Genomic DNA, 72,089 nt, shown 5'->3' with positions numbered 1-72,089 from the left:
CCTCATCCATCGCCTCGGAACTGTCTTCCTCTTTGTCCTTGTTCTTGCCCTTGCCTCCTTTGCCGCGTGGGCGGTGCTTCCGGGCTCGCTTGTAACCTGCTTCCGGGTCAGATTTTAGATCGTTGACCCACTTGCAGTTGCGATTGGTGTGAGTGGACTTTCCTGTAGCCGGATCCAGGTGGGCCAGGCAGGGCATGTCTCTGTACTCTTCATAGGTTTGGGGAGCGCGGGTTCCGGCTGCGGTGACTTCGTCACGCTGCTGGCCCCTGCCGGCTCCGCCTCCGCGGCCGCGTCCTCTTCCGCCTCCTTGACCTCCGCGTTGGAACGCCATGGCGACCATCTCGGATCCGCCGCTCTTCTGGTCATCAGGGGGATTTTTTCGCTTGCCGCCACTACTGTTACCGTTGTCACGGTTCTTTTTCTGCTGGTGCAGGGGGATTGATGTGGCTGCTAGATCTCCACCAGCGTCGTCATCGGTGGCAGTATGATCACTGGCAATGGATATCATATCATCCAGGGCCAGTTTGTTTGCGTTAGCTAAGCATGTGAGCTTGTGCCGCAGCAATCCTCCTCGCTGCAATCCTCCTATAAAGGCGTGCATAGCCGTGGTGTGATCGACGTTCTCACACTCGTTCCTGCATGCCAGCCATCGGGTGAGGAAGTTTCTTGATGTTTCTCCCTTCTTCTGGATACATGCCTGTAAGTCGCTTATCGTGGCTGGTCTTTTGTAGGTGCCCCTGAAGTGCTTTTCGAAGGCGTTCTTCAGGTCGAACCAGCAAAAGATGGAGTTCCTTTCGAGGTCGCTGAGCCAGATCCGGGCTGGACCTACAAGGTACAACTGAAGCATGCGGCATGCGATATTAGGGGTTCCTCCGGCGAAGGTTACAACATTGTAGTAATCCCCAACCCAGGTGTCCGGCCTTTCGGTGCCATCATATGTCTTCAAGTTTCCGGGTAGCTTGAGGTTCATCCTTGGCATTGGTTCCTCTCGGATCATCCTGCCGAAGCACTTTGGGCCAATGTAGTCAGATCTGTACTCATTGAGGCGTTCTCGGGCGTCGCGTGGGCCGCCGCCTGGGGTTTTTGAGCGGGAGCGGGATCTTCGGCCACCGCCTCCGCCTCCGCCGCTGGGTGGCGGTGAAGGGGACGTGCGAGGGGGCCTGTAAGATTTTTTGCTTCCGCCGTCTGAATCCCGGCGGTCTTCCCGAGGCTCGCTCCGGCTTCGGTGGCTACCTTCACCTTGGTGATAGTTTCCTCCGTCGTTCCGGCTCCTGCGAGGCTCTGGCTCACGTTCCGCGATCCGGCTCCTCCTGGGCTCCTGCTCGCGATCATTGTTCCGGCTCCTTCTGGGCTCGGGCTCATGATCGTTGTTCTGGTTCCGACGTGGTTCCAGCGTGCGCACCCTGGTCCTTGGCGGCGGCATATTGTCGCGGATGTTAATTCCACCAGCCCCATGGGGCCTAGTGTTTCCGGCTGGACTGCGGCGGCGAGGTGGCGGGGGACGCGGGTACCCGTTAGGCGGAGGTGACGGATCCCGGTACTTGTTCCTACCAGTGTACATTGCATCCTTTCCCTTCTTTGGGTCTGACGGAGGCGTCTTTGACGGCACGGGGATTGGGTTCGGGTGCTCCCTTGCTTTTCTTCTGCGCTCCGTGGATCCGGTGCACGATTCATCATCAGGGTGGCGATTGATACGGGCGTCCTTCTGCGCGGTGGATACACAGTGATCCAGATTGGATTCCAACCTGCGCGAAGTATCGGCCTTACTCTGCTGCTGCATTGCAGAAGCAACGAGCTTGCGGGTGTAATCGATATCAATTTCTTCGTCCTTTTTGTTCAGGATTTCCGCCGCTTTCTGCATGTTATCCTTTGGAGTTGCGAGCGGCTGCTGTTCGACAGGGGTTGCGAAGTTGATCCTCCGGGGAGGGATTGCTTCTCTGATGATTCTATCAGCTTCCGCCTGCGCGTAGGTCATTTTCACCTCCCACTCTTTTCGCATGCTCTTGACTTGCTCGAGTGTTGCGGTGATTTCGCGATCCTGTCTTTCGAAACGGTCCATGAGATGCGCAGCTTCTTCCCTCTCATCCAATATAGCAGCTGCGGTATTGGCGAACTTCTTGGCTGTGGCCAGCATCTCCTTTCTGGTGGCCTCTAAAGCCTCCGGATCTGCGGCGTCGCCAGGCGTTATTGGCTTGTTGAGGACGTCTGACTTTGCGACCAAATCCATGCGTGCTTGTGCAACTATTTCTTCCTTGGACAGGACATCCTCGTACGGTAGTCCCTGATCTAGCGGAGATCCTACATTGGACGGTCCCGGATCTGAGGCGGTGTTTTCATCTTCGGGTTCCTGCTGATCCAGCTGTGCCACGGTTGCGAGAACCTGCATGGGCTGGGCGGAATTAACGTCGGGCTGTTCGCCGTATCCGTATTCTTTTACCTTCCGATCGAACTCTTCGGTGTCCATGGAATCCCCAGACATTGGGCTTAGGTTGCCGAGGATTGATTCCTCAGTATCTCCGGCACCCTCCGGACCCGGAGCGTCGCTTTCTCCGATAGCCTCCTGCTGATCCGGAGCGACAGCGTTTTCCGGCGCCTCATCCTGCACGGGGCCAGCTCCGATCTCTTGAGGGGCGGCTCCGGCGGTATGGGCTATGAAGTGCACGAAGTGACACCTTTGCTTCTCTAACACCTGGGAGACCCAGGCGGATCTGCGTTGGTCTTCCACCGTTATTTCCTGCTCAGGGGCGGATTGGGTGGGTTTTGATTTTTTCAGATCTAAGGCGGAATCCTTCTTAGGAAGTTCCGGCGACTCAGATCGGATCTTCGCGACTGCGTCCTGCTCAGCGGCGGTCGCGTCAGCGTTACTTACCAGTGGGTTTCCGTCGGAATCGACGGTTTCTCCGATGAAGATGTGTATGCCGCCAACTGGGACGATGGAGAGCTTGACGGGGTCGGTTTTAGCCGGAATCCAGCACTCATCCGGAGGGACGATCGGCAGATTTCCGGCGTAAAGGACACGCCCCACAGCGATTGTGTCGTCGAAACTTCCCATGGCGGAACCCTCCCGGTTCCGGCCTCCAGACGCCGCAGGCCCCACGGTGGGCGCCAACTGTCGTTGCCTAATCGACGGTACCTCGGAGGAGGGATCCTCACGAGGGGGAGAAGAAGTAGGGGCCATAGGGCGGAGAGCACTCGGGACGGTGGTACGCGATTTACCCAGCTTCGGAACACCTGCACGATGACAGGGCCTACTGCTGCTTGTCTAGAATTATCTGGGCGCTTTCGCGATGGTACAATGAGTTGTTGTCTTGCCTCTAGGGCTCCCGGGATCCGGCTTATAAAGACGCACGGATCTAGGGTTTACATGGAGAGTCCTACCCGGATACAGGTTTCCTAACTACGGTACAATGTCTTGACGTGTACGCCAAGGATCCGTCCTTCCATCTATGTCGTACCGGATCCGGGTCCCTTAATGGGCCTCCGTGGATCCGGGTTCCTCCTCAATGTTGGTTGGATCCGGCTCCCTGCTCCTGGGCTGGACATCTTCCGTCAGGATCAACAGCAACTGGGCCGCCCGATGGGCCACATGCCTCACCACCATCTGTGGGCCACACGGGCTTGCCGGATCTAGGCACTGTCGATGGTACACCCATGAAGTATACCCACAACATGTAGCCTTGGATATAAAACCATCTCAAATCACTTTTGTGCATGCCATGTGGACACACACAAGTTTTCCAGCGATTCCGACGCTCCGGTGGTCTGTATCTTGGAAAACCCTAGGGCGGGGATCCCGCAGATCTACCCCTATAGCTTTCTCCGTGCGAGGGTTTACCAGTGGAATTTTTTATTTGTTTTGCTTTGTTTAGGACATATGTACATGGAAACCATAGGTTGGGCATACTTTACCATAAAATAGGCTCCGTTTGAGCCGTGGCGGGAGTTTCCACATACAGATCCTGGATTTTACCAAGTGCTAGCCCATGTATGCGGAAATCGTCAACGCCGGGTACAGGCAAGGTTAGCCAAACCCTAGGGCGGGGACCCCGCAGATCTACCCCTAGGGTTAGGGTTAGGGATAGGATCTGGGTGAGGTTTAGGGTTACCAAAATGTTCGCAAAATAGAAAGTTGGCCCGCAGAAGCGGGAAACCCTAGGGCGGGAATGGCCTCGGTTAGGGTTAGGGTTGGAGTTAGGGTTAGCAATGGAATTGTTCCTAAATGTTTAAGGACATATGTACATCGATATCAGAAGTTGGGGTGGCTCCGGTTGACCCGTCTGCGAAGAGCGTTACCCGTGGGACCTACATATATGCCATCTACGAATTCTTAAAAAATAGAACCTTTTTTACATAATTCATACTAGTAAATAAATAATAGAAACATAATATAAAGTAATATGAGAGAGAGAAAAAAGAAAAAAAAAAAACTATATGCCGAGGGTGGCCGTCGGCATAGGGGGCCATGCCCTATGCCGAGGGTAGCCCTCGGCGTCTTACCTGACGCCGTGAGAGGGCAGTGACGGCGCGGATGGAGCAGGCCCTATACTGGTGTCTACGTCGAGGGCCAGGTAGACGCCGACGGCTGCCCTCGGCGTAGCAACCTCTACGCCGACGGCAAGTATACGCCGACGGTCGTCTTCCGGCGCTGCCTAGGCGAGGCCGTACGCCGACGGCCCCAATAAAATGCCCTCGGCGTAGGATTTGGCCGTCGGCGTATCCGGCCATTCCTGTAGTGCTAGCTATATATCTCAACATAAAAGAAAAATCTAGCTAGCGATCTGGCCAAATCTGTGCTACGTACCCTACTTCAGCTGCTATATGACCGTCGCGGTTAACATTATCCAGCCGCTCACGGCACCGAGATTAAGCAGCCGATGAAGGCACCCAGCGGGACAATCACAAACAGCTTTAACCAGGGGCAAGCAGTGCATGCATGGCTGATCGCTGCATGGGAAAAACATGAATCGTGGGAATCAAAACAAGATGGGCTACATCAGTTGCGTAGATGTATAGGTAGAACTGCAATGGGAATCCAGGGGATAGACAACATTGAAGTTGGTCAGGTTGTCAAACTTAATTCATGCAATCAAGACTTTAATTTGAGCGTATCCCAGCAGGTTACATGCACTATAATAGTCTCCAAAAAACTCAGGACTAAATAAAAGTTATTACAAGCTTCATTAAGGAGAGTGGATAAATGGAGATCGAGCTACATATAGTAGCTCTTTATTTTTAAAAATTTGGAAATTATAGTTTTAATTTTTTAAAAATTCTAATTTTTTTTTCAAGATGTAACGAATGTTGGAATCTACAAACATGAAAAATCTCAATGTGAAATTCTTAGTACTTTAGGCTACACAAAAATAATAAATGTGTGGATCTGAGAATAGTGAATAGTGCACATTTTAAAACTATAAAACACGTCAGATTTTGTCATTTTTGTGTTGTCTACAATACAAATAATTTCTCATTAAGATTTTGCACGTTTATAGATTTCATCATTATCTACATCTGAGATTTTTTTCAGATTTTTTTGAAACTTAAAACTATAATTTCAAAATTTTAAAAATAAAGAGCTACATGTAGTCCGGCTTCCGTTTGCAGTTTTCGCTTCATTAAGTCATTTTGAAGAAACATATTGCATTCGTACTCTTACTTTGAGGCCCCTTGATGTCTTCAATGACAAAAGTAAAAAAAAATAATCCAGAAATGTTCAGTAGCTACATGAGTCGTACTCTCTTCGTTCTAAAATATTAAATTAAATTGTCCAGGTTTGCATGTATCTAAAGGTATTTTAGTCTATAGATACATGTGAATCTAAACAAATTCAAGTCAATTAATATAAAACATATGTAACAGACAACAAATCGTCAAAACCTTGAATATACAAGACTTTGGAGAGCCTCATGAGTCTCTCAACTCAATGAGTGGAAACCTAAAATTCACTCAAAGTGTTGAAAATATTTTTCTAACTTTACTATTAAAAATGGCATCAAATTAATAAAAAATGGTAAGACTACTTAGTTTCTAATGGAGTGAAGACTTTCACCTATTTTAGGTAACAAAAAATTTAATGAGACAAAGAAAAGTTATCTATAAAGTAAACCTAAATTTTTTACGGCTTAGTCGGCCTATGTGTTAAACATGATAAAATATTTTATTATAGTTCATTGACATATTAATACAATATCATAAGTCTATTTCGTAGGATAATCCTTATTAGAGCTGAGACTACAACATGTAGTTTTCCATAACTGCACAAGTAATACCCACAATGGAAAATTTGCACTTTAATTTGTTATGTTGATCGACTTTCACATAATCGTAAGACTTCAAAATTTATAAAACCATTGGTTTATTCTTAAACACTTTCACAATAAAAGTTGATGCCCTCGCATTTGCGAGGGCCACCATGCTAGTTTGTAGATAAATAAGTAAAAACGCAGTATATAGATTGATCAACCTGATAATTTTACAAGACGAATGAAAGCTAGCTTTTATACGGTACTACCTCTGTTTGAATGAAAACGAGGCACAAGTGTTGAAGGATAGAGAGGGAGAGAGATATGCGGAATATGTTGGATATTGTATTGCGTCTCATGGGCGAGTATATGTAGGGTACAAGACTTGGAGGCTAAGAAGCTCTCCAAGAGATAAGGCAGGAGATGAATGACAAATCCTATACAAATCCCGTGACATCTAATACTACCTAATATATCTCTAACACCCCCCTGCAGTCGTAGCGGTAGCGACGTGAACAAGAGTAGCGTCGCGGACGGTCAGACTGGAGAAGAAGCTGGTGAGGCGCAGGCGAGGTGGTAGCCCTTTGTGCCGATGTCGAGGTAGCCGAGAGCGTGGGTGCTGCAACCTTGGTCGAGCGAGCCGCGCGAGGGATTGCCGTGGTCGATGTCGTGGGCGGGTGCCGGTGTCGATGTAGCCGCAAGCGCGTAGTGCGCGAGGAGAGTGACGGAGACGCGTCGAGGCAGTCGTGGAGATTGTCGATGCCGAAGTCGATGCAGTCCGAGCCGTCGAGGACGACGTGCGGCCCTAGTTTTGCCAGAACCAGGCGCACGTCGGGGACGAAGGCATACTTCGGTTTTGCCAGAACCGAGTACACATAGAAGAAGTCGGTGACGCGGTCGAGGCAGTCGTAGAGGCGATGCCGAAGAAGACGTTGTCGAAGCCGATGAAGACGAGACGTCCGGCGCGAGTTTGCCAGACTCGGGAACGTCTCGGGGACGAAGGCACTTCCGGTGTTCCCAGTACCGGGCATGCGAGGGTAGGGAACATTACAAAGTGTAATATCCCAGGTAATGGGGTTACAAAAATAGAGGAAATAGATGTGTGCATTGCATTCATGCATAGAAAATCTGGGGAATTTTCGCGCTTTAAAGTAAAACAGTCACAGTAACTGAAGTTTCACTTGACCTTGGTGGAATTGAAGTAGCTCATCAAGTCAAGCGCTATGAACCTCAAAGTGACTTTGCTAAATCTTTGTTTTGGGTAGAGATAATTTGATCTAAGGGATTAGATCAAATGGAACTAATAATCAACACAACAACACTTTACTCAATGATCAACTACTTAATCTTATAACAGATCATAATATGGTAATCATTGCCATGACACAAGAACATCTGCTCAATTACAAACCAAGTAACAATAAAATGGAGAAACCATTCCTGACTTATCCTTTCCATGTCTTAAACTAATTCATGATCCTACCATGAAACCTCATGGTATTCCTTCCACTTCAACATTGGAATGAATAACAAGGGGATCCACTCAAGAAGTATATATTCTTCTCTATTCCAAATAGCTTTACATCAAACCTAAAGAGGTGAGAGTCCTATTTTATTTAGGGAAGCAATGACAAACCTTGAGGCAAACCTTGGATATAAATATCCATATGATCACAACATCATCTTCAAGAGGAACCCTAGAGTATTACTCAAGTCATTACCAAGTGAGAGAGACCATTTATACTAATTCAAGCTTTACCTGTTTAAGAATAAAGGACAACCATTAAACTAAAGTATTAGGAGTACACCATAAAATCTAGGATAACTATTCCTATATATAAGAGAGCTCAAGCTAAGGTGATACACTCAAGAAAGTTAAGCCAAAAATTGAATGTGAGGGAGAGAACTATCCATATACCAGATGATAATATCAACATTGTTCAAGTAGAACCCTAACAGAATATCTCAGGCATTCTCCTGGGATATAATCTATTGAGACAACCATAGCCATGTCCACCCAAGAAACTATAAGAGAGATATTATACCCTAGTTGATCAAGACAATACTTGATCTTAGAAGTGAGAAACCTAACTCAGGAGAGATATACTTTAGGAAGCCAAACTTTGATCATGATAAATTGACTAATGACCATAAACCCTAAGAACTTGAGCTAAAGATATTAAGGACTAGTTGATCATGCTTAAAACATGATCATGCTCTTGAGGTATGTGAGGATAAGATAAATCCTAATTGGATTTGTAGATGCTATTCCCCACATGAAATCATAGGGAGGTAACTAGTAAGCAACCCTAGGCTTATATCCCAACCTTTACTTGTGAGTCACTTGGTGATCATAAGTAGAATCCTACCATATCTATATTTCATAAATTATAGAACATAAGAAAACCTTAGAGTAAAACTCCATACTTAATATGGTGAGGAACCATCCATCCATATGACCAAAGTTAACTATAAAAAGAAACTAAAAACCAAAGTAGTTACTTAAATGATAAGTTGACGTTAATAATAGAATCCAATTGGTAGAAGATAAAACTAATACTCAATATCTTAGTAACTAAAGAGCACATGAAATATTAAGCAATTAACCACTTTATCATGCATAGGGGAGATTAAACCCTAGCACATGCAATCTGGTGTCATCTCATCTCTACAACCCAGAATTAAATCTCAACCCTAGTTTGTGTATCACTTGGGTGATCACAAATAAAACCTAAACCACAATTAAGATTCAAACCATGTGTCATTAGGTAAATAGCATTGGAACCCTAGATTTGCACATCAAATAAATCTTATGCTTCAATTCTTGAACATAAGCAAAATCTTGTGCTACATTTTATAATTGAAACCATATGTATGGAGATCAACCACTTAACCATTATGACCAAGACCAAACCTTGATAAGAGTAATATCTACTCTATATTATTAAAGGTGTTATTAAATATAAACCTAGTACTACCTTTGGGGAGATGGTTATAATAAAAACTACAAGAACTTAACAAGCAAGTGCTCACATAAAATCATATGCATAGAGTTAAATCCTCAGATATGAGATCAAACCCTACTAATAACTTATAACACACTCAAAGTAGAAATGCCCCACTCTGCTAATATCAAATAGATATAATTCACAAGAAAACCAAAATAAGAGTATCAATTCATGTCTATTTAACATTTTGAATAAGAATATCAAGTGTGTAATAGAATCTCATATAAAATGCTTGTTCAAGTAGGATCATAACATCATAGTCATGATATTAAATCTTGATAAAATTAACAATTTAGAAACCTGCAAAAATAACAGAATGCAGATCTGAAATTCAAATAGAAAATTAAAAAAAACAGAATTGTAAACAGAAAAGAAAAGAGAAAATAGAAAAGGGGCTTACCTGGACTCACCTGGTTGTGGAAACCCACCAGCAGCAGTTAGGCCCAGCCCAAACCACAGCCCAACCTGGCCCAAAAATACCCCTTCGTCTAAAATTTGAGAGGAGAGGGTCGTCCTCATCCTCTCCAGCACGCATGCCGGCCAGCGCGACGCCGTGGTCGCCTTTCCCTCTCGCTGGCGAGCTCTCCTTGATCGTCGTCGTGACGAGGCTCACCCTGCCCTATAAAAGCTCCAAGGCGATCACCGACCCGCGTTCCTTCCCCCTCTACTCGATTTTCTTTTCTTACCGAAACCCTGGCCGCTCAGACGCCGACCATCGCCGTCGAGGTAGGCTTCCCCAGACCCCTCCGTGACCATCATTAGCACCGCCATGGTCGACAAGCTCTCCGTGCAAGAGGAATCGATCCCGGAGGCCCTCAGTCGCCGGAGGGAGCTCGTTCCCTTTCGCCGGTCACCGCCAGCAAACCGTCGATTGCCGTCGATTAGGACCACCTCCGGCCACACCATCAAGCTCTACAGACTCCCGGTGAGCTCCCGCATCTCGCAGTACCCCTGGCCTGCTCAATCGTGCCCCGTAGCGCCGCCTCGTCGTCGTTCACTGTCTGCCGCCGCTCGGACTTGCCGCCGGCAAGGCTCCGGCGACCATTTGGTCACGGCAACGCCACCTTCTGGCTTAGCTCCGTGCCGCGCGTCTATCCCGCCGTTTAGATTGGACGCGGGAGCCCTGAGTCGCCGTCGTCGGCAGCAGCTGGCCATCGGCCAGGAGCTCCCCTGGCCACGTCCCTATTTTGACCCATTCAACGCCATCATGGTAGATGACTTGGCAGCAGCCCCACCAGTCATAGACTGTGGGTATATGCTGGCCGGGTACGTTTAGCAATTCTTTTGTTTTAATTTCAAAATTCATAAATTGCTGCAACTTCAAATAAATGTAGGAAATTCATAAAATCTCAGAAAAATACAAATGAGATATCAAAATTCTTAAAAAAGAAAAATCTATCCAATAAAAATATAAAATGGAATTTATATTTTTAATAAAAATTCAATTAATTAATACTTTTTATTTAAGCCTTATTTATTAAATCTAAATTCAATTAAACTTCAATAATTAGAAAAACTTCTAAATTTAATAAAAACCAGTAAGTAAATCAGAAAAATATTAAAATAAATTTTCCTTTACTTTTAACTTATTAAATCCTTAATAAGAGGATTCAAACCCTAAAGTAATAATTACCTTAATTATTCATTCATTAAAACTAATAATATGAAAAATTTAATATTACTTTTATTTCAAAGCTATTAATAACTTCAATCTTATAATGAAGTTATTAACCTAAATACTATATGGTAGATTAGGAAACCCTAATTCCATTATACATCAAATAGTAGTTCATAATTTCATGTGGGATCCTAAAACCCTAATGACATATAGAACCTAGTTCCATTAATACATGTGAACCCTAAATTGTCCTAAACCTAAAACCCTAGGTTAGAACATGTGATCATGGTACCTCCTTCCAAATCATAGAACCATAGTAGCAACTAAATACTTGTCTAGGCCACATAAAATGTAGAAGACCTATCACTAATAAGATGGATATCCCATGTGTTCATCTTATCAAACCTAGCTGATCAAATAGGACCAACCCTAATTCCTGTTTAGCATCACACCAATGTGATGAACCTCATGAACGACTATACCAAATCTTGAGCATTATCTAACCATATTCCACTAAACCCTACTAATGATGGATACTAATCAACCATCCTATTTAAGAAGCCAATTATTCCTTGCTTAATAGAACCAACAGTAAAACCTAGACCACCTCAACCCTAATTGCAATACTTCTTAATATTTAAGAAGTATGTTCTTCAAAGGTTATTCCTTTGAAGTAAATAAAGCATTATCATCAAACTTGCCTAATAGGACCTACAGATAATAGCCATCTATCACCAGCAAGGTAGCATCAACCTTGATAGCACCCATGTGTAATTAATTGCTTAGGATGCCTTGGCATAACTCCACCTACTATTGATGAATCCAACTCTATTGTGATCCATCTAATACTTACTCTAGAAACTAGATGAAACCATAGTCAACCATAGAACCCCACCAATCTAATTATCATACTTGTTCTTTATTCAAGAACATGTTCTTCAAAAGTTATTCTTTTGAAATATATAATAAGTAATCATTAACCATGCATTATAGGACTTAAAATTGACAACTGCTATTTACTTATTATACAGCTACTATTCCTGGATGTGTATGATTGTTACTATTCATCTTACCACCTGCTTATAATTCTAAAAACAACACAACCCTGAATAAGAACCTTGCTTGTGAATCACTCTAAAAGTGCAACACACCCTGAACCAATCATTACAACTCACTGATCCTAAATCATCGGGGTTAGGTCACGCTTAGAACGATTGCATCTCATTCTTATGCATTATTGCATCCTTGCCAATCTTTTAAACATCGTCCTTACCGGACGATGATGCTATTTCAGAATTTGGAGTTATTGCGTATCGAAGACCTTGACTGCATAATCTTGCAGTCAAGAAAGGCAAGTTCATCACTTGCTCATGTCATTTGAGTATCTTTATCAAATTACTTGCAAAGTACGATGATTATCACTATTGCATAAAAACCAAAACCACTATTTTCATAACTATGAATATGACTATGTGGTGGGCAATGGAACCATGGATTATGTTGATATGGTGGAGGTTCCATTGCAAGGGTTTATATCCATCTAGGATTAAACAACAAATGTCGTCCAGTGATTCTTGTGCCGTAATACCCGTGTTAACCATAAGATCCGGAGTGGGACAGAATAGTCAAAAGTGTTTCCACCTCTCGTCCATCAACGGATGCGCTTTACCGTAGTACACTTGTAATCCAAGGGGGCAAGCTGGTGAGGCTGGGGAGTCCTAAGTCCCCACGGCATTGTCCGTAGTACACTTGTCGCCCGAAGGAGCAAGATGGTGAGGCTGGGGAGTCCTAAGTCCCCACGGTATTGCGGTCTATGATGGGTTGCAGCTACCGGCGAAGGAGTTTGGTTCGATCCCGCATCGTCGTCGTGGTCGGGGTCCACCCTGAAATCTATGGGAATAATGGGACCGGCGAGGACCTGTGGTCGGGGCATGCAACAAAGGGTGGGTGTTCGAGGTAGCTGACGAACATGATTGGCTAGACCTTATACCGGCCTCACACCATAGGAAGTGTGGACGGGGAAATTGCCGGTTGGCACCAAGGTTAAGATCTCTTATGGGTAAAGCAACACACCTCTCACAGAGTGTAAAGAACCGTGACCTGTCACTCCCTGTTCCAGGATATGGAACTGCGAACGCGGCCGGAAAGGAGCTCCATGAAGTTCTAGTAAACCGGTGAAGGCTGACGGACATAGTTCTTCTGAATAAAAGCAACCTTTTGAAGAAATGGTTATGAAAACATGCATTGGTATTAGACTTTCTGGTCTAATGCTGTAGCTAGTGCATTAAACACCTCTTTCCTATAATGAACTTGTTGAGTACGCTCATACTCATCCCACTCTTAAATCCCCTTCTTAGATATGGAGGCATCGAAGGAGGATCTACAGTGAAACTCAAAGGCCGAGGAGTCAACAACTACATCAAGAAACAGGACCCTGTCAGAGGAGTCAGACACCACATCCAACAAGGAGAAAACCTAGTTTAGCCATAGAAGGGAACTAGTTTCCTAAACCTAGCTCGTATTTAGCTAGAATCTATTCATAGCCCCTATAGCTAGTCAAATACTCTACAAATAGAGTTCGTGATAGGATTAGTCTACGAGTCATTCTTCTGGAGTTTATTGCAGATTTACCTCATTGTAAAGTAGGAGGCTATGCTGATCTTATGTAACAGAGTCTGTATGTAATTCTATAGACATGCCTTGGACCCGCATATGTTTCTATTGTACCACTCTGAGCGATATAATACTAGTGGAACGGTGTTTCATTGGTGTTATATTAGACTTGCATACTACACCATGCAGTGGTATGCCGGGTCACTGATACGTCTCAAACGTATCTATAATTTCTTATGTTCCATGCTACTTTTATGATGATACTCACATGTTTTATACACATTATATGTCATTATTATGCATTTTCCGGCACTAACCTATTAACGAGATGCCGAAGAGCCGATTCTTTGTTTTTGCTTTTGGTTTCAGAAATCCTAGTAAGGAAATATTCTCGGAATTGGACGAAATCAACGCCCAGGGTCCTGTTTTGCCACGAAGCTTCCAGATGACCGAAGAGTCAACGAAGTGGGGCCACGAGGTGGCCAGGAGGGTAGGCGGCGCGGCCCCACCCTTGGCCGCGCCGACCTGTCTCCTGGGCCCCTCGCGACGCCCCTGACCTGCCCTTCCGCCTACTTAAAGCCTTCGTCGCGAAACCCCCAGTACCGAGAGCCACGATACGGAAAACCTTCCAGAGACGCCGCCGCCGCCAATCCCATCTCGGGGGATTCAGGAGATCGCCTCCGGCACCCTGCCGGAGAGGGGAATCATCTCCCGGAGGACTCTACACCGCCATGGTCGCCTCCGGATTGATGAGTGAGTAGTTCACCCCTGGACTATGGGTCCATAGCAGTAGCTAGATGGTTGTCTTCTCCTCATGTGCTTCATTGTCGGATCTTGTGAGCTGCCTAACATGATCAAGATCATCTATCTGTAATGCTATATGTTGTGTTTGTTGGGATCCGATGGATAGAGAATACTATGTTATGTTGATTATCAATCTATTACCTATGTGTTGTTTATGATCTTGCATGCTCTCCGTTATTAGTAGAGGCTCTGGCCAAGTTTTTACTCTTAACTCCAAGAGGGAGTATTTATGCTCGATAGTGGGTTCATGCCTCCATTAAATGGGACGGATGTGACGAAAGTTCTAAGGTTGTGGATGTGCTGTTGCCACTAGGGATAAAACATTGATGCTATGTCCGAGGATGTAGTTATTGATTACATTACGCACCATACTTAATGCAATTGTCTGTTATTTGCAACTTAATACTGGAAGGGGTTCGGATGATAACCTGAAGGTGGACTTTTTAGGCATAGATGCATGCTGGATAGCGGTCTATGTACTTTGTCGTAATGCCCAATTGAATCTCACAATACTCATCATGTCATGTATGTGCATTGTCATGCCCTCTCTATATGTCAATTGCCCAACTGTAATTTGTTCACCCAACATGCTATTTATCTTATGGGAGAGACACCTCTAGTGAACTGTGGACCCCGGTCCATTCTTTTACATCGAATACAATCTGCCAATACTTGTTTTACTGTTTTCTGCAAACAATCATCATCCACACTATACATCTAATCCTTTGTTACAGCAAGCCGGTGAGATTGACAACCTCACTGTTTCGTTGGGGCAAAGTACTTTGGTTGTGTTGTGCAGGTTCCACGTTGGCGCCGGAATCCCTGGTGTTGCGCCGCACTACATCTCGCCGCCATCAACCTTCAACGTGCTTCTTGGCTCCTACTGGTTCGATAAACCTTGGTTTCTTACTGAGGGAAAACTTGCTGCTGTACACATCATACCTTCCTCTTGGGGCTCCCAACAGACGAGTGCTTTACCGTCACAAGGAAACTACTACACGCTAGCAGTCACCATAGCTGGTATCAGAGCAAATGCTTTGACCTAGGATTAAAACCCTTTAAATGAGACCTATAGGATTGGTAGTGTCTATAGGAAGTTATCCTAGGTAAACCAAATACTTCTTATGACTTGAGATGGATATTCACTTGAGAATAATCCTGACACACTTGAGTCAACATTTCTTACCTAACTTACCAAGATAAAGTAAAGTTAGGCAGCTAATCCCAAACATGCAAGTACACAATTAAGTTCCTAAACAATAGATGGGTAGATCACAGTTGGTATACAATACATGGTAGTCCAAAGAGAGGATACAACCATAAGGAAGATATCCTATTGGAAGATGTGTACCAACATATGTTATGATTAAGTAAGAATTATTCAGACATGTAATAGGAGTAATATCAAGATGAAGATAGTATATAAGAAAGATATCCTACTAGAAGGTGTATACCAAGACAAGTAATGGGTAGGTAAAATCTATCCAAACTTGTGAAACATTTGATAGTAAGTGATAAATGTAAGTCATATAAGGTAGTATAAACCATGATGAGTCAATCATGGGAGGTAAGAAAGAGAGATTGGAATAAAATATGTCTACATACATGGTAGGGATAGTAATCATATAAGATTCACCTGAGAATCATTATGTGATGGAATAGAACATCATAAACAGTTAGGAGGAGAATAATAAGAATCCAGTGTTCAATAATAGTGTAAGAATTGTGTTCCCAACACTATGGGAAGTGTGCCAAGCACATCTTGACCATAGGTTTATGATAGAAACACTTGTAAGTATAGGAGCTATATCCTAATAAATAAGTGTTTAGAGTAGACATGATAGAACTTAGAGATACCATGTGAGGTAGTCCTCAACAAAATGGAAGTTAAGTAGTACTTCCAGAGAAAATTAGGTTAACTTTAACTATCCTAGACCATTTTGTTTCAAGTTTATCTCATTGCAAATGTGCAATTAAGGTAAAGGTTGAGACAAATAGTAGAATCCCATATATTCGTGCTATGTATCACGATATAAACCTATCTTATGTGGTGTATATACTACACATCAGAGCCTGATGTTTAGAGATGTCTTACTCAACTATTATAATTCAGGCTTATGATGATGTGTATTATATGGACAAAGCTGAATCTTCTTGGATCTTATTGGATTTTCATTGTTTGACTAGATCCATACATGAAGTTTGACTTTGATATGCAAATGCATGTTGCAATATCAAGTCCTTACTTGATGCTATAGATCTAGAGGGTAATAGTATTCGTGTGAGGAAGCGACAAATTTTGAAAGATTCCGAAAACAAGATGAAGGTTCATCAGAGAAAGGAATCAAAGTTGTGGGAAGTAACCACAATACTCTGAAGATAGTACCAATCAAAACTCATGCTTTGCTTCAATAGAGGAGTACTTTAGTACGAAAGAAGCATGAAGGTGAGAAATATAATGATTATGGTGAAGCTGAAGCAGATCCATAGTTAATATAGAAGAGGGAATGCATGGGAAATCACTTAGGATACTGCTTGCGCTCAGTTGACGTGGGCGTAGTAGCTTCCTTGTGACGGTAAAGCACTCGTCTGTTGGGAACCCCAAGAGGAAGGTATGATGTGTACAGCAGCAAGTTTTCCCACAGTAAGAAACCAAGGTTTATCGAACCAGTAGGAGCCAAGAAGCACGTTGAAGGTTGATGGCGGCGAGATGTAGTGCGGCGCAACACCAGGGATTCCGGCGCCAACGTGGAACCTGCACAACACAACCAAAGTACTTTGTCCCAACGAAACAGTGAGGTTGTCAATCTCACCGGCTTGCTGTAACAAAGGATTAGATGTATAGTGTGGATGATGATTGTTTGCAGAAAACAGTAAAACAAGTATTGCAGCAGATTGTATTCGATTAAAAGAATGGACCGGGGTCCACAGTTCACTAGAGGTGTCTCTCCCATAAGATAAATAGCATGTTGGGTGAACAAATTACAGTTGGGCAATTGACAAATAGAGAGGGCATGACAATGCACATACATGACATGATGAGTATTGTGAGATTTAATTGGGCATTACGACAAAGTACATAGACCGCTATCCAGCATGCATCTATGCCTAAAAAGTCCACCTTCAGGTTATCATCCGAACCCCTTCCAGTATTAAGTTGCAAACAACAGACAATTGCATTAAGTATGGTGCGTAATGTAATCAACAAATACATCCTTAGATATAGAATTGATGTTTTATCCCTAGTGGCAACAGCACATCCACAACCTTAGAGGTTGCTGTCACTCCCCTAGATTCAATGGAGGCATGAACCCACTATCGAGCATAAATACTCCCTCTTGGAGTTACTAGCAAAAACTTGGCCAGAGCCTCTACTAACAACGGAGAGCATGCAAGATCATAAACAACACATAGGTAATAGATTGATAATCAACATAACATAGTATTCTCTATTCATCGGATCCCAACAAACACAACATATAGCATTACAGATAGATGATCTTGATCATGTTAGGCAGCTCACAAGATCCGACAATGAAGCACATAAGGAGAAGACAACCATCTAGCTACTGCTATGGACCCATAGTCCAGGGGTGAACTACTCACTCATCACTCCGGAGGCGACCATGGCGGTGAAGAGTCCCCCGGGAGATGATTCCCCTCTCCGGCAGGGTGCCGGAGGCGATCTCCTGAATCCCCCGAGATGGGATTGGCGGCGCGGCGTCTCCGGGAAGGTTTTCCGTATCGTGGCTCTCGGTACTGGGGGTTTCGCGACCAAGACTTTAAGTAGGCGGAAGGGCAGAGTCGGAGGAGTCACGGGGGCCCCACACGCCAGGGCCGCGCGGGCCCCCTGTAGGCCGCGCCGCCCTAGTGTTGCGGCGCCCCGTGGCCCCACTTCGTCTCCCCCTAGGTCTTCTGGAAGCTTCGTGTGAAAATAGGCCCCTGGGCGTTGATTTCGTCCAATTCCGAGAATATTTCCTTACTAGGATTTCCGAAACCAAAAACAGCAGAAAACAACAACTGGCTCTTCGGCATCTCGTTAATAGGTTAGTGCCGGAAAATGCATAAATATGACATATAATGTGTATAAAACATGTGAGTATCATCATAAAAGTAGCATGGAACATAAGAAATTATAGATACATTTGAGACATATCAGATACTATATTCATAGTGTCAGCTAGTGGTTTTCTTACAAAATAAACCCTGTATGAAGAAAGATGATATATGAAACCATAGCAGATATAAGAAGACCATAGTTGATATTAGAAGACCACAATTGGTATAGGATCAATACTGCAAGATAAAGTAGAAGATGTCTCGTCCCGTTGATCAGAACCTATAATAGAATCTATTTTCAGATAACAAATAGCCATAATTGGTATCAAGTAGTCCATCATTGGATTAACTGTACCAAGAAGTTGTGAACAAATAAAATTTTGTTAGCCAAATAACAATGACCTATAATCATTTAGTCGAAGGATTCACATGGGATGTCCACAATTGAGTGGATATACCACAAACATTCTTCATGAGACCTTAGAAGAAGTACAAACCAAAGCTACACCTAAACCAATATTCTAACCATAAGTTCTATAGTTGGAAGAAAAAGGAGTTGAAGACCATAAGAAAACTCTAAGGGGTAGAGTAAAGATTGAGTTGGGTATACAATAACTCAATACTTTAAGCTTGATAGAAGCAGAATGTTTGAACTGAGAGGAAGTTCGATCTTATTTTCATAAGATTGTTGAACATTACTTTCAGATGGATGTCAGACCAGAAGCCGAGGTTTATACCTCGAGGAAGTAAGAAGTGGACTATAACTTGAGAAAGTGAGAAGTATTTACTCGGAAGTACGAAAGCTCAAGTAAGTCAAGCATAAAGAAGTTGGACGAAGAAAATACCGTAGACAAAATACAGCCCAAGAAGGCCAAAGACCAAAGGAGATTGACCATACCAAAACTAAATATTAATTGAAAGATTCCTTTCATGGAACCTAAATAACCAAAAATAGTTATAGGTATCAACTATAAACCATGATTGGATGGACTAAATGAGTCTAATCCATTCTTAGAGGAATAAACCATCATGATCATTTCCATGTTAAGTACCTTACTTAGTACCATTATTGCAGTTTTGGTAGTAAGGGAAAACAAAGACCTATTTACCAATTAGGAGTATGTTATCAAACTAGTCTTCAGTTAAGACCAGCAGCATCAGAAGAAGTCCCAATCATTGAATCTTCAATGAGAAAGGAAACAAGATAATGATATTGGAAGAAATCAATGAATCAAAGTAAGAACCATGGTTCAGAGACAAACCCTAATGGATTCCAGGAAGAATCTGGACAAGGGATATATTCAATTATATCCAGTGAGATCACTACGGAGTTCGAGAAAAGTTTAAGTCTGCATAAGTCAGAACCACACTACAAAACGTGAGAGAGTTCAAACTTCGAGGACGAAGTTTAGTTTAAGGGGTAGAGACTGTAATATACCAGGTAATGGGGTTACAAAAATAGAGGAAATAGATGTGTGCATTGCATTCATGCATAGAAAATCTGGGGAATTTTCGCGCTTTAAAGTAAAACAGTCACAGTAACTGAAGTTTCACTTGACCTTGGTGGAATTGAAGTAGCTCATCAAGTCAAGCGCTATGAACCTCAAAGTGACTTTGCTAAAACTTTGTTTTGGGTAGAGATAATTTGATCTAAGGGATTAGATCAAATGGAACTAATAATCAACACAACAACACTTTACTCAATGATCAACTACTTGATCTTATAACAGATCATAATATGGTAATCATTGCCATAACACAAGAACATCTGCTCAATTACAAACCAAGTAACAATAAAATGGAGAAACCATTCCTGACTTATTCTTTCCATGTCTTAAACTAATCCATGATCCTACCATGAAACCTCATGGTATTCCTTCCACTTCACCATTGGAATGAATAACAAGGGGATCCACTCAAGAAGTATATATTCTTCTCTATTCCAAATAGCTTTACATCAAACCTAAAGAGGTGAGAGTCCTATTTTATTTAGGGAAGCAATGACAAACCTTGAGGCAAACCTTGGATATAAATATCCATATGATCACAACATCATCTTCAAGAGGAACCCTAGAGTATTACTCAAGTCATTACCAAGTGAGAGAGACCATTTATACTAATTCAAGCTTTACCTGTTTAAGAATAAAGGACAACCATTAAACTAAAGTATTAGGAGTACACCATAAAATCTAGGATAACTATTCCTATATATAAGAGAGCTCAAGCTAAGGTGATACACTCAAGAAAGTTAAGCCAACAATTGAATGTGAGGGAGAGAACTGTCCATATACCAGATGATAATATCAACATTGTTCAAGTAGAACCCTAACAGAATATCTCAGGCATTCTCCTGGGATATAATCTATTGAGACAACCATAGCCATGTCCACCCAAGAAACTATAAGAGAGATATTATACCCTAGTTGATCAAGACAATACTTGATCTTAGAAGTGAGAAACCTAACTCAGGAGAGATATACTTTAGGAAGCCAAACTTTGATCATGATAAATTGAGTAATGACCATAAACCCTAAGAACTTGAGGTAAAGATATTAAGGACTAGTTGATCATGCTTAAACCATGATCATGCTCTTGAGGTATGTGAGGATAAGATAAATCCTAATTGGATTTGTAGATGCTATTCCCCACATGAAATCATAGGGAGGTAACTAGTAAGCAACCCTAGGCTTATATCCCAACCTTTACTTGTGAGTCACTTGGTGATCATAAGTAGAATCCTACCATATCTATATTTCATAAATTATAGAACATAAGAAAACCTTAGAGTAAAACTCCATACTTAATATGGTGAGAAACCATCCATCCATATGACCAAAGTTAACTATAAAAAGAAACTAAAAACCAAAGTAGTTACTTAAATGATAAGTTGAGGTTAATAATAGAATCCAATTGGTAGAAGATAAAACTAATACTCAATATCTTAGTAACTAAAGGAGCACATGAAATATTAAGCAATTAACCACTTTATCATGCATAGGGGAGATTAAACCCTAGCACATGCAATCTGGTGTCATCTCATCTCTACAACCCAGAATTAAATCTCAACCCTAGTTTGTGTATCATTTGGGTGATCACAAATAAAACCTAAACCACAATTAAGATTCAAACCATGTGTCATTAGGTAAATAGCATTGGAACCCTAGATTTGCACATCAAATAAATCTTATGCTTCAATTCTTGAACATAAGCAAAATCTTGTGCTACATTTTATAATTGAAACCATATGTATGGAGATCAACCACTTAACCATTATGACCAAGACCAAACCTTGATAAGAGTAATATCTACTCTATATTATTAAATGTGTTATTAAATATAAACCTAGTACTACCTTTGGGGAGATGGTTATAATAAAAACTACAAGAACTTAACAAGCAAGTGCTCACATAAAATCATATGCATAGAGTTAAATCCTCAGATATGAGATCAAACCCTACTAATAACTTATAACACACTCAAAGTAGAAATGCCCCACTCTGCTAATATCAAATAGATATAATTCACAAGAAAACCAAAATAAGAGTATCAATTCATGTCTATTTAACATTTTGAATAAGAATATCAAGTGTGTAATAGAATCTCATATAAAATGCTTGTTCAAGTAGGATCATAACATCATAGTCATGATATTAAATCTTGATAAAATTAACAATTTAGAAACCTGCAAAAATAACAGAATGCAGATCTGAAATTCAAATAGAAAATAAAAAAAAACAGAATTGTAAACAGAAAAGAAAAGAGAAAATAGAAAAGGGGCTTACCTGGACTCACCTGGTTGTGGAAACCCACCAGCAGCAGTTAGGCCCAGCCCAAACCACAGCCCAACCTGGCCCAAAAATACCCCTTCGTCTAAAATTTGAGAGGAGAGGGTCGTCCTCATCCTCTCCAGCACGCATGCCGGCCAGCCATCATGGCAGATGACCTGGCAGCAGCCCCACCAGTCATAGACTGTGGGTATATATGCTGGCCGGGTACGTTTAGCAATTCTTTTGTTTTAATTTCAAAATTCATAAATTGCTGCAACTTCAAATAAATGTAGGAAATTCATAAAATCTCAGAAAAATACAAATGAGATATCAAAATTCTTAAAAAAGAAAAATCTATCCAATAAAAATATAAAATGGAATTTATATTTTTAATAAAAATTCAATTAATTAATACTTGTTATTTAAGCCTTATTTATTAAATCTAAATTCAATTAAACTTCAATAATTAGAAAAACTTCTAAATTTAATAAAAACCAGTAAGTAAATCAGAAAAATATTAAAATAAATTTTCCTTTACTTTTAACTTATTAAATCCTTAATAAGAGGATTTAAACCCTAAATTAATAATTACCTTAATTATTCATTCATTAAAACTAATAATATGAAAAATTCAATATTACTTTTATTTCAAAGCTATTAATAACTTCAATCTTATAATGAAGTTATTAACCTAAATACTATATGGTAGATTAGGAAACCCTAATTCCATTATACATTAAATAGTAGTTCATAATTTCATGTGGGATCCTAAAACCCTAATGACATATAGAACCTAGTTCCATTAATACATGTGAACCCTAAATTGTCCTAAACCTAAAACCCTAGGTTAGAACATGTGATCATGGTACCTCCTTCCAAATCATAGAACCATAGTAGCAACTAAATACTTGTCTAGGCCACATAAAATGTAGAAGACCTATCACTAATAAGATGGATATCCCATGTGTTCATCTTATCAAACCTAGCTGATCAAATAGGACCAACCCTAATTCCTGTTTAGCATCACACCAATGTGATGAACCTCATGAACGACTATACCAAATCTTGAGCATTACCTAACCATATTTCACTAAACCCTACTAATGATGGATACTAATCAACCATCCTATTTAAGAAGCCAATTATTCCTTACTTAATAGAACCAACAGTAAAACCTAGACCACCTCAACCCTAATTGCAATACTGCTTAATATTTAAGAAGTATGTTCTTCAAAGGTTATTCCTTTGAAGTAAATAAAGCATTATCATCAAACTTGCCTAATAGGACCTACAGATAATAGCCATCTATCACCAGCAAGGTAGCATCAACCTTGATAGCACCCATGTGTAATTAATTGCTTAGGATGCCTTGGCATAACTCCACCTACTATTGATGAATCCAACTCTGTTGTGATCCATCTAATACTTACTCCAGAAACTAGATGAAACCATAGTCAACCATAGGACCCCACCAATCTAATTATCATACTTGTTCTTTATTCAAGAACATGTTCTTCAAAAGTTATTCTTTTGAAATATATAATAAGTAATCATTAACCATGCATTATAGGACTTAAAATTGACAACTGCTCTTTACTTATTATACAGCTACTATTCCTGGATGTGTATGATTGTTACTATTCATCTTACCACCTGCTTATAATTCTAAAAACAACACAACCCTGAATAAGAACCTTGCTTGTGAATCACTCTAAAAGTGCAACACACCCTGAACCAATCACTACAACTCACTGATCCTAAATCATCGGGGTTAGGTCACGCTTAGAACGATTGCATCTCATTCTTATGCATTATTGCATCCTTGCCAATCTTTTAAACATCGTCCTTACCGGACGATGACGCTATTTCAGAATTTGGAGTTATTGCGTATCGAAGACCTTGACTGCATAATCTTGCAGTCAAGAAAGGCAAGTTCATCACTTGCTCATGTCATTTGAGTATCTTTATCAAATTACTTGCAAAGTACGATGATTATCACTATTGCATAAAAACCAAAACCACTATTTTCATAACTATGAATATGACTATGTGGTGGGCAATGGAACCATGGATTGTGTTGATATGGTGGAGGTTCCATTGCAAGGGTTTATATCCATCTAGGATTAAACAACAAATGTCGTCCAGTGATTCTTGTGCCGTAATACCCGTGTTAACCATAAGATCCGGAGTGGGACGGAATAGTCAAAAGTGTTTCCACCTCTCGTTCATCAACGGATGCGCTTTACCGTAGTACACTTGTAATCCAAGGGGGCAAGCTGGTGAGGCTGGGGAGTCCTAAGTCCCCACGGCATTGTCCGTAGTACACTTTTCGCCCGAAGGAGCAAGATGGTGAGGCTGGGGAGTGCTTGCGCATAGTTGACGTGGGCATAGTAGCTTCCTTGTGACGGTAAAGCACTCGTCTGTTGGGAACCCCAAGAGGAAGGTATGATGTGTACAGCAGCAAGTTTTCCCTCAGTAAGAAACCAAGGTTTATCGAACCAGTAGGAGCCAAGAAGCACGTTGAAGGTTGATGGCGGCGAGATGTAGTGCGGCGCAACACCAGGAATTCCGGCGCCAATGTGGAACCTGCACAACACAACCAAAGTACTTTGTCCCAACGAAACAGTGAGGTTGTCAATCTCACCGGCTTGCTGTAACAAAGGATTAAATGTATAGTGTGGATGATGATTGTTTGCAGAAAACAGTAAAACAAGTATTGCAGTAGATTGTATTCGATTAAAAGAATGGACCGGGGTCCACAGTTCACTAGAGGTGTCTCTCCCATAAGATAAATAGCATGTTGGGTGAACAAATTACAGTTGGGCAATTGACAAATAGAGAGGGCATGACAATGCACATACATGACATGATGAGTATTGTGAGATTTAATTGGGCATTACGACAAAGTACATAGACCGCTATCCAAAGATGCATCTATGCCTAAAAAGTCCACCTTCAAAGTTATCATCCGAACCCCTTCCAAAGTATTAAGTTGCAAACAACGAGACAATTGCATTAAGTATGGTGCGTAATGTAATCAACAAATACATCCTTAGATATAGAATTGATGTTTTATCCCTAGTGGCAACAAAGACATCCACAACCTTAGAGGTTGCTGTCACTCCCCCAGATTCAATGGAGGCATGAACCCACTATCGAGCATAAATACTCCCTCTTGGAGTTACTAGCAAAAACTTGGCCAGAGCCTCTACTAACAACGGAGAGCATGCAAGATCATAAACAACACATAGGTAATAGATTGATAATCAACATAACATAGTATTCTCTATTCATCGGATCCCAACAAACACAACATATAACATTACAGATAGATGATCTTGATCATGTTAGGCAGCTCACAAGATCCGACAATGAAGCACATAAGGAGAAGACGACCATCTAGCTACTGCTATGGACCCATAGTCCAGGGGTGAACTACTCACTCATCACTCCGGAGGCGACCATGGCGGTGAAGAGTCCTCCGGGAGATGATTCCCCTCTCCGGCAGGGTGCCGGAGGTGATCTCCTGAATCCCACGAGATGGGATTGGCGGCGGCGGCGTCTCTGGAAGGTTTTCCGTATCGTGGCTCTCGGTACTGGGGCTATTATCGACGAAGGCTTAAGTAGGAGGAAGGGTAGGTCAAGGGGCGTCACGAGGGGCCCAGACGCCAGGGCCGCGGCAGGGTCCAGGCCGCGCCGCCCTGTTGTCTGGCCACCTCGTGGCCCCACTTCGTTTCTCCCTCGGTCTTCTGGAAGCTTCGTGGAAAAATAGGACCCTGGGCGTTGATTTCGTCCAATTCCGAGAATATTTCCTTACTAGGATTTCTAAAACCAAAAACAGCAGAAAACATCAACTGGCTCTTCGGCATCTCGTTAATAGGTTAGTGCCGGAAAATGCATAAATATGACATAAAGTATGCATAAAACATGTAGGTATCATCAATAATGTGGCATGGAACATAAGAAATTATCGATACGTCGGAGACGTATCAGGGAGTCCTAAGTCCCCACGGTATTGCGGTCTATGATGGGTTGCAGCTACCGGCGAAGGAGTTTGGTTCGATCCCAGACTGTCGTCGTGGTCGGGGTCCACCCTGAAATCTATGGGAATAATGGGACCGGCGAGGACCCAGGGTCGGGGCATGCAACAAAGGGTGGGTGTTCGAGGTAGCGGAGGAACATGATTGGCTAGACCTTATACCGGGCCTCACACCATAGGAAGTGTGGACGGGGAAATTGCCCGGTTGGCACCAAGGTTAAGATCTCTTATGGGTAAAGCAACACACCTCTGCAGAGTGTAAAGAACCGTGATCTGTCACTCCCTGTTCCGGGATATGGAACTGCGAACGCGGCCGGAAAGGAGCTCCAGGAAGTTCTAGTAAACCGGTGAAGGCTGACGGACATAGTTCTTCTGAATAAAAGCAACCTTTTGAAGAAATGGTTATGAAAACCTGCATTGGTATTAGACTTTCTGGTCTAATGCTGTAGCTAGTGCATTAAACACCTCTTTCCTATAATGAACTTGTTGAGTACGCTCGTACTCATCCCACTCTTAAATCCCCTGCTTAGATATGGAGGCATCGAAGGAGGATCTACAGTGAAACTCAAAGGCCGAGGAGTCAACAACTACATCAAGAAACAGGACCCTGTCAGAGGAGTCAGACACCACATCCAACAAGGAGAAAACCTAGTTTAGCCATAGGAGGGAACTAGTTTCCTAAACCTAGCTCCTATTTAGTTAGAATCTATTCATAGCCCCTATAGCTAGTCAAATACTCTACAAATAGAGTTCGTGATAGGATTAGTCTACGAGTCGTTCTTTTGGAGTTTATTAGAGATTTACCTCATTGTAAAGTAGGAGGCTATGCTGATCTTATGTAACAGAGTCTGTATGTAATTCTATAGACATGTCTTGGACCCGCATATGTTTCTGTTGTACCACTCTGAGCGATATAATACTAGTGGAACGGTGTTTAATTGGTGTTATATCAGACTTGCATACTACACCATGCAGTGGTATGCCGGGTCACCACACAAAGTGCGCGCCATGTCGGAGTAGACTAGTAGAGGAGGTCTCGACGACGGGTGTCGGAGAAGAGGAGCAGGTGGTGTAGTCGGGGAAGAGTTGAGTCTCGACGACGGGTGTCGGAGTAGAGTAGCAGGTGACGTAGTCGGGGAAGAGGCGAGGACGCTGGCGGCGAAGTTGTAGTGTACGAAGACGTAGAAGGCGGCTAACCCAGAGGTGACCAGGGGTGGTCATGCTGGACGCCTAGACGGGCGTTGCGGTGGTCGGCGAGCTCAGCGCGACCTGAAGTGGTTGGCTAGCCCAGCGGCGACCTGGGGTGGGGGCGCGGCGGCGGGACACGAAGTAGGCGAGGAAGACCCAGCGGCGTGACGAAGACCATGCGCGGATGGAGGCGACCCGCGCCGAAGGGGCGGCGCTGTGGTGGCCTCGGACATCGACGCGCGGGGGACGGCGAAGGCGACCACGTGCGGCGACGCCACGACCTGAGGGGCCGGCGTAGCTGCAGGGCGTGAGTCGGTGCAGCGGCGGGACACCACCAGCGACGTACGTGCCTCAGAAGGCGCGTCGTTGGCTAGCAGCATGGACCAAAGGCGGCGGCGCTGCGACCCGAAGGGGCGACGCAGCGGCAACCCGATGCTCAATCGGTGGTATGCGCGTGCTCGGGGACGTGCTTGGCGGAGACGTGCGCGCGGTCGGTTGATCAGACCGACGGCGGCGCTACGCGCGCCATGGCGCGGACGACGCACATATCGGAGTTGATTGCGGCGTTGTTGGTGTACTTCCGGGCGATGACGACGAAGACGGACCGGCGATGGAGACCGCGCGGGCGAGACAGCCTGCTGCGTCGCACGTAGGCGTCCCGTGTGTGATGCGTGCGGCCGTGCCGCGCGGTTGATGAAGATGGCCGGTGCAGTCGATGCCGAGGTTGGAGTAGAGGCGCGTGATGACGACGGCGGTGGGCGACTCAATCCGATCTATGATCGGCAAACGAAAAAAGAAAACGCCGGTCGAGCGACCGGCGGCGCAAAAAGAAAACCAATCTACGGATTGGAAAAAGAAAGGACTCAAGGGCAGCAGATCAATGGATCGGCGAACGAGCCCTCATACGGGTTGCGCGGCCCCCGGAGTAGATCATGGAGATCGACCTCCCCGAGGGCGGCGCGGCGCGGAAGCTTGGACGACGGCTAGGTTAGGATCGGCGCCGCTCTGATACCATGTTGAAGGATAGAGAGGGAGAGAGATATGCGGAATATGTTGGATATTGTATTGCGCCTCATGGGCGAGTATATATAGGGTACAAGACTTAGAGGCTAAGAAGCTCTCCTAGAGATAAGGCAGGAGATGAATGACAAATCCTATACAAATCCCGTGACATCTAATACTACCTAATATATCTCTAACAACAAGGATTTTAAGATAAATTTTGACCAAAAATTGAGCAACACAATTTTTATTACAGTGTACGTAATTAGTATTTTCAAATGGATATTGAAAACACTTAGAAAAAATGCTAATTTTATAGCAACAATTTTTATAATTAAAAAATACACGAGAAACAAAGACGTCGTATTCATCTAAATAGAGAGAATACTGTATTATTTACTCACGTGACAGGCCGGAGATGTGACCATCTTGTTGCTCCGCAGGCAGACAACACTAGTTTCTGGATCTACCACTGTAGCCTCCTTAGTTCTTTAGCCTTTGCAACAAGCTAGAACAACGAAAAACAGAGATATTGTATAGCAATTAAGGAGCATGGATTGATAACACATTGACTATACTTACTTTATTCATTTGTCAAAGTTATTTATTTCTGGAAGGAGATGGATATCTATAAAAACAACTACTATAAAAAGGATTGGATCAAAAGAGGTGATCATGCTGCTGTCCATCAACAAGCACCCTGTAGCGATAACAAAAGAAAATGTAATGCTCTTTCTTATATGCATATTTTCTGTGGCTGTCAATAATCTGTGGACGTGTGCTTTTTGACAAATGTACAGTGTCGATTTCGTGGATATTTTTTTTACTCAAGGTTGTAGCTTGCCAATTGGATCGATCAATGGGGCAGTATATATCGAGCAGAGTATGCACAACAGTCATCTCATGTCAGCAGTATATACCGAGTACAATGATTCCATGTAAAAGTGAGAAGATAGGTGCACGCATGCATTATATATCGATCTCAGGGGAGCCAATAGGACCTGCCACATTAGTAGAAAAAATGGGCATCCATCTAAGCCTTCAGTACCGGTTCCCTTACGAACCGGTACTAAAGGGGGTATTAGTACCGGTTCCTCTCCCTAGGAGGGCGAGAAACATCTATACTGGTTCGTTTAGGGCCTTTTATACCGGTTCGTGTTACGAACCGGTATGAAAGGGTTTGAGCCCAGTTTCCAGGCGGATGTGGGGCCAGGGCTGGACCTTTAGTACCGGTTCATCTAAGAAACCGGTACTAAAGGGTCCCTGCCTATTTCTTCAGAGCGCACCCGACCCTTTTTCATTTCCCTTCTCCTTCTCTCTATCTCACACATTTCTAAATATTTTGCACCCCTCACACTCCAACAAATCTTCATTTTTCTCCACTATTTTAACAAGATTAACGACATCCATCTATCCAAGGGTTAGCAATATCATCATTTCTTCCGGCGTTCCTAATTTAGCTCATTTCTTTGCTAGTTTAACTCGTATTATTTTTCTAGTGCTAGCAAGGTGTTCGATGAAATGCCTAACTTAGGGATTTTATTTTTTATATGCAATTTGAGCTCTAATTAAAGTATGTTTTGTAGGTTTTAGTATCATCCCCGTCCTCACCGCCATCGATCGCCAGCGTCGTCCCCTAGCCGGCACCGTACCACCTCGGCGAGCCTCTTCTTTTTTATAAAAAAAAACTTATTTTTATGTGATGAACTTGAATATTAATTAAGTTGGTCACTCATATATCCATGATGTTGTGGAATTAATGATTTTTGATATACATATATAATGCAGATGAGTCGACAATGGATCACTACAAGAAAAGTTCAAATAGACAACGTCCCAAAATCGTCCGCTAAGGGCCATTTTTCGTCGCCTATGGGCCTAACCCGACGATATGGGTTCTGTGGTCCAAACTGCGTCAGGCAAAGTCCTACCCCGTTTTTGTCGGTCCGTCGCGTTCGGACGCCCTTCCGCCACTGAAAATCGGACCGTTGCAGATGTGTTTTCGGGAGCCCGTTGACTGCTGACGTCATGCAAACTGACACGTGGCAGACGCCGTTAACTGGCAATTAACGGCGTTAACCGGCAGAAACCCCGTGGTAGATGGTAGGCCCACACGAGGCCTGCCACGCCTTAAGCGGGCCAGCCCATTTAGTTTGCGGGCCGGGCCATCTGACTTAGTTTGACCGGTCAACTATACACCTGGGCTGGTCCATTAGTTACGTGGGCCGGGCCTAACCTCTAAGGTTGACAGGTCAAAATTTATATGGGCCGGCCCACTAAGCCCGCGGGCTGGGCCGAATGCACTTGTTTGACCGGTCAACAGGCAAACGGGCCGGCCCACTAGACATGTGGGACCCACTTTCCTGTTATAGGGCCGGCCCATTTAACATGTGGGGACCACCACGAAGCAATTGGGCCGACCCAAGAAGGTATTGGGCCGGCCTATTTAGCATGTGAGTCCCACTTTTCTGCTATCGGGCCAGGCCATTTAGTAAGTGGGGTCCACCATAGATCAAGTGGGCTGGCCCAACAAGCTAGTGGGCTGGTCCAAAAACACAGGTGGGTCCCACTTTCCTGTTATTGGGCCGGCCCATTAAACAAGTTGGGTCCACCATATAGCAAGTGGGCTGGCCCAACAAAATACTGGGCCGGCCCAATAAGCAGGTGGGGCCCACTTTCATGTAACCGGGCCGGCCCAGTTATAAAGTGGGGTCCATCATAAAACACGTCGGTTGGCCCAACCGGTTGGCGGGCCGGCCCAATAACAAAAGTGGGTCCCACTATCCTGTTAACGGGCCGGCCCAAGTAGCCTGTGGGACCCATGGTGTTGGCCCAATAAGTATGTGGGTCCCACTTTCCTGTTACCGAGCTGGCCCAGCTAGTGAGTGGGGTCCACTTAAAGTAATTGGGCTGGCCCAATAAGTAAGTGGGCCGGCCCAGAATGAAAATGGGTCCCACACTACTGTATGTGGGCCAGCCCACTAAGTTGTAGGGCCCTGGTTGTTTGACTAGTCAACTTGCATTCTGGGCCACCCATGTTAGGCTTATGAGAAGGACCATTAAATTTCATAAGTCTAAAATCTGATATCAATGATACAAACAATTACATACACAAATAAAATAACTAGGAAAATTTCAAGGCAATTAATGTGCCCAAATAAAAAAATTACATATAATCATGGAGGACTTCTATTAGCATCATCAATAACACGTTGACATTTGGCAATCGCCTTGATTGAATCTTGTGTACTCTTTGTCAACATATCAGCTATAGATCTTAAAGCAGCAATACCATGTCTTTCATACAGCACATCCTTGAGATATTTATTGTTTGATGAAATGAATGGTCTAGGTTGACGGCTATGAGAGGTTGCATCAGAAGAAAGATCAGAATTTTTTGTGGGCCTCTCTTCTGATGAAGATTGCTTCATCACAACTGCATTCTGATAATAATGCAAAAAGAGTTAAAGGATGAACTATGCAAACATGTATTAAGCATTGTCGATATGAGATAGTCACAAGTACTAAGCACATACTTACATTATATCGTTGCATAGGCTCACCCCGGAACCTTTTTTGCCCTATATCTTCTACTAATGACTTCTTCATTACAACAGCATTCTAGTAATATTGCAAACATAGTTACAACAGTGAACTATTCAAACATTTATTATGCAATGTAGATATAAGATAATAACAAGTTGCATAAATAAGACAATGTATGTAACTTGTACTGAGCACAGACTTACATCATAATGTTGCACAGGGTCGCTACAGATCCTTTTTTGGCGACTATCTTCTAATGATGACTGCTTCATTACAATTGCATTCTGGTAATATCGCAAACATAGTTACAACAATTAACTATTCAAACATGTATTATGCAATGTAGAGATCAGATAATAGCATGTAGCAGAAATAAGCACAAGATAAGATATGATACATGTACTAAGCACATACTGGCTGGCTGCAGGTCCTTCTCTTGCGTGCACTAGTCGTGGTAGACATGCCTGTCATTTTAAGTTCAGCCATCAGGTGAAATGCTAATCCTCCTGCTCCATTGTCCTAAATCTGTGTTTAGATATCACATTTAAGACCAAGTCAGCTGGTTTCAAATAACAAAAAACTTGAGCTGCCAAATGAATAAGCCAATATTTACCAGATACCAGATTAAAACCAACTAGATGTTGCTTTGCATGAGATCTTTCAGATATTCAGATTTAGAGTAGGGTAATGCCAAGGTTTTCCACATAAAGTAAACTGGCATTAAGAATGACCAAATGTCGGGTTCAAATCACCTTAGCAGTTGCTCCAAGACAAGCATATCAAATAGGCAGAAACATAGTAAAGAATGAATGGCATTGCTATGGCAGGGTTCCAAGTATTAATCTCTTGCATAAGGAACAATGCATATAGGTTATAGATAATAACGGAAGTAAACTGCCAAAATTACCAACCAAGAACTCAGATTCCAACCTTCCCTAGCGTCACCGCTGTTAATGTTGGATGTTCTAATAAGAGGTTCGCATGATCAATCCCTAGGAAAAATAACATTGACAAGTTAGTCTACGATAATACAAAGACCAGACATGCACGCAATAATAACTATACATGCCTAAGTCAAGTTTTTGCTCATACACCTTCCAACTGACCAAGTATACCCACACGAGGAACCAAACACGCCTCTAGTATCCCTGGGTGCTTCAGCTACCAGATTTGATCTATTATCAGAAATTATCGATGCATTAATTTGGATGCGAGAGAGATATCCAACCAAACAAAATGTGTTTATGGTTCCTTTAGATTTTTTAAACATAAGGCTCGATAGCCCTTGTTTAAATTAACAAGACCCTCAGCCGGCTAGGATGGCACAAGGTCCTTCGTACAACACAACACCACACCACACCACAACGGCCGAACGATACAAGGGAACACTCTGAGAAGTTTACAACACAAGGACTATGACTTATGAAAGCGAAGAACGTAGCTCATCAGCACCAAGGACACCAACCAGCGGGTCACGAAGAGGCACTGCTGGGAGCAGAAAGGTCTTGAAGGAGGAGAGCCCAGGAATAAGAGCACCAAAACCACCTTCCTGCTCTCATGCCGAAGAGGCCCCCTACCCTCTCGCCATGTCTCGGTGGCATCGAACTATCAGACATGAGAGAAGCTCACCCAAGAGCTAGAGAGGTGTTGGGCTCGAGAACCAAAGTCGTCCTGGAGCACGAACACCATGACAAGAAGAGCACACCTCACCAGCCATGTACCGCGGTCCTTGAACAACCTAGAGAAACAGAAAATCCACCTGAAACAACAAAATATCAAGGGAAGTGGCCAACGAGGCCCAAAGCTCCAACCTCTGTCTCCCCCTCCTGAACCCCGAATCTCCCCACGCGACGCCTCAAAGGGGGTGACACAGGAGCGTGTCGACGCCACCCAAACAACGAATTTTGGAGTTTCGTTCGGTAGATTGGTCGGGAGTCAAAACAGGGGTCACCGTGGTGCCTCCGAGGAGGAACCCGACACCCGAGGGCATCAACGTCGCTGGGCTGGACCAGCCAGCCTATGGTCCCCTGTCTCAGAACAGCCCACTAGCACCACATGCCCCGGATCCGGTGGTGGCACCACCTTCTGCCGGAGCAGACGGGGGAGAGAGATGGAGAGTAACTACCTCAGATCTTGGCATGGAAGGACGTCCACGTCGCCGTCGACTCCTGCCGTCACCTCACCTCTGGCGAGTTCAATGGAGACCACCAGAGGCGCCCGCCATGACGCCCGCCGTAGGGCACCATCGCCAGAGGTTGCCGCCTCGGATCCCGAGCCCTCCACTAGGGAAGCCGTCAGGCAAGAGCGCCCGCGAAGGGGAAGCCTATCGAGCCACCACCTCGGTAATGGTGAACCCCGCGCGGAGATCCTCCATCTAGCAACCACGGGAGGAGCTGAGAGCTCAGATCCTCGCCGCCCCCTTCACCGGCATTGCGAGCTTAGCCCGGCGGCATCACTGGGGGAGACAAGGTTGCGGCGGCGTGAGTTAGGGTTTCGCCTCCCCGGTTTCTGAGAGAAGGCGTTGCGAGGAGCCAAGGGGCGTCGCCCTCACACCAGCTGCAAACCTTAATTAGCTACGAGCCTACGAGCGGCAAGTCCATAGCTGGGCCAGACAGTCCCGGCGCAGCACCACCGCGCTGGCCTTGCCGCCAATTCTATCAAGTTTTCATTTTCATGGCGTGTGTTGGCCGATGGTCCGCCACCAGTAGATACCGCCTGCTGAAATGGATTGTCATATATACCATATAACCTTGCAATAACGTAGCATTAACGTCAATAGCCAGGTCCAAGAGAAGAAAGGACTCGCGATGGATACCTTTGCGTTGTACTTTGCTCCTGGCAGCGTCGCGGTCAGACTGCGTGATATCGACGCGCAAACGACCAACCAAAAAAACTAAACGCAGTTTGATGCACATATATTTGTAGATAAATAAGTAAAAACGCAGTATATAGATTGATCAACCTGATAATTTTACAAGACGAATGAAAGCTAGCTTTTATACGGTACTACCTCTGTTTGAATGAAAACGAGGCACAAGGATTTTAAGGTAAATTTTGACCAAAAATTGGGCAACACAATTTTTACTACAGTGAACGTAATTAGTATTTTCAAATGGATATTGAAAACACTTAGAAAAAATGCTAATTTTATAGCAACAATTTTTATAATTAAAAAATACACGAGAAACAAGGACGTCGTATTCATCTAAATAGAGAGAATACTGTATTATTTACTCACGTGACAGGCCGGAGATGTGACCATCTTGTTGCTCCGCAGGCAGACAACACTAGTTTCTGGATCTACCACTGTAGCCTCCTTAGTTCTTTAGCCTTTGCAACAAGCTAGAACAACGAAAAACAGAGATATTGTAAAGCAATTAAGGAGCATGCATGCGTGCCGCATGCATGATCACACATTGACTATACTTATTTTATTCATTTGTCAAAGTTATTTATTTCTGGAAGGAGATGGATATCTATAAAAACAAGGAAGCAAATTTGGTGCACATGAGCACCAGTGCTCTCAGTTTTTAAAATATTTAAAAACTGAATTTCTGCATTTCAAAAAATCATCACATTTATTCCATGAATACATACACATAGTCTGAATAATCATGCAAAGTTTTGGTAGAAATTGCATTGTATTTTGAGCTACAGGAAAATAATAAATTTGTGGCTACGTATAGAGGTATATGTTTGTCGGAAATTTGTCTTTTTTGTATAGCTTAAAATATAACATATTTTTCTTCAAAATTTCTACCGTATCTTCAGAATGTTTATATGTATGTGGGTATTTAATTTCATATTTTTTCAAATCCAAAAAATTTGATTTTTAAAAATCAGGAGCACTGGTGCTCATGTGCAAAATACACTTTTCGTAAAAACAACTACTATAAAAAGGAATGGATCAAAAGAGGTGATCATGCTGCTGTCCATCAACAAGCACCCTGTAGCGATAACAAAAGAAAATGTAATGCTCTTTCTTATATGAATATTTTCTGTGGCTGTCAATAATCTGTGGACGTGTGCTTTTTGACAAATGTACAGTGTCGATTTCGTGGATTTTTTTTTTACTCAAGGTTGTACCTTGCCAATTGGATCGATCAATGGGGCAGTATATATCGAGCAGCAGTATGCACAACAGTCATCTCATGTCAGCAGTATATACCGAGTACAATCATTCCATGCACTAGTGGAAAACAGGCCTTTTGATCCGGGTGGTAAGGGCCTTTTGTCGCGGGCGGCCATCCGCGACAAGCAAGGCGCGATAAAAGGGAGGCCTTTTGTCGCGGGTCGCTTACGACCCGCGACACCGTGGCAGCCGCGGGGCGCGCAGGGCACAGGCCCTTTTGTCGCGGGCGGTATTACCACCCGCGACAAAAGGCCCTCTACGTGGCGCGCGCACAACGCTGCTGCTTTAGGGTTTGAGGGGTGCAGCACCCCTCCCCCCGCCACCGACCGCCTGTTATTTCATTTTTTTCGTTCGAAAATAAAAGTTGCATATATTTGTACGCTACTAGAAGTTGTACACGTTCATTCATTATATATATATATATAGATCGATTAAACAAATATTGGAAGCAAAAGTCGATTCCCCTTACACATATTCGTAGATTCCCTACATATATACATGGAGCTCACGATCGACAAGCGGTACTAACGACCGTCTATTTGGAGGTAGAGCATCTATTTGGACTAAACAAGCCTTTGTTGTTTATTACTTCTTTAACCAAAAGTCCCGCCAGTTCCTCCGCGATTCCTAGTGCGTGTTCCTTTGGTTGGAGTCTGTCCCGCATGTAGTCGACCTATATACGAAAATGAGATGAGTATGACTATATCAGTCTTGATAACGAAATATTGATGATAATAAATAAAGTTGTGAATGTTATTGCTTACGTTGAATTTATTGTTGTTACGCTTCTCGTTGGTTAACATGCGAATGGACTCGCAAACGTAGTATCCACATAGATTCGTCCCTTGTGGCTGCGGGGCACGGTACAGAGTAAATGTTAGCTTCTTTGCAAAGGTAATCTCCTTATGAAGATTCTTCAAAGCTTGCCAAGCCCTGCTGTGCAAAAGAATGATTGAATGAGTGGATAATTAATTGATATCTCACGAAAGATAAAGCGCGGCGATGAAGGAAATTACACTTGGAGCAACTTCTGCAAGTCCTGGAACCCGTCCACGCCTCTACTCAGTGGGTCTTTTACTTCAACTATTCCCTTATCAGGTTGAATGTCTAGTAGAATCCAGTGGAAGCTGCACATGTTATGCATATACGTCAGGAATTACACTTAACATCGAGTAAGAAAAATTGAATGTGCATAAAAGATCATTAAGACTCTCACTCGTAGTTGTAAGGAAACAATATTGAATCACAGAAATATTGCTCCCCCAAAAACCTTAGTAGGTTTCCCCCCGTTTCTTCGCGTTTATGCTTCACCGTTTCAACATGTATTTTATCTGGGTCAACAAACCCAACATTGATAATATTATTACTTTTGCATTCACTGATCTTCAGTCTGCATAAGAGAACCCATAAGATATAATGAGTATATATATGCAATGAAAATGAACATGAACTGAATGAAAACGAACATGAACTGAACGAACAACTTACAAGCAATAGCAACTCATGAGAGATTTGTCGAGGGCTTCTAGATTGAATAACTGCCAGAGTTCATTCATCTCAATATGGATCTCCTCCTTTCGGTAGTAATATTCCCATGGTATACTCGCCTCGATGTACATTATGTTCTCCTTGCATGCATCAAGGTACCACTGATGCAAATTCCGCATATGTGTTGGCAGTTTATGCAGCTGCTCTCTGCTGACCAAGTCGGCCCCGTAGACAAATTTAGGAGCTATATCAGCAGTGGGTATTGCAGCATCTGCTGCAGACAGCAATTCCTCCACGGTAACTGAACAAGCAGCCGCTAGCCTTGCAGCTTCTTCCATATCGATACCACCATGATGTTCCTGGTACAGCTTGGGAACATTAAGCACTTTGAGTGCTGGGATCGATTGTTTGGGCTGAGCACCGAGGAGGGGAACTTCCTTTCTCTTTTTGCCTTTTGTCGTTTGCTTGGCCTTGAGGGGTGCACTTGTTGAACTTGACGTTTTCTCAGCTGCACTTCTAGCTGATGATTTGCTCGTGCCAGCAATGTCCTTCTCCTTAGCCTTTTCATCCTTCTTTTGGTCAATTACCTTCGCAAGAGTGCGTGTATAGTGATACGTCTCCGACGTATCGATAATTTCTTATGATCCATGCCACATTATTGATGTTATCTACATGTTTTATGCACACTTTATGTCATATTCGTGCATTTTCTGGAACTAACCTATTAACAAGATGCCGAAGTGCCGATTCTTTGTCTTGCTGTTTTGGTTTCAGAAATCCTAGTAACGAAATATTCTCGGAATTGGACGAAATCAACGCCCAGGGGCCTATTTTTCCACGAAGCTTCCAGAAGTCCAAAGACGAAACGAAGTGGGGCCACAGGGAGCCCAAACCCTAGGGCGGCGTGGGCCCCCCCTTGGCCGCGCCGCCCTGTCATCTGGGGCCCCTGTGCCCCCTCTCGACTTGCCCTTCCGCCTACAAATAGCCTCCGTGACGAAACCCCCAGTACCGAGAGCCACGATACGGAAAACCTTACTGAGACGCCGCCACCGCCGATCCCATCTCGGGGGATCCAGGAGATCGCCTCCGGCACCCTGCCGGAGAGGGGAATCATCTCCCGGAGGACTCTACACCGCCATGGTCGCCTCCGGAGTGATGTGTGAGTAGTCTACCCCTGGACTATGGGTCCATAGCTGTAGCTAGATGGTTGTCTTCTCCCCATTGTGCTACCATTGTCGGATCTTGTGAGCTGCCTAACATGATCAAGATCATCTATCTGTAATTCTATATGTTGCGTTTGTTGGGATCCGATGAATAGAGAATACTTGTTATGTTGATTATCAAAGTTATATCTACGTGTTGTTTATGATCTTGCATGCTTTCCGTTACTAGTAGATGCTCTGGCCAAGTAGATGCTTGTAACTCCAAGAGGGAGTACTTATGCTCGATAGTGGGTTCATGCTCGCATTGACACACAGGACGGTAAAGGATGAAAGTTCTAAGGTTGTGTTGTGCTGTTGCCACTAGGGATAAAACATTGATGCTATGTCTAAGGATGTAGTTGTTGATTACATTACGCACCATACTTAATGCAATTGTCTGTTGCTTTGCAACTTAATACTGGAGGGGGTTCGGATGATAACCTGAAGGTGGACTTTTTAGGCATAGATGCAGTTGGATGGCGGTCTATGTACTTTGTCGTAATCACCAATTAAATCTCACTATACTCATCATGATATGTATGTGCATGGTCATGCCCTCTTTATTTGTCAATTGCCCAACTGTAATTTGTTCACCCAACATGCTGTTTATTTTATGGGAGAGACACCTCTAGTGAACTGTGGACCCCGGTCCAATTCTCTATCCTGAAATACAATCTCTTTGCAATACTTGTTCTACCAGTTTTCTTCTGCAAACAATCATCTTCCACACAATACGGTTAACTCTTTGTTACAGCAAGCCGGTGAGATTGACAACCTCACTTTTTTGTTGGGGCAAAGTACTTTGGTTGTGTTGTGCAGGTTCCACGTTGGCGCCGGAATCTCTGGTGTTGCGCCGCACTACATCCCGCTGCCATCAACCTTCAACGTGCTTCTTGACTCCTACTGGTCCGATTAAACCTTGGTTTCTTACTGAGGGAAACTTGCCGCTGTGCGCATCACACCTTCCTCTTGGGGTTCCCAACGGACGTGCCAACCACACGCATCAAGCAAATTTCTGGCGCCGTTGCCGGGGAGATCAAGACACGCTGCAAGGGGAGTCTCCACTTCTCAATCTCTTTACTTAGTTTTTGTCTTGCTTAGTTTTATTTACTACTTTGTTTGCTGCACTAAATCAAAATACAAAAAAATTAGTTGCTAGTTTTACTTTATTTGCTATCTTGTTTGCTATATCAAAAACACAAAAAAATTAGTTTACTTGCATTTACTTTATCTAGTTTGCTTTATTTTCTGTTGCTAAAATGGCCAACGCTGAAAATACTAAGTTGTGTGACTTCACAACCACAAATAATAATGATTTCTTATGCACACCTATTGCTCCACCTGCTACTACAGCAGAATTCTTTGAAATTAAACCTGCTTTACTGAATCTTGTTATGCGAGAGCAATTTTCTGGTGTTAGTTCTGATGATGCTGCTGCCCATCTTAATAATTTTGTTGAACTATGTGAAATGCAAAAATATAAAGATGTAGATGGTGATATTATTAAACTAAAATTGTTCCCTTTCTCATTAAGAGGAAGAGCTAAAGATTGGTTGCTATCTCTGCCTAAGAATAGTATTGATTCATGGACTAAATGCAAGGATGCTTTTATTGGTAGATATTATCCCCCTGCTAAAATTATATCTTTGAGGAGTAGCATAATGAATTTTAAACAATTAGATACTGAACATGTTGCTCAAGCTTAGGAAAGAATGAAATCTCTGGTTAAAAATTGCCCAACCCATGGACTGACTACTTGGATGATCATCCAAACCTTTTATGCAGGACTAAATTTTTCTTCACGGAATTTATTGGATTCAGCTGTTGGAGGTACCTTTATGTCCATCACTCTTGGTGAAGCAACAAAGCTTCTCGATAATATGATGATCAACTACTCTGAATGGCATACGGAAAGAGCTCCCCAAGGTAAGAAGGTAAATTGCTCACAGAAACCTCTTCCTTGAGTGATAAGATTGATGCTATTATGTCTATGCTTGTGAATGGTAGGCCTAATATTAATTCTAATAATGTTCCGTTAGCGTCATTAGTTGCTCAAAAAGAATATGTTGATGTGAATTTCATTAAAAATAACAATCACAATGATTCTAGGCCATACCCTGTTAATGGTAATTCTTATGGTAGATATGCTTCATCTAATGAAGAAAAGATGCTAGAAATTGAAAGATCCACTAAGAGCTTTATGCAATCACAATATGAGCAAAATAAATTGTTTACTAAAACTATGAATGAGCAATCTACCTTGTTGAAGAATATAGGGAATCAACTTGAAAATTTGAATAGGGAGATCTCGGGGTTGCAAACTAAACTTGCTAATGCTGAAACCCGAATCTCATATATGTCTGCATCACAATCTTCTTTAATTAATAAAATGGCTGCTAAACCTGAGGATTTAGATGATAAAATTGTTACTACAGCAAATGCCATTCAAGTTAGAATTAATGAGAATATAAGATTAATGGCTGAACTGCGTGCTAGGTGGGATAGAGAAGAAAATGAAAAACTAGCTAAAGAGAAGAATGTAGCTAAAGTTTGGACTATTACCACCACTTGTAATGCTAATGCTACACATGTTGCTAAACCTCCTACTAATACTAATAAAAGAATTGGTGTTAGCAATGTTTCCACTTCTAATGCAAAGCGCGAAAAACTGCTAAATCGCTAAAACTATGAAATCGCTTTCGTGATAAAGCTGCTGAAATTTTTTCCAACATTGGGGATGATGATCCCATTGCTTTAGATTATAATGGTTTGAATTTTGATGATTGCCACATCTCTGAAGTTATAAAGTTCTTGCAAAAACTTGCTAAAAGTCCTAATGCTAGTGCTATAAATTTGGCTTTCACGCATCATATTACAAATGCTCTCATAAAAGCTAGAGAAGAGAAACTAGAGCGTGAAGCCTCTATTCCTAAAAAGGTAGAGGATGGTTGGGAGCCCATCATTAAGATGAAGGTTAAAGATTTTGATTGTAATGCTTTATGTGATCTTGGTGCAAGTATTTCTGTTATGCCTAAGAAAATTTATGATATGCTTGACTTGCCACCGCTGAAAAATTGTTATTTGGATGTTAATCTTGCTGATCATTCTACAAAGAAACCTTTGGGTAAAGTTGATAATGTTCGCATTACCGTTAACAATAACCTTGTTCCCGTTGATTTTGTTGTCTTGGATATTGAATGCAATGCATCTTGTCCCATTATATTGGGAAGACCTTTTCTTCGAACTGTTGGTGCTATTATTGATATGAAGGAAGGTAATATAAAATATCAATTTCCTCTCAAGAAAGGTATGGAACACTTCCCTAGAAAGAGAATGAAGTTACCTTTTGATTCTATTATGAGAACAAATTATGATGTTGACGCTTCATCTCTCGATAATACTTGATACACACTTTCTGCGCCTAGCTGAAAGGCGTTAAAGAAAAGCGCTTATCGGAGACAACCCATGTTTTTTTCCTACAGTACTTTGTTTTTATTTTGTGTCTTGGAATTTGTTTACTACTGTAGCAACCTCTCCTTATCTTAGTTTTGTGTTTTGTTGTGCCAAGTTAAGCCGTTGATAGAAAAGTAAGTACTAGATTTGGATTACTGCGCAGTTCCAGATTTCTTTGCTGTCACGAATCTGGGCAAAATCCCTCTGTAGGTAACTCAGAAAATTATACCAATTTACGTGAGTGATCCTCAGATATGTACGCAACTTTCATTCAATTTGAGAATTTTCATTTGAGCAAGTCTGGTGCCATTTTAAAATTCGTCAATACGAACTGTTCTGTTTTGACAGATTCTGCCTTTTATTTTGCATTGCCTCTTTTGCTATGTTGGATGAATTTCTTTGATCCACTAATATCCATTAGCATTATGCAATGTCCAGAAGTGTTAAGAATCATTGTGTCACCTCTGAATATGTCAATTTATATTGTGCACTAACCCTCTAATGAGTTGTTTCGAGTTTGGTGTGGAGGAAGTTTTCAAGGATCAAGAGAGGAGTATGATGCAACATGATCAAGGAGAGTGAAAGCTCTAAGCTTGGGGATGCCCCGGTGGTTCACCCCAGCATATATCAAGAAGACTCAAGCGTCTAAGCTTGGGGATGCCCAAGGCATCCCCTTCTTCATCAACAACATTATCAGGTTCCTCCCCTGAAACTATATTTTTATTCCATCACATCTTATGTGCTTTTTCTTGGAGCGTCGGTTTGTTTTTGTTTTTGTTTTGTTTGAATAAAATGGATCCTAGCATTCACATTGTATGGAAGAGAGACACGCTCCGCTGTAGCATATGGACAAGTATGTCCTTGGTTTCTACTCATAGTATTCATGGCGAAGTTTCTCCTTCGTTAAATTGTTATATGATTGGAATTTGAAAATGATACATGTAGTAATTGCTATAAATGTCTTGGGTAATGTGATACTTGGCAATTGTTGTGCTCATGATTAAGCTCTTGCATCATATGCTTTGCACCCATTAATGAAGAAATACATAGAGCATGCTTAAATTTGGTTTGCATATTTGGTTTCTCTAAGGTCTAGATAATTTCTAGTATTGAGTTTGAACAACAAGGAAGACGGTGTAGAGTCTTATAATGTTTTCAATATGTCTTTTATGTGAGTTTTGCTGCACCGGTTCATCCTTGTGTTTGTTTCAAATAAACCTTGCTAGCCTAAACCTTGTATCGAGAGGGAATACTTCTCATGCATCCAAAATACTTGAGCCAAACACTATGCCATTTGTGTCCACCATACCTACCTACTACATGGTATTTTCCGCCATTCCAAAGTATATTGCTTGAGTGCTACCTTTAAAATTCCATCATTCACCTTTGCAATATATAGCTCATGGGACAAATAGCTTAAAAACTATTGTGGTATTGAATATGTAATTATGCACTTTATCTCTTATTAAGTTGCTTGTTGTGCGATAACCATGTTTACTGGGGACGCCATCAACTATTCATTGTTGAATTTCATGTGAGTTGCTATGCATGTTCGTCTTGTCTGAAGTAAGAGCGATCTACCACCTTATGGTTGGAGCATGCATATGTTAGAGAAGAACATTGGGCCGCTAACTAAAGCCATGATCCATGGTGGAAGTTTCAGTTTTGGACATATATCCTCAATCTCAAATGAGAAAATTATTAATTGTTGTTACATGCTTATGCATAAAAGAGGAGTCCATTATCTGTTGTCTATGTTGTCCCGGTATGGATGTCTAAGTTGAAGAATAATCAATAGCGAGAAATCCAATGCGAGCTTTCTCCTTAGACCTTTGTACAGGCGGCATAGAGGTACCCCTTTGTGACACTTGGTAAAAACAGTGCATTGTGATGATCCGGTAGTCCAAGCTAATTAGGACAAGGTGCATGCGGGCACTATTAGTACACTATGCATGAGGCTTGCAACTTATAAGATATAATTTACATGATGCATATGCTTTATTACTACCTTTGACAAAATTGTTTCATGTTTTCAAAATCAAAGCTCTAGCACAAATATAGCAATCGATGCTTTTCCTCTATGAGGACCATTCTTTTACTTTTCAATGTTGAGTCAGTTCACCTATTTCTCTCCACCTCAAGAAGCAAACACTTGTGTGAACTATGCATTGATTCCTACATACTTGCTTATTGCACTTATTATATTACTCTATGTTGACAATATCCATGAGATATACATGTTACAAGTTGAAAGCAACCGCTGAAACTTAATCTTCTTTTGTGTTGCTTCAATGCTTTTACTTTGAATTATTGCTTTATGAGTTAACTCTTATGCAAGACTTATTGATGCTTGTCTTGAAGTGCTATTCATGAAAAGTCTTTGCTTTATGATTCACTTGTTTACTCATGTCATATACATTGTTTTGATCGCTGCATTCACTACATATGCTTTACAAATAGTATGATCAAGATTATGATGGCATGTCACTCCGTAAATTATACGTGTTATCGTTTTACCGCTTCGGGACGAGCAGAACTAAGCTTGGGGATGCTGATACGTCTCCGACGTATCGATAATTTCTTATGATCCATGCCACATTATTGATGTTATCTACATGTTTTATGCACACTTTATGTCATATTCGTGCATTTTACGGAACTAACCTATTAACAAGATGCTGAAGTGTCGATTCTTTGTTTCTGCTGTTTTTGGTTTCAGAAATCCTAGTAACGAAATATTCTCGGAATTGGACGAAATCAACGCCCAGGGGCCTATTTTTCCACGAAGCTTCCAGAAGTCCGAAGACGAAACGAAGTGGGGCCACAGGGAGCCCAAACCCTAGGGCGGCGCGGGCCCCCCCTTGGCCGCGCCGCCCTGTCATCTGGGGCCCCTGTGCCCCCTCTCGACTTGCCCTTCCGCCTACAAATAGCCTCCGTGACGAAACCCCCAGTACCGAGAGCCACGATACGGAAAACCTTACTGAGACGCCGCCACCGCCGATCCCATCTCGGGGGATCCAGGAGATCGCCTCCGGCACCCTGCCGGAGAGGGGAATCATCTCCCGGAGGACTCTACACCGCCATGGTCGCCTCCGGAGTGATGTGTGAGTAGTCTACCCCTGGACTATGGGTCCATAGCTGTAGCTAGATGGTTGTCTTCTCCCCATTGTGCTACCATTGTCGGATCTTGTGAGCTGCCTAACATGATCAAGATCATCTATCTGTAATTCTATATGTTGCGTTTGTTGGGATCCGATGAATAGAGAATACTTGTTATGTTGATTATCAAAGTTATATCTACGTGTTGTTTATGATCTTGCATGCTTTCCGTTACTAGTAGATGCTCTGGCCAAGTAGATGCTTGTAACTCCAAGAGGGAGTACTTATGCTCGATAGTGGGTTCATGCCTGCATTGACACAGGACAAAGTGAGAAAGTTCTAAGGTTGTGTTGTGCTGTTGCCACTAGGGATAAAACATTGATGCTATGTCTAAGGATGTAGTTGTTGATTAAATTACGCACCATACTTAATGCAATTGTCTGTTGCTTTGCAACTTAATACTGGAGGGGGTTCGGATGATAACCTGAAGGTGGACTTTTTAGGCATAGATGCAGTTGGATGGCGGTCTATGTACTTTGTCGTAATGCCCAATTAAATCTCACTATACTCATCATGATATGTATGTGCATGGTCATGCCCTCTTTATTTGTCAATTGCCCAACTGTAATTTGTTCACCCAACATGCTGTTTATTTTATGGGAGAGACACCTCTAGTGAACTGTGGACCCCGGTCCAATTCTCTATACTGAAATACAATCTACTGCAATACTTGTTCTACTGTTTTCTGCAAACAATCATCTTCCACACAATACGGTTAACTCTTTGTTACAGCAAGCCGGTGAGATTGACAACCTCACTTTTTCGTTGGGGCAAAGTACTTTGGTTGTGTTGTGCAGGTTCCACGTTGGCGCCGGAATCTCTGGTGTTGCGCCGCACTACATCCCGCTGCCATCAACCTTCAACGTGCTTCTTGACTCCTACTGGTCCGATTAAACCTTGGTTTCTTACTGAGGGAAACTTGCCGCTGTGCGCATCACACCTTCCTCTTGGGGTTCCCAACGGACGTGCCAACCACACGCATCATATAGTCATCCTTCTTCTCGTGTAACTCATACTGCGATGGTGTGTTCAGAAAACTAGTAGCATATTCTATTTGCTTCTCTGTGTATGGCTCTGGCGCTGGAGGTTTTGGCTTATGGAAATGATCATAGTTGTGTTTCGCAACAGCGGCCGCATTTTCCTCGACAGTAAGATCCCAAGGACGGGGGGGAGGAACCTTTGGTACTTTTGGGAGGGGCGACATCTTGCGGACATGACTCTTGAAATGCTTCCGGCTGGGTGCATTCCGAGTCTTAGTGGGCGGAGGCGGCGGCGCTGGAGATGGAGATGGACTACCGATGTCGTGGTCGACGTCGTACCCACGGGGTGATGGTGGCGACATGTGATCAGTAGGAGGAGGTGATGGTGGCCTGCGATCACCTGGAGGAGGTGATGGTGACTCTTTGGGGACGACTGGTACTAGGTGCTACCCAGCCTGGCAGCCTGATGTTCTTCTTTTCCCAGAGAATGATTTCTCCCAGCACCTCTCTGAGTGTAAGCCCCCCATCACCTCCAGGGATATCGAGCTCCAATGTCTCCCACGACGGGACAACTGAATCCACCCCGACACGAGCATAGCCAGCTGGAATCGGATTGCCATGCCATGTTGCCGGCTCACCTTCAGGTCCAAATGCCGGTAAGACATAGCCGACCGCCACCTTAACGAAACCTTCACGAACACCTCATGGAGATCACAAGGTGTTTGCTCCTTGATTCCATCCAAGGGGTCGCCAGGACCGGCATCTATCATCATCCGTGTAGGAGGGGCCTCCGAGTAGGCCACGCTGCTGTCTCGTCGCTGAGATATGTCAGCGGTATTATCTGGCGGGCGCTGTCCTTTTAGTTCATTTATCTCCCGCTGCTGCTGCTGAAGCTCCTGCTGCTGCTGGTCAAGTCGGCGTTGGAACTCGGCCATCCGGTCATTCTGCACCTCCAGCTGGCGTTGTTTAGCTCTCGCTCGGCTTCTATAAGTCTCCGCGTCGGCCGGAAACCCAAGCGACCACGGAACACTAGGGCCGAAGCCTCTTGTTCGTCCTCCCTTCTCAGGATTACCGAGGACAAGCGTCAGCAAGTCTTTCTCTCTATCGGGAGCAAACTTTAGTTTTCCCGCCTTTATATCTGTCGTCACTTCAATCCATTTTTGCCTGGGTACCCTAACCACAGTGTCACTTTCAACAATGTTCCCTGTCTTCATGTCATACTCACAGCCATGCGCGAGGAACCAATTTCGAGCCCTAGTGTCCCATCCTTCTCGCGTGGGTTCTGGAGTGATCCCGTTCAGCTCCATCTCAGCCTCTTGTGCATCCCACTTAGGCATGGCTCTTCCGTAGCCCCCTCGCCCCGTATGATGGTGATACTTCTTCTCGCTTGCATTCTTCTTGTTTTTCGTTGACAGGTTCACAGCCTCCTCTGATTCTTTGTACCTCACAAATTCTTCCCAGTTATGCTCCTGCTTCGCTAGGTAGTTCTCGAATAATGGAGGCTTCTTGTCTTTCTTATAATTTTTCCATAACCGGTTCTTATACGCCCGGAAAAGTTCCCCCATCTTCTTAAGAGCCCATTTCTTCACTAGCGCTCGCTGCTTAGCATTCTCAGACTCCGATCCCAAATCTGGCAAAGTGAAATGTGCCATGAGGTCTCTGAAAAGTGTGTCTTTGTACCTATCGCCAACCTGATTTTCGGACACATTCTTGGTCTTGTTCCATTCTCTGACAGTGATCGGGATACGATCTCTAACCACAACTCCGCACTGATTTTTGAACTTCACTCCGACATTCTCGGGTACCACCGGTTGGCCTTCCGGTGATATAGCTTCAATTGTGAAGTGGTCTTTTTTGGTCAACTTCTTTGCCGGGCCTCGTTTCTCTATCTTATCTTCGGAGGCCTAAGAGAATACATATAGAATTGCATTAATGCCTCTATACTAATGCCTCAATACATATGTACATATAGAATTCCATTAATACCTCGTCACCGGAGCCGTCGTCGGCTTCTCCGTCACCGGAGCCGTCGGCTTCTCCGTCACCGGAGCCGTCGGCTTCTCCATGACCGGAGCCGTCGGCTTCTCCATAACCGGAGCCGCGGGCTTCTCCATCACCGGAGTCGCGGTCTTCTCGGTCGGCTTCTGTACCATCGTGGATTATTTTCGCGAACATGTCTTCCTGTTCGAAGTCCCGTTGGAATGGATCCATTGTTTCTGCAAAAGAATTAAATCGATAAGTACATGTTCTAACCCTAACCCTAATCAAACACAAACCAAACCCTAACCCTAATCAAACACATCATCCATTGTTCGAAGTCCCGTTGGAATGGATCCATTTGGGCAGCCTGGCGGCGCAAATTCGTCTAAGTGTTGGCCTCCAGGAGTCGCGGGTGGCGGCTCCGCCCGCGACGGCCCCTCTTATATCTACCCCCCTTTTGTCGCGGGTGGGGGCTTGACCATAAAGCAAATACATATACTAAAAAACCGTAAATACATATACTAAACATTTTTCTAAACTAAACATTTTTCAACCTAAAACTAATCAATTAACTAACTAAACCTAAACTAACTAAACCTAGTTAAACTAACTAACTAAACCTAAACTAACTAACTAATTCATACTAATTAACTTAATACATATACCAAATACATATACTAATTCATATAACTAAAACAATTACAACCATACTAATTCATACTAAAACAATTACAAAAATTAAAAAACTAAAACAATTACAGAAATTAAAAAACTAAAACAATTACTGAAATTTAAAAACTAAAACAATTACAGAAATTAAAAAACTAAAACAATTACTGAAATTAAAAAACAAAAAAAAACTTCTTGCGCAGCGGGCGAGGCGGCGGCGCTACCTTCTTGCGCAGCGGGCGAGGCGGCTGCCCAAGCGCCGGCGCTGCGGCGGCGGCCGAGGCGAGAAGACACGCGCGGCGGCGGCGGCCGAGGCGCGGCGCGCGAGAGGCGGCAGAGCGCGGCGCGGCCCGACAGCAGACGAGCACGGCGGCGGCCCGAGAGGAAGAGGCGGGGCGGCGCAGAGGGCGGCGGCCGGAGGCGAGGAAGACGGCGGCGCGGCGAATTTTGGCAGCTTTGGCGGCGCAAAATTCGTCTAGGGTTGGCCTCCAGAGTCGCGGGTGGCGGCTCCGCCCGCCGCGACGGCCCCTCTTATACCCACCCCCTTTTGTCGCGGGTGGGGCTTGACCCGCGACAAAAGACCCCCTTTGTCGCGGGTCGTGCTCCCACCCGCGACAAAGGGGTCTTTTGTCGCGGGTCAAGCCCCCACCCGCGACAAAGGCCTTTGGGCTGATCCGCGGCACAGCCCATCCAACGGCTCTGGCCGTTTGAATCCAACGGCCTAGAGCCGTTGGATAGGCTGTGCCACGGATCAGCCCATCTAGAGGCCTCTTCACCCTTTATTTTTTGTATTTTAAATTAATAAAACTATTATTTCAATAACTTTTGAATGGTAACTCAAATACAAATGTTTTATATATGAATATTGATCAGAAAAAGGTAATGAACATGAATATGACATCCATATACGTATTTGCATCTCGCGTTATATGAAACGTTGATAGTCGGGTATGTTTCACCCCTGTGCACCGCCGCCGTGCCACACGTGTCGCGTCCCCGTGCCATGTGTCGCGTCCCGTCGACGCCGTCGTGCGACGTGTGGCCACCGCTTCCACGTGCCTCACCCGCCGACGCCGTCGTGCGACGTGTGGCCACCGCTTCCACGTGCCTCACCCGTCGACGCCGGCGTGCGACGTGTGTAGCCGTGGCTTACACGTGCCATGCCCCGCGTGCGCTATATATAGCGACGAGTGCGGGTGCAACCACACGTCGCCACCGCCTCCTCCGCTCATTCATCTCCGGGATGCCTCCACGTCGTCGAGGGGCGTCCGGTTTCCGTGGCGTTCGAGTGCGTCCGAGCGGTAGGTTCTACGCCGAGATACGCGCCGGTGGCTTCCGCCTCACCCTCGGCACGTACAACACGCCGGAGCTGGCGGCGCGCGCTTACGACGCGGCGGCGTGGCGTTTTCGGCGGCCACGGCGCGACATGAACTTCCCGGATGTTGAATCGCTAGAGGAGGCAGAGTTCCTCGCGTGACCGCCGTGCCTCGTCGACGACGAGGACCGTCGACGGCACCGCCAGGTGCAGCGCAGGATCGCCATCGCCGAGCACGACGAGCAGTTGATGCGCCAGTGGAGGGCGCAGTTCCCCAACGACGTCGAGAACACCGACGCGTTCTTCGCTATCCTTAGGGCACAACGCAGGTCCAACAGGCGCCACCGTCGGGACGTCGCCAACTTCGAGCTCGAGAACCCGAATACAACTTGGACCGAAGACGACCCTCGGTGGGATGACATTTGGATGGAGACAACCTCCGACGACGACTGAGACTAGACTAGTAATTTATCTATTTTATTGTAATTTCAATAAAGTCGTTGTCGGTTCTATTAGTTTAAATTTAGTTTATAAAGTCGTTGACGGTTGTTTGTTCAATAAAGTGGTTGACACGAAATTTATTACGAATGAACTGAAATTAAAGTACAGCTCAACCGAAAATTAAGATACATGGCCAGATTCGAATGTTGGAGCCATTCAATCATAGTCGTGCCTAGCCCTATAATACTCGCCATCGTAGTCATCATAGTCGCCGACGTCATCGTCGCTAGCATCGGGGTCGCGGTTGTCCAACCTCGGCGGGTGAGCACGCGTGGGCTGGGATTGAGGGTAGCGCAGGCGGGGGCCACGATAGGCCAGGACGCTCTGGAGAGTCCGGCCGCGCCACCACATCCGACGGCCGGCCTCGTTGAAGTTTGAAGGAGGCGGGCCGTCCTCCTCGTACTGCACAGCAACCGCCCTCTCACGCCGATTGATGAAGAAGCTGTCCCAAGTCGGGCTGTAGTCGGGATGCCACTGGGGATTCCTCCGCTGCTCAGGCGTGAGCTCGAAATAGTAGTGGTTCGTGATGGCCATCTCGCGTGGCACACAAAGAGGGATAGGAGGGACCGGTACGCCTCCGACGCTCAGCAACCAGCCGGTCGGGACGCGGTAGCCGGGCGGGCAGGGGTAGTTCGAGGCGCAAAGCGCCTCCGCCTCCCGGGGTGTTAGACATACGATGGAAGCCATGGGAGAGAGTGATGAGGTTTGCAGATATGAGTCCAAGCCTACATATATATAGTGGAAAAATGGCGGGAATGCGGGAAGAAAATAGGCGGGAACGAAGTGGCGCGCGAAACTTTCATCCCGGGTGGAGGCTCAAACCGCGACAAAAGACTGGGGGAGGCTTATCTAGGAGGGCCTTTTGTCACGGTTGGTGGCTGCAACCGCGACTAAAGCTGTCGGCAGGATAAGGATGTGTCGGTAACCTTTTGTCACGGTTGGTGGCTGCAACCGCGACTAAAGGTGTCGGCAGGATAAGGACGCGTGGGTGGACGACGCACTGCTCGATGAGATAAATCATGTAGCGCACGACGGCCTGTCGAAGGAATAAGACAAAGTAGAAGCAGTGCCGTGCCTATAAAAGGAGCATCGATACGCCTTGCCAAGCAGATCAACAAGCCAAGCACAGTTTCATTCCCATGGATGAAGGAAAGGGTTGGGAAATCTCCCGTGGCGCAGCTTCTCGAAGATGTCGTTGGTGCACACGCCCTACGGCATCTTCGGAAGCTGCTCCTCGGAAAAATTTCCATGCAAGCCCGTGAAAGACTCTGTCTCCTCTAACAGTGTTGGGGAAAGGGTTCTCATTATTACATAAATGTAGAGATTGTCTTGGGAACTATATATGAAGAATACATTATTACATCGCCATCTAGTGTTGTGATCTTCTACGCCGTAGCCATGGAGAATCTTCATCATTTAGCAAGATGCTTGGGTCAATTTTCACCGTGAAGGGCGGAATTTCTTTAAACTTATTATAATCTTCGACATGTCTGTCTTGTCATCCACTCCCACGATGTTTCTTTTCCCCGAAAGAACTATGTGGCGCTTTGGCTCCTCGGTTGATGTATTCTTTTGTTGATTTCTTTTTCTTGATTTGCTAGACATGTCCTTCACGTAGAAAACTTGAGACACCTCGCTGGCTAGGACAAAAGGCTCGTCCAGGTACGCAATATTTTTGGGATCCACTGTTATCATACCGTACTTATCGTCAATATGTATAGCGCTGAGCTTCACCCATTTGCACCGAAACAAAGGGACCTTAAAAGTGGGACCATAGTCAAGTTGCCATATCTCCTCTATGTATCCATAATATGTGGTGGTCTGCCCATTCTCGTCTGTTGCATCGAAGCGGACACCGCTGTTTTGGTTGGTGCTCTTTTTATCTTGGTCGATCGTGTAAAATGTATTCCCATTTATCTCGTACCCTTGGAATGTACATATGTTTGAAGATGGTAACCTGGCCAACAAGTACAGCTGCTCCACCGCAGATGGGTCATTAATGAGATGTCTTTGCAACCAACTGCCGAAGGTATTCATGTGTTGACGTGTAATCAAGGACTCGGGCTGGCCCGGGTTTATTTCTCGTAAAACATTCTTATGTTTCTCGATGTACGGAGCCACCAAGCTGGAATTGTATAGAACTGTGTAGTGTGCTTGATTGAAAGAAATCTTGTCCCTCCACACCGTTGCTTTCCTTCCTAGTGTGCCTTTTCCAGTCAGCCTCCCCTCATACCGAGATTCAGGAACACCAATCGGCTTAAGGTCAGGAAGAAAGTCAACACAAAAGTCAATGACCTCCTCAGTTCCGTAGCCCTTTGAGATACTTCCTTCCGGCCTAGCTCGGTTATGAACATATTTCTTTAAGACTCCCATGAACCTCTCGAAGGGGAACATATTGTGTAGAAATATAGGACCGAGAATTCTAATCTCTTCAACTAGGTGAACGAGGAGGTGCGTCATAATATTGAAGAAGGATGGTGGGAACAACAACTCGAAGCTGACAAGACATTGGACCACATCTTCCTGTAATCCTGACAAAGTTTCTGGATCCATTACCTTCTGAGAAATTGCGTTCAGGAATGCACATATCTTCACAATGGCTAGTCGAACATTTTCTGGTAGAAGTCCCCTCAATGCAATCGGAAGCAATTGTGTCATAAGCACGTGATAGTCATGGGACTTCAGGTTCTGAAATTTTTTCTCCTTCATATTTACTATCCCCTTTATATTCGACGAGAAACCAGACGGAACCTTGATACTGAATAGGGCTTCAAAAAAGATCTCCTTCTCTTGTTTGGTAAGAGCGTAGCTGGCAGGCCCTACAAACCGCTCTGGATGATTGCCGTTTCGTCCTTTATGAAGTTCCTGGTCCTCCCGTGCTTCTGTTGTATCTTTTGTCTTTCCATACACGCCCAGAAAACCTAGAATATTCACATAAAGATTCTTGGTCAGGTGCATCACGTCGATTGCAGAGCGGACTTCCAGGACTTTCCAATATTCTAGCTCCCAGAAAATAGATTTCTTCTTCCACATGGGCGCGTGTCCGTCATCGTCTTTCGGAACAGTCGATCGCCCGGACCCTTTCCAAAGATAACATTTAAATCCTTGACCATGTCAAATATATCAGCACCACTACGGGGACAGGCTTCGACGGCGGTCCGCCTCGCCATCGAAATGCTTGCCTTTTTCCTTAAGGGATGCTTGCGCGGAAGGAAACGACGATTGAACGGGTACACAACTTTTCTCGCTTTTTCCCAAATATTTACTTTCAGTCTCATCTAAACAGTGTGTGCATGCATTGTATCCTTTGTTCGTCTGTCCTGAAATGTTACTGAGAGCAGGCCAATCATTGATGGTTACGAATAGCAACGCTCGTAGGTCAAATTCTTGCTCCGTGTGCTCATCCCACACACGTACACCTGGTTTGGCCCACAACTCCAAAAGTTCATCGACTAATGGCCTTAGGTACACATCAATGTCGTTGCCCGGTTGCATTGGGCCTTGGATAAGCACATGCATCATAAAGAACATCAGCTTCATGCACAACCAAGGAGCAATGTTGTAGAAACATATAGTCACGTGCCGTGTGTGCCGTGACCGCAGCTTCTCGCTCCCCAAAAGGATTCATGCCATCAGTACTTAGACCAAAGTATAAGTTCGTTGCCTCACCTGCAAAATCCGGAAACTCTCTCCCGATGTTTCTCCACCGCCGACCATCAGCGGGTGCCTCAACATCGCGTCTTTCTTACGTTCTTCCATGTGCCATCGCAACAACTTGGCATGCTCTTTGTTTCGAACAAACGTTTCAACCGTGGTATTATTGGAGCATACCACATCACCTTCGCAGAACCCTCTTCTGGGTGGCTCGCCCTCAACATCACCAGGGTCATCTTTTCTGATCTTATACCGCAATGCACCACATATCGGACATTTATTCAAATTCTCGTACTTCTCACCGCGGTAGAGGATACAGTCATTAATGCATGCATGTATCTTCTGCACATCTAATCCTAGAGGGCAGACAAGCTTCTTTGCTTCATATGTACTGACGGGCAATTCATTATTTCTTGGAAACAGCCTTCTTTAATATTATCATCAATTTCTCAAATCCCGAGTCACCACACCGACCTCTCGCCTTCCATTTCAGCAATTCCAATATGCTACCCAGCTTTCTATGCCCATCTTCACAACCTGGGTACAACAATTTGTGGTGGTCCTCTAACATCTTGTCGAACCGCAACCTCTCCTTATCCGTGCCACGCCTCTTCTTGCATCGTAAATGGCCCGACGAAGATCATCATCAACAGGATCATCTGATGCCTGTTCTTCACCTCCTTCTTCTTCATTGTCGTCCATTGCGGTATCAAAGCATTCAGAGAACATAGATCGGTACTTCTCATCATTATCTTCTTCCTCATCGCCGTCTTCCATCATAACCCCTTCTTCTCTGTGCTTGGTCCAAACATTATAGCTGGACATGAACCCAAACCGAAGCAGGTGGCTCTTAATATCTCTTGAGCAAGAGTAATCCTTCTCGTTCTTACATTTTAGACATGGACAGCACATAAAACCTTGCTTCGACTTGTTGGCCTCGGCCACAAGCAGGAAAGAATTCACGCCCTCTCTGAAAGCGGGAGCACATCGGTTACCGTACATCCATGGATGACTCATCTGCATCATAAGTACAATTATATATGTATCAGATGCAATCACCTTGCTAAAATTAGTATTGTACGGACTATGCATATATATATAGTCGAGAAAATAGTTGCTAACCTTTTAGGATCAAAAAGAGGAGAAATCTTATCAAATAAAACCAAGTGGCATCCCTCTCACAAGCATTCCATCAAACACCTCTTGTGCACATGTAGAAAAAATGAGCTAGCATACACCTCCACCTTCACCGCACCAAGAAAAAAATGAGGTGGGGGGTGGCTGGCTGCTTCTATATATATAGGCATGGACATTTTGTCGCGGGCCGTATTACGACCCGCGACAAAAGGGGTGGCCACGTCGCTCCTACCCCTTTTGTCGCGGGTCGTAAAACGGCCCGCGACAAAAGCCTCTGCGCGCTCCACATGGTTTCGGGGCGACGTGGCCAGGCCATTTTTCGCGGGTGCAGGCGCGCCCGCGACAAAAGGCTCCCACGGAAGCCCTGTTTTCCACTAGTGATGTAAAAGTGAGCAGATAGGTGCATGCATGCATTATCGATCTCAGGGGAGCCAATAGGGCCTGTCAAGTCTACTGGTTCCGGAAAATGACACTTGTACTAATAAGGCTAAAGGTAAGAACATCAATAGCAGATGCAAATCATATCCTAGTTTTTGCCGTGCAAAAATTACTGTGGCAGACCAGATCCCGCAAACACAAGCTGCAAATGAAGAATTAAAACGTGCTAGAGGTACTGACCAGTACTTGGTCTGTAACAAAAGAAAAAAGAAAAAAACAAATAAGAGATTGGGACATAATCTTATTAAACTCCCTTTTCCATATATGTATGGTGTACAGATTACTATATATGGCACGTGTTCTTGTTTATGTGGCTGGCAGCAACAGAGGCCAGGATAGACATGAATCTCTCCTCTCGCCATCAGATTCAAGAGAGAGGAACTGACAAGAACAACCACATCGGGTCCATGCAGAAAAGATAGCTGCATTGCAGCACTGCGAGGAAGAAGATCACCATGGGAAAAGTGATCCATCCAATGGGAATGGCAGAGACCAATCTATAACTATCACTGCACTGCTAAGTGCTGTCGCTAGTGCTTCCACTGGTAGAAAAACAGGCTTCGGGTGAGCCCCATAAGTCGCGAAGCTGCAGGAACCGCGACTAATGGTACCTTTAGTCGCGGTTCGGGAGGCGAACCGCGACCAAAGGCCTAGGCCCAGGGCGCTCGGTGGCCAGCCGGTGCACGTGGGGGGCTTTAGTCGCGGTTGGCCAGGCCAACCGCGACTAAAGGTGCCCGAAGGCCTTTAGTCGCGGTTGGCCAGGCCAACCGGGACTAAAGCCCCCCCCCTATATATACCCATCCAGCAGCCAACACTTAGCCATTTGGTGCCATTCTCTTCACAAGCTTCACAAGTGGGTGTTAGGTTTGCTTTTGGTTCCTCTTATGCACATAAGGTGTTTGATGAAATGCCCCAAGAGCATGAAACAAACATGATATGAAGTGTTGGAGCCACACTTGAGCTTTCTCATTTATTTTTTCCTCCTCGATCGCGGTTAGCAACTTGAACCTTTGATGTGTCGTTGATAAAATGTGCATGTGTGTGTAGTTCATTGTTTAATTTATATTGTTTGTAGCTAGTTAGTTTAACAAATGCATGATGGTTAATTATATATTTTATATTATAATAATGCAGATGAATCGACAATGGATGTACGGTAACCGACTCTCCGGCGAGTTCATTGCGGGTTTGAAAGATTTCCTCGTAGTGGCTAATGCGAACAAGCAGGGGGGGTTTTGTTATCTGTCCATGTGTTAACTGTAAGAATCAGAAGGGTTACTCTTCCTCAAGAGATGTTCACATGCACCTGCTTCGGCACGGTTTCATGCCAAGCTATAATTGTTGGACCAAGCATGGAGAAAGAGGGGTTATAATGGAAGAAGATGAAGAAGGGGATGATTTCATCGATGAAAGCTATCTTGCTCATTTCGGTGATACTTTCATGGAGGATGCTGAAGGTGAAGGGGAAGGTGAAGGGGAAGGTGAAGAAGAGGCACGTGATGATCCCGTTGATGATCTTGGTCGGACCATTGCTGATGCACGGAGACGCTGCGAAACTGAAAAAGAGAGGGAGAATTTGGATCGCATGTTAGAGGATCACAGAAGGCGCTGTACCCGGATGCGATGATGGTCTGAAAAAGCTGGGCTGCACACTGGATTTGCTGAGATGGAAGGCACAGGCAGGTGTAGCTGACTCGGCATTTGAAAACTTGCTGAAAATGTTGAAGAATATGTTTCCAAAGAATAACGAGTTGCCCGCCACTACGTACGAAGCAAAGAAGGTTGTCTGCCCTCTAGGTTTAGAGGTTCTGAAGATACATGCATGCATCAACGACTGCATCCTCTACCGCGGTGAATACGAGAATTTGAATGAATGCCCGGTATGCACTGCATTGCGTTATAAGATCGAGGCGATGACCCCGGTGACGATGTTGAGGGCCGGACACCCGGAAGAGGGTTCCCGCCAAGGTGATGTGGTATGCTCCTATAATACCACGGTTGAAACGTCTGTTCAGGAACAAAGAGCATGCCAAGTTGTTGCGATGGCACAAAGAGGACCGTAAGTCGGACGGGGAGTTGAGACACCCCGCAGATGGAACGCAATGGAGAAAGATCGACGAGAGAGTTCAAAGATTTTGCAGCGACGCAAGGAACATAAGATTTGGTCTAAGTACGGATGGCATGAATCCTTTTGGCGAGCGAGCTCCAGCCATAGTACACGGCCCGTGACTCTATGCATCTACAACCTTCCTCCTTGGTTGTGCATGAAGCGGAAGTTCATTATGATGCCGGTGCTCATCCAAGGTCCGAAGCAACCCGGCAACGACATCGATGTGTACCTAAGGCCATTAGTTGATGAACTTTTACAAACTGTGGGGCAGACCTGGTGTCCGTGTGTGGGATGAGCACAAAGAAGAGGAATTTGACCTACGAGCGTTGCTTTTCGTAACCATCAACGATTGGCCTGCTCTTAGTAACCTTTCGGGACTGTCAAATAAGGGATACAATGCATGCACGCACTGCTTACATGAGACTGAAAGTGTACATTTGCCAAATTGTAAGAAGAACGTGTACCTTGGGCATCGTCGATTTCTTCCGAAAGGTCATCCAGTAAGAAAGAAAGGCAAGCATTACAACGGCAAGGCAGATCACCGACCGAAGCCTGCGGAACACACTGGTGCTGAGGTATTTGATATGGTCAAGGATTTGAAAGTCATCTTTGGAAAGGGTCCTGGCGGACAATCAGTTCCGAAGGGAGCTGACGGGCACGTAGCCATGTGGAAGAAGAAATCTATATTCTGGGAGCTAGAATATTGGAAAGTCCTAGAAATCCGCTCTGCAATCGACGTGATGCACGTTACGAAGAATATTTGCGTGAACATCCTAAGCTTCTTGGGCGTGTATGGGAAGTCAAATGATACAAAGGAAGCACGGCAGGACCAGCAAAGTTTGAAAGACCCTGATGACCGGCATCCGGAACGGTTTCAAGGTCGTGCCAGCTACGCTCTGACCAAAGAAGAGAAGGTCATCTTTTTTGAATGCCTGAGCAGTATGAAGGTCCTGTCAGGATTCTCGTCCAATATAAAGGGAATAATCAACATGGCGGAGAAAAAGTTCCAAAACCTGAAGTCTCACGACTGCCACGTGATTATGACGCAATTGCTTCCGATTGCTTTGAGGGGGCTCCTGCCGGAAAATGTTCGAGTAGCCATTGTGAAGCTATGTGCATTCCTCAATGCAATCTCTCAGAAGGTAATCAATCCAGAAGTTCTACCACGGTTACAGAACGATGTGATCCAATGTCTTGTCAGTTTCGAGTTGGTGTTCCCGCCATCCTTCTTCAATATTATGACGCACCTCCTGGTTCACCTAGTCGATGAGATTTCCATTCTCGGTCCTGTATTTCTACACAATATGTTCCCCTTCAAGAGGTTCATGGGAGTATTAAAGAAATATGTTCGTAACCGTGCTAGGCCAGAAGGAAGCATCGCCAAGGGCTATGGAAATGAGGAGGTAATTGAGTTTTGTGTTGACTTTGTTCCTGACCTTAAGTCGAAAAAAAATAAGAAGAATGCGGCCAAGAAGGAGTACAATCATATTATGGGGCCAGGAGGGTATCGCTTTTGGCAGCCTAGGTGGGAGAAGATGGAGAGCGAGCTGAGGGCGCGAGGAATCCGTCCAGGTACGGAGGGATGGGACCCAAGGGCCAAAAGCTGGTGGTACGGGCATGGGGGATCGCTGAACCCGGAGACAGGGGAGTGTGTTTATCAGGGCAAAATAATTACACCCACCCAAAAGCTTATTGAGGCAATGAGGGATGCTCAAGAGGGGAGGATCAAGTTCAACAGAGAGAACGACGCCCTGACAAAAGCCCTCGGGAATCCTGAACACGGAGGACGTGTACGAGGCATGGGGCCCATTTCGTGGAAAGTAGGGTTCCCCCAGAACGATGACCCGTACGGTTACAGAAGCCGTAAGAGAAAGATGGATCGGGATGCAGATGTTGTGGCGAAGTTGGTAACGGAAATGGATGTGATGAAGAAAACCGTGTGTGTACTAGTAGCCGAAAGAGATGCAGCTCGGGCGCAGCATGAAGATCATCCAATGGATCTCGGAAGCCAGCAGCGGAGAAGAAGCAGCGTGGCTTCCACGGAGGCCTCACCGGCTGGTGCACCGACGATAGAAATTACTGCACCGGAGCCTCTGGTGGTCGAAATTACTGCACCGGAGCCTCCTCGCTACCCCGTGGACGATATAAAGGAGATGAAAGCATGTCATCTGTATTATCCTATCGGGAACATGTCCATGAAGGTAGCCATCGGCAGTGCTTTGCCACCTGGAGCACTCCACCACAACAACCCCATTCAAGATGGCTATGCTCGTGTCACGGTGGAGGAGATAGTCCAAGGGTTTGAGGACCTGGACATTGACATTGCTACACCTGAAGGGGTGAAAAGACTTGGAGATGTCAAGCGCCAGTTCATTCTATGGCAGAAGAAATTTATCAAGTTTCCAGGCGAGGCGCCAACAAGTCCACCCCCGTACGGTGGTGGTGGTGGCGGTGGCGGTGGCGGTGGCGGTGACGGTGGCGGCGGTGGTGGTGGTGCTTCACCTACACCTCGTTCACGTCAGCCGACGCCGCCCCCCAATTCACCTCCGGCGGGTGCGCACGCCGCCCCCGGTCCTCGTCCGGCGGGTGATCGCAGACACCGCCCCAATCCACCTCCGGCGAAGAAGGCGATCTGGGTTATTAACCCGGACCCTTATGTACCTAGAACCACAAAGATACCAGAGCCATCATCAAGCCTCTCCCCACAAGGCCTTGGGAACGTAGTGCCGAGGAAGTCGACTCACGCGCGGCTGCTGAATATGAGAAATGGAAGGCGGACTGCAAGAAGAAAAGAGAGGGCGAGCCCAAGCCGCATATTCTCGACAAGCAAAAGCAAGGCTAAGTCATTTTTGACCACACCGTCCCAAGCCGCGAAGAATCTGCCTGACGACTATTTACGTGAACTTCGTAGGCAAGCACTCGCGTTCAAGAGGAACCAAGAGTTGGCGGAGAAGAAAGCCTTGGAGGAGGAGGCCGAGAAAAAATTAGAAAGGGGGAAAGAAGTTGCCCAGCTCGGGGAACAAAGTAAACAATCGATTGCCCCGCTTATAGTGAAAGCCGCCGGTCCGGATGATCCCGATATCATAGCAGCGGCAAAGACAGGATTGACCGTAACGAGTGCGTAGAACAAGCGGCCGACTTAGGTATCACTCTTCGTGCACCGTTAGGCCTTGATGAGGCGCCAATGAAGGACGTAGTATTTACATATGTGAAGAATGGCCCTCTCGTCGAGCTGCGCAGAAGAGGATCTACCTCGACAAATGAAAGGTCTGCTAAATTGGTACAAGGGTTACATAAAACATAAAAACGCCAAAGACTATATCCATGCGGAAGTTAGACATGAGCATCACTTCAAACATTACTCTGTGCAAATTCATCTGAGTGAATTGTTCCAGCTGTTCAATCTGCGCGACCTCGACAAATCTATCATCAGTTGCTACGTTCTGTAAGTGATTTATTAATTTCTACCCCATCTCGTTCATTGCCTGCACTATATATATATATATATATATATATATATAGATATATATATATATATATATATGGTCCGAACTATCTTGTTGTGTACGCTATTATGCAGAATGAAGAAGCGGGAAATGCGAATAAGGAACATCCATGATGTTGGGTTCATTGACCCACAAATCGTTAATTCATATGTGTTAGAAAACCACCCCGCCGATGTGGAGGATGACCTGTGGCGGTTTATTAGAAAACAGAAACTCAAAAGTGATATTCTATTTCCTTACCATTTTGGGTGAGTGTTTCTGTCTTGAGCACATTCTCTTTTGTTTACTCCATGCATGGTATGTGGCTAATCGATGAGTTATGCATGATCGTGCATGTATCGTGTCCGCAGGTTCCACCGGATTCTTATGGTAATTCAAGTTCGGACCTCCTCGGTTCTCGTCCACGACTCTCTGAATATGGATCCGGCGCTTTGGGGCGACATGAGAAAAATGATGCAAAAGTAATTATTTTCATTCATTTGCGCTCTATATCGGTCGGCCTATTTCGTTCATCATTTCCTAATATCAAGTAACTAATTAATAACTCTCTTGTTCATTTAATTTTCTTTGCCTCGTAGGGTTTGGAGACGGTTCGTAGATACCAAGGTCGGTGAATTCAAAAAAGAGCTACATTTTAAAATGGCGGGGCTGAGGAGTGGGGATATTCAGCCCCCGGGGACCAATCTATGTGGATACTATGTTTGTGAGAGGATCCTGAGATACCTGCAATGAGCGGGACCAGCAGTGTGAGAACAACATCCTGAGGAATAACCTCCGGAAGACGCTTAGTCCAGAAGCTCGCTTCCGACCACTTCAAGAGGAACTAGCTGGATGGTTGGCGAGGGAAGTCATCGATCCTAGAGGAGAACACCATTACGATGACGTAGAACTTTTTATGCACTAAATTATGGATGGAAACTTGTTCAAAATTGTATATGGTCATCCGATATTGAATATATATTGTATATGGTCATCCGATATTGAATATATATTGTATATTCCTCTTGAATTCTTTTTGGTTCTAATTTCAAATTTGTTTGAAATTGTACATTCATATGCATGTATGTAGTACCGTAGAATATGTGAAACTCCTTCAAAATTAAAACCCAAAAGAAATAAAACAATACAAATTAAAAATAAACCAGATTTAGGGGGAGGGGGGGCTAAAACCCTAAACCCTGCGGAGGCCTTTAGTCGCGGTTGGCCAGAAGAACCGCGACTAAAGGTCCTCCGCCCTGGCGCTCGCCTGCGGCCCACGTGGACGGGCCTTTAGTCGCGGTTCGTAAGGAACCGCGACTAAAGGGGGGGGCCTTTAGTCGCGCTACTTTGGTCGCGGTTGCGCCACCGCGACTAATGGCAGTTGTCAACCGCGACCAAAGCCCCTTTTTCCACCAGTGTTCCCATTCCATGGTGGGTGGAGAGTCGAAAAATCTAGGCCAGCTGCTAGACGGGAATAGATAGGTGAAATGGTCTGAACTTCTCATGCCTTTCTCCGACCGGGTTTCGGTTTCGCCGGATGTGGCTACCACTTCTTCCTCCCCCGACCTCGTATGCCGTGTTTCGGAAGGTGGGTCTACCAGTACCAGTGGGTGTGTGTTTCAATGGCGTTCATGATGAGTAGATCCACCTCCCGTCCTCGTCACCTAGGTTTGTTGCCTCAAACGTGCGGGTCCGGACGCCCTCATGCATTCAGGCCACTTGAATGCCTCCACCTTTTCCTATTGTAGCTCTAGCAGTATGCCATCTTCTTTTATCTTTCACGTGCACCACCACTCTACGGCCAAATCGAAAAGTAGGAAAGCAAAAAACAATTATAACACGGCATTATGAAATGAGACCGAGGGTAATTTACATGCTCTCTAGGGTTAACACAAAAAGGGGGTTGCGTTATCAAAAACATGCTGATAGATATTAAATCTGTACTACACACATGTATGTGTAGGTGCGTTATGGACCGTCGATTTATTTCTCGAGATCATGGCCCATCTTGGTAGATGCAAAGATTTCTTTCTCTCTTCTCATTTTATTAAAATCTCAAAGCAAAATGAACGGTTATAGAAATAGTCACACCCATTCATGTAAGTATAAAAATATGTCCGTCTCTTTATGTTCAAGTCAGATAATTTGACACAAAAAAGCAGGCTCTTTTCATCTTTTGTGTGAAAGAACATGCAATCCAAACTGACTCATGTACTCTACATTTCAAAAGTCAGTTCAAACTCAAATGCATGCATCGAGGATGAATGACAATCTAAAAACATGGAGAGGGAGACCTAGAGAGAGGAAAGTATTACTTCCTCTGATCTAAATTAAATGCCCCATATTTAGGTAAAATGTTATCTAAATCTGTCTGAGCCTGCCACAACCGACAACTAAATTGGATCACTAAATAGAATCTTTCTCTGCTTAGTGCTTACTGGCTAATCTAATCCACCTATGAAGTTTGCTAAGAATTAGGTTCAAAGGCATTATCTAGAACCCTTTACGCATAACCATGAACATACTACTGCCAATTTTATATTTCCAAGACTACAATTTGCAAGAGAATTATAATTTAGTCATTAATTAATTGATTATATATCCATCAAAGGAAAGGTGAGGCGAACTGGCCCACTAGCTGCACATATGCACTGCAGAATCTTGTTTATTTAACATTACAACTATATCAAGTAATGGAGTAGCGTGCATATGTATATCAAGGTTCAAGAATGGTTATTACCTTTTTGCGTGGCCAAATTGGCCGTTGGTACTTGCTAGCTTATTACTCAACATGTCTGAATCTTTGTGGGAGGTACTTGCGTGGCCAAATTGTTCAAGGACTATGTGCAAAGCACTCCACCAACCTTGTGGGAGGTACTGCGGATATGATATTTTTCTACCTCCTGTATGTATGTCGCGAATCGAATATTATAAGTTGCCAATTAATACATCGAAAAAACAAGGAGAAGCTGCAGAATCTCTCCAAAAGGGACATATGTACACGAACATATACATCTGTATATAAATTATCATGTGAATATAAATAGGGTTGGCAGCATGAGACAAAGGAAAAGGCACATACACATATGGAGAGATGCGATACTCATACAAAAAGGGGAAGTGGGCAAGTTGCCATTTTCGGGATGATCTGCGCACAACCTAGGAGAGGTCGTCGCCATGGCTGTCTAGCTTCTGTTGCGCCACTTAATTATTTCCTCCACCTCTGAGTTCGTTATCTTGATTAATGTATTCTTCTGATAAGTTAAGAAAGGGAGGAGGAGAAAACTTTGGCATCGCTTTCAGGTTTCCGGCTGCAAGATACATCTGGCTAGCACACAGGTTCCATTTGGCCCTTGAGATGCACCAGGAGACAGTGCAGTTGTCTCTCGCACAGCCCGCAAGTGGTTAATTTACATGGTGACGCAGCGAGATGGAAGGCATTACGCGTTGAGAACGGGCCATGGGCCACTTTTTGCCGGTCGTTTGGTAGCCTATGCGGTCTTTTGCGCGCCGGAGAAGAAACCCAGGCCCCATCGTTTGGTTGTCCGTTTTCAGCCCATCTTGCATGAAGGAAAACAGGAATCAGCTGTTTGGTTGCTCAAATCACAGTTTCATATCCTTACCACAATTCAAATAGGGTGAGATTACCATGCCATGACATATTACATATGATCATAGACCACTTAGAAGAACACGATCCTCACGATCATCATGATGAGGAAGGCGATGATGTAATCTTTGACCCGGCTGGGACGTACCTCCGGTGGTGCTCCTTGTAGAGCATGTACTTCCTCCGGTGGCAGTTGTGCTAATGGCTCTGCATCATCGATGGCCTGGTATTCCAGGAGCTCCTCTTCCAGGTAGGTGAGGTACTCTTGATGTGCCTCCTCCAATGTTGCATATCCTCGGTAGCTGTTGTTGGAGTAGCCATTGACCTGATCTTATAGACTCTCCATGAGCTGTAGATTCCTCGAACCCGCCCGCGAAACACCACATACCACTAGAAAGACATAAGAAGAAGTTAGCAATCACAACAATGAAGCAATGCAGAAATGAGCAATAGAACAAGACAAGTGTTGACAGCAAATCTGAAACTAACAGGGGCATGCATATCATTCCAAAAGTCAATCAGAAGTTTATCCTACACTACCGTGGTGTCGTCCTACCACCACAACAAAAGTGGGTGTCTCAACAGAACACCGCAAAGTTCACCATGACCTGAGGGGTTAGTATATACCACCTCATCATACTTACAAAAAGGGGCCAAATGTTTTCATCCTAGCTACTGCCAGAATATACATCATCACATCATCATCACCATCTCCATGCACGCCTCCCTGAACCACCCCGTCAAGGGCACCACTACACCTTGTTGTGGTACTGATACGTCTCCGACGTATCGATAATTTCTTATGTTCCATGCCACATTATTGATGATATCTACATGTTTTATACACATTATATGTCGTATTTATGCATTTTCCGGCACTAACCTATTAACAAGATGCCGAAGAGCCAGTTGCTGTTTTCTGCTGTTTTTGGTTTCAGAAATCCTACAAAGGAAATATTCTCGGAATTGGACGAAATCAACGCCCAGGGTCCTATTTTTGCACGAAGCTTCCAGAAGACCGAGGGGGAAAGGAAGTGGGGCCACGAGGCGCCGCCACACTAGGGCGGCGCGGCCCAGGTCTTGGCCGCGCGGCCCTAGCGTGTGGGGCCCTCGTGTGGCCCCCCGCGTTGCTCTTCCGCCTACTTAAAGCCTTCGTCGCGAAACCCCCAGTACCGAGAGCCACGATACGGAAAACCTTACTGAGACGCCGCCGCCGCCAATCCCATCTCGGGGGATTCTGGAGATCGCCTCCGGCACCCTGCCGGAGAGGGGAATCATCTCCCGGAGGACTCTTCACCGCCATGGTCGCCTCCGGAGTGATGAGTGAGTAGTTCACCCCTGGACTATGGGTCCATAGCAGTAGCTAGATGGCCGTCTTCTCCTTATGTGCTTCATTGTTGGATCTTGTGAGCTGCCTAACATGATCAAGATCATCTATCTGTAATGCTATATGTTGTGTTTGTCGGGATCCGATGGATAGAGAATACTATGTTATGTTAATTATCAATCTATTACCTATGTGTTGTTTATGATCTTGCATGCTCTCCGTTATTAGTAGAGGCTCTGTGTAATATCCCAGGTAATGGGGTTACAAAATTAGAGGAAACAGATGTGTGCATTGCATTCATGCATAGAAAATCTGGGGAATTTTCGCGCTTTAAAGTAAAACAGTCACAGTAACTGAAGTTTCACATGACCTTGGTGGAATTGAAGTAGCTCATCAAGTCAAGCGCTATAAACCTCAATGTGACTTTGTTAAAACTTTGTTTTGGGTAGAGATAATTTGATCTAAGGGGTTAGATCAAATGGAACTAATAACCAACTCAACAACACTTTACTCAATGATCAATTGCTTGATCTTATAAAAGATCATAATATGGAATTCCTTGCCATAACATATGAACATCCATTTAATTAGAAATCAAGTAACAATAAATGGAGAAACCATTCTTCACTTATCTTCTCCATGTCTTAAAACTAATCCATGATCCTACCATGAAATCTCATGGTATTCATTCCACTTCAACATTGGAGTTATAACAAGAAGATCCACTCCAGAAATAGATATTCTTCTCCATTCCAAGTTATTACACATCAAACTTAGAGAGGTGAGAGTTCTATTACAATTATTAGAGATGCATTAACAAACCTTGAACTAAACCTTGAATATACATCCATGTATTCAAATCATCATCTCAGAGAAACCCTAGGATATTATTGAAGACATTTCCTAGAGAGGGAACCCAGTTATGTTAACCATAGATATTGGTGACCACATCATTATCTTTGGAGAATAACCTTAGGTTAGCATTGAAGTTCTTTCCAAATGAGAGAGTCCATTCATATCAATCTTAGTTTTACCTATTTAAGAATAAAGGATAATCATTGAACTAAAGTATTAGAAGATTAACCATTTCATCTTGGAGTGGTGAGACAACCTAATATCACATGAAATAATACCATATCCAGGAATTGATAAGGTGAGGAAGAGACTAACCCAATTAAGCTAGACAAATGGAACCTTAGCCTAGATACCTAAGGAGATATTAAGAGTACACCATAAACCCTAGAATAACTGTTCTTAAATGAGAGAGCTCAACCTATGGTGTTATACTCAAGATAATTGAGACAACCATAACCCTGTCCATTCAAGAAACTATAAATAAAGTCTATGTTTAGTTGATCAAGACAACACTTGATCATGGGAGTGAGAAACCAAATTCATCAGAGATACCTTAGGAAGCCAAACCTTGATCATTATAAATTGAGTGATGATCATAAACCCTAAGAACTTGAGGTAGAGATATTAAGAACAAATTGATCATGCCTAATCCATGATCATGTTCTTGAGGTATGTGAGGATAATTTAAACCCTATTATGATTACTAGATATTATTCTCCACATGAAATCATAGGGGGGAAACTAGTAAACAAACCTAGACTTATATCCTAAACCCTAACTTGTGAACCACTTGGTGATCACAAGTAGAATTCTACCACACCTACATTCCACTTATTCTTCATCTAAGAAAGCTTTAGAGTAAAACTCCATACTTGATATGGTGAGAACTCATCAATCTATATGACCAAAGTTAACTATAAAAAGAACTATAACCACTGTAGTTACTTTAATGATAAATTGAGGTTAACAATAGAAGTTAATTGGTAGAAGATCAAACCACTTCTCAAATCCTTAGTAACTAGGAAGCACATGAAATATTAAGTAAGTAAACACCTTACCATGGTAAGGGAAGATTAAACCCTAGCATGCAATATGGTGTCATCTCATTTTTACAACACTGAAGTAAATCTCAACACTGGTTTATGTATCACTATGGTGATCATAATATAAAACCAGGCCATAATTGAGATTCAAACCAATTTCCATTAGGTGGATATGCTTAGAACCCTAGGATTGCTCACTAGTTAAATCCTAGACTTAATTATGGAGCATAAGATGAACATAGTTGAAAACCTTTATTTAAAACCATATGTGTAGTGATCAACCCATTATCCTTGTAACAAGATAAACCATGATGGAAACAACAACTATTTAGATACTTTCAAATATAATGATAGTATTAACCTTAATAAGGGGGGTTATGATATAAACTATAAAACCCTAATACAATTGAGCTCACATAAAATCATGTGCAATTGACCAATTCCTCCAATATGAAGCCAAGTCCTAATGAATAACTTCCTAAACATTTGGAATAAGAATCATCAACTCTAATTATCCAACAGGGAGTTATTTTACAAATGAGAAAGAAAATTAAAATGAATACCTAAATTCTTGTCTAATTAAAAATTGCAACAAGGCTCACATATATTTATGTTATTCAAAAACAACACAGTAATACAATGATCCTTGTATTAGACCCCATGAAAACCAAATTGTTAAAAACCTGCAAAACAGACAAGAATTCAAATTTGAATTAAAACCAGAATTGAAAACAAGAAATAAAAACAGAAAAAGAAAAGGAGAGGAAAAAAGGACTTACCAGGCTCACCTGGCCGTGGTAGCCCACGCTGCAGCCCACCAAGCAGCCCAATGTCCAGCTCCAAACCGCAGCCCAAACCCAGCCCGTACCTCTTCGCTCGGATAAAGACGAGACGAACGTCTTCGTCTTCGTCTCCCCCCTTCGACGCACAGGAGACCGCCACGACGACGACGAGAGCCACGTCCCGGCCGCCGTTCTTGACCTCCACGAACACCGACGACCACAGTGGCCGTATAAATACACGGAGGAAACCCAGGATTCCCTTTCTTCTTCTTTTCGTCGTCCTAGTCGAAACCCTAGCCGCCGGCCACCATACTGCCCCACCGTTACCGACCACCCCGAAGCCCGCCGTCGAGCTCAGGAGGAGCGCCTCGACGTCCTCGATCATCTGGTACAGCCGCACATCAAGGGGAGCTCGGTGGTGGAGTAATTTCGCCGTTCCCTTCCGCGGTACTGAGAGAGTAATGGCGACCGCCGCGCCATCTCCGTCCTCCATCGACCTAAGCGACCGTCCGGGAAGCATCAAGGTGATCATGCGCTTCTCAGGAGCCTATTATCGCATCCTAGTTTGCCCTGTAGCCCGCTGCCGCCGTTGCTCGCCGGAAACTGCCGCAGTTCATGGCCACCGGCAAGGTTCCGGTGACCATTTCTGGGCGGCGCCGCCACCATCAGCTTCGTCTTGGTGCGCTGGTTCGAACGGAACCAACTGCGTATCCTCGCGCGTGCTGGAGCGCCGTGCCCGTTCACAATCGGTCGCCGGCAGTGAGCTCGAGCTCCACCTCATCAATTTTGACTTCGGTCAATGAGGGTGTGGCAGCTGACGTGGCCAGGACCCCACCAGTCATTGACTGTGGGTGTACTCTGGCCGGGTAACTCTAGTTATTTAAGTTTTAATTCAAATCCCATAAACTATCTGAAACTTTGCAAATATCTAGAAAATTCATACTTACCTAGAAAAATACAAATGAGATATTAAAATGTTCCTAAAAATAAACTCTATCCAATAAAAATATAAAATGAAATTTTTATTTTTAAATTAAAATTCACTTATTTAATATTTATTAATTAAGCCTTTAATTTCAATCCTAAATTCAATTAAAATTCAATAATTAGTAAAAATTTCCAAAAGTAAATAAAAACCAGTAAATAAATAAAGAAAACATTAAAATTAATTTTCTTTATTTATTATTTGTTAAATAATTATTAAAGAGATTTAAACCCTGGTTAATAATTACCTTAATTATTAATTGTTTAAAAATAATAAAAAGCCAAATTCAATATTGTTTTTATTCCCAAGTTATTAATAACTTCAACTTTAAATTGAAGTTATTAATCATAGAACTACATGGTAATTAGGAAACCTTAATTTCATATTGAATGAAGTTTACAACCTCACAATTGTATGAGAAACCCCAAACCCTAATTCCACTAGAAATCCTAGTTCCACTATTTCATGTGAACTCCAAATTATCTCCAAACCTACACCCCAAGTTAACATGAGATCATGTTACTTCATTAATAATTACAGATCCATAATTAGCAGCTAAATGCTTACCTAGAAATATAGGAACCCTAACAGCAACAATTTAGCATCCTATTTATGTAAACTCAACAAACCAAGAAAATCAAGTAGGGTTAACCAAGTGAAATGAATCATCCTTAATTATCCATGCTTAGCATCACACCATGGTGATGAACCCTAATAGTAACCATACCTATTATTTTGCACTACATACCCGGTTCCACTAAACCCTGCTAGTATGAGATAATTATTAAAAATCCTATTTAGGAAACCATCATTCCTATTTTAGTAAATCCAATAGTAAAACCTAGACTACCTCAACCCTAATGGATATACTTCTTATTACTTAAGAAGTATGTTCTTCAAAAGTTATTCTTTTAAAGTAAATAAAGAATCATCATCAACCCTGCTTATAAGAACCTATAAACCCTAGCTAGCAATCACCAGCCAGGTAAATTAACCTTGATAGCAACCTTGTATGAATAATTGCTTAGGATGCCCAGGCTTAACTCAACCTTACCAGCCCTAGGTGTTAATAAATCCAACATTGTTTGGATACATCTAATACCTACTTCAGAAACTAGATGAAACCATAGTCAACCATAGAACCCCACCAGTCTAATTATCATACTTGTTCTTTATTAAAGAACATGTTCTTCAAAAGTTATTCTTTTGAAGAATATAACAAGTAATCATTAACCATGCCATATAGTACTAAAATTGACAACTGTTCTTTACACGTTAACATTATGCCAATTATCATTCTTTGTGTGCTCAATTGATTACTGTACTTTATTATCTACCTGTTCATGATACCAAGTAATCACACCTGAATAAGAACCTTGTTTGTGAATCACTCTAAAAGTGCAACACACCCTGAATCAATTATTACCACTCACTAATCCTAAATCATCGGGGTTAGGTCACGCTTAGAGCGATTGCATCTCATTCTTATGCATTACTGCATTCCTGCCAATCTTTTAAACATCGTCCTTACTGGACGATGATGCTATTTCAGAATTTGGAGTTATTACGCATCGAAGACCTTGTCTGCATAATCTTGCAGCCAAGAAAGGCAAGTTCATCACTTGCTCATGTCATTTGAGTATTTCTATCAAATTACTTGCAAAGTATTATGGTTATCACTATTGCATAAAAAATCAAAACCACTACTTTCATAACTATGAATATGACTATGTGGTGGGCAATGGAACCATGGATTGTGTTGATATGGTGGAGGTTCCATTGCAAGGGTTTATATCCATCTAGGATTAAACAACAAATGTCGCCAGTGATTCTTGTGCCGTAATACCCGTGTTAACCATAAGATCTGGAGTGGGACGGAGTAGTCAAAAGTGTTTCCA

General features: G+C 43.9%; 1 protein-coding gene across 1 annotated transcript; it reads right to left on the bottom strand.

Annotated features, from left to right (window-relative positions):
• Window positions 1-37,025: 37,025 nt before the first annotated feature.
• Window positions 37,026-65,916, bottom strand: LOC139831758 (uncharacterized). Its single transcript, XM_071821083.1, has 5 exons — window positions 65,908-65,916; window positions 65,348-65,524; window positions 37,507-38,093; window positions 37,235-37,408; window positions 37,026-37,145 (listed from the first exon to the last, which is right to left on the bottom strand). Exons 1-5 carry the CDS (start codon window positions 65,914-65,916, stop codon window positions 37,031-37,033), a joined length of 1,062 nt encoding a protein of 353 aa, XP_071677184.1. The 3' UTR covers window positions 37,026-37,030.
• Between the last annotated feature and the right edge of the window lie 6,173 nt (window positions 65,917-72,089).

The sequence above is a fragment of the Lolium perenne genome, chromosome 1 (genome assembly GCF_019359855.2).
Source record: "Lolium perenne isolate Kyuss_39 chromosome 1, Kyuss_2.0, whole genome shotgun sequence".
Classification (NCBI taxonomy): Eukaryota; Viridiplantae; Streptophyta; class Magnoliopsida; order Poales; family Poaceae; genus Lolium; species Lolium perenne.
The sequence above is the reverse complement of the archived record's forward strand: the minus strand, read 5'-3'. Positions and strand labels throughout refer to the sequence as shown.

What these genes read in the sequence shown, in the direction of transcription:
- LOC139831758 (XM_071821083.1), bottom strand. An exon ending in CTCATGAGTTGCTATTGCTT is followed by an intron (nt 37,409 to 37,506) that starts GTAAGTTGTTCG and finishes TCTCTTATGCAG; the next exon opens with ACTGAAGATCAGTGAATGCA. An exon ending in TTGTTTCCTTACAACTACGA is followed by an intron (nt 37,146 to 37,234) that starts GTGAGAGTCTTA and finishes TAACATGTGCAG; the next exon opens with CTTCCACTGGATTCTACTAG.